This window comes from Pongo pygmaeus, chromosome 15 (assembly GCF_028885625.2).
Source record: "Pongo pygmaeus isolate AG05252 chromosome 15, NHGRI_mPonPyg2-v2.0_pri, whole genome shotgun sequence".
Taxonomy (NCBI): Eukaryota; Metazoa; Chordata; class Mammalia; order Primates; family Hominidae; genus Pongo; species Pongo pygmaeus.
The window spans coordinates 76011355-76076627 of NC_072388.2; the positions used below are offsets into that span (position 1 = coordinate 76011355).

General features: G+C 47.2%; 2 protein-coding genes across 5 annotated transcripts; one reads left to right on the forward strand and one right to left on the reverse strand.

Moving 5' to 3' along the window:
- The first annotated feature begins 14883 nt into the window (after window positions 1-14883).
- CIPC (CLOCK interacting pacemaker) lies at window positions 14884-35909 on the forward strand. Of its 2 annotated transcripts, none has more exons than XM_054448095.2 (4): window positions 14884-17035; window positions 24331-24518; window positions 28448-28617; window positions 32048-35909. In XM_054448095.2, the coding sequence occupies exons 2-4, from the start codon at window positions 24383-24385 to the stop codon at window positions 32939-32941; spliced, it is 1200 nt and encodes a 399-aa protein (XP_054304070.2). In that variant the 5' UTR covers window positions 14884-17035; window positions 24331-24382; the 3' UTR covers window positions 32942-35909. The 2 variants fall into 2 exon arrangements, with proteins under 2 accessions (XP_054304070.2, XP_054304073.2); XM_054448098.2 differs by lacking the exon at window positions 14884-17035 and adding an exon at window positions 17038-17399.
- Window positions 35910-50128: 14219 nt separating this feature from the next.
- Window positions 50129-60496, reverse strand: ZDHHC22 (zinc finger DHHC-type palmitoyltransferase 22). 3 transcript variants are annotated; one of them, XM_054448100.2, is made up of 4 exons: window positions 60284-60496; window positions 58649-58791; window positions 57900-58439; window positions 50129-52797 (listed from the first exon to the last, which is right to left on the reverse strand). In XM_054448100.2, exons 3-4 carry the CDS (start codon window positions 58423-58425, stop codon window positions 52532-52534), a joined length of 792 nt encoding a protein of 263 aa, XP_054304075.1. In that variant the 5' UTR covers window positions 58426-58439; window positions 58649-58791; window positions 60284-60496; the 3' UTR covers window positions 50129-52531. The 3 variants fall into 3 exon arrangements, with proteins under 3 accessions (XP_054304075.1, XP_054304074.1, XP_054304077.1); XM_054448099.2 differs by having other exon boundaries at window positions 58649-58835; XM_054448102.2 differs by lacking the exon at window positions 58649-58791.
- Window positions 60497-65273: the final 4777 nt, after the last annotated feature.

Below are 65273 nucleotides of genomic sequence, written 5' to 3' on the forward strand. Positions count from 1 at the left end.
ACACCATGCCAGTGTTCTATTACAGCCTTTACTTGCCTTTGTTGCATGTTATTACTGAATGTTTATTGAAGCTTTCTCTCCATTCTAGAAATTGCAGGTCGTGTGGAAGTGACGTTTCGTGTTCTTTTAATAGAGATCCTGTGTTTCTGGTCCCAGATACTCTCTGTGGCTAAAGCTAATGTTGAAACAGGGATGTTTAGACAAATAACAGTAGTAACAAAACACTTTGGTTTTAAACTAAGAATATACTTAGACCACCAAAGCAAGTTTCTACAGGTTTTTTTTGTTTTGTTGTTGTTGTTGTTGTTGTTGTTGTTTTGAGAGGAAGTCTCTCTCTGTCGACCAGGCTGGAGTGCAGTGGTGCGATCTCAGCTCACCGCAACCTCCACCTCTCGGGTTCAAGCGATTCTCCTGCCTCAGCTTCCTGAGTAGCTGGGATTACAGGCGTGCACCACCATGCCTGGCTAATTTTTGTATTTTTAGTAGAGATGGGGTTTCACCATGTTGGTCAGGCTGGTCTCGAACTCCTGACCTCGTGATCTGCCTGCCTTGGCCTCCCAAAGTGCTGGGATTACAGGCGTGAGCCACTGCGCCTGGCGGGAAAGGGACTTTCTCAGGGGATTCCAGCTTGTAAGTGGCAGGGCCTGGATTCAACTAAGACCTTTAATGCCACATCCTGAGCTCTGTCCACCATACTGTGAAGTCTACTTTTAGGGCAATCCCATTTCTATCTTTGTCTTTTGCGTCATCTGGATTGAAAGAGTTTAATTTCTGTGTGTTTATTTTGGAGTAGGGTGCAGTGGATGTTTCTTAGAGCCTACAGAGAAAATTCTGGTATAGCAAGAAGTCCATTTGACAAAGCACTGTTAAATTTTGGACTACAACCATTGCAGATTTCTCCCAGGATTGCATTCTCACAGATTGCCAATGAGATGGGAGCTTTCATGCATTGTGTTTCTTATGCAAATAAGTTGACTTCCTTTTTAAGTTACATGAGAAACCCCCACTATTCCTGGGTTTTATGAATTATGGGATGGAGTGTACAAAACATCACCAACCTTCTCATTTCTGTCCACCCAAGTATTGGTAAGTATTTGCATCAATTGACATACTTTTGCTATTTTTAATTGAAGAGGGTTTTGAGTTTTATTTGTTTGGTTTTGTGGGAGTTGTTTTGTTTGGGTTCAGAGCTCTCTGGGGAGAAAGATAAGTGTACCGGAAGGTATCGATGAGCTGTTATCTTCTATGATGGCTTGAGAGACTCATTTCCAGCCCCCGTGAGGGAAGCGTGAGGGGTGATAAATGGAAAGAGGAGTAACTGTGTGAGGCTTTGTGCAACTAAAGATATATGCAGCTTTGCTTCACAACGCACTTAACAAAGTGCAGCCAGTCTGTGAGAGGTCCCTGCTGCCCTATCCCACCCTCCACTTTGGTGACCTGCTGGCTTAGAGTGGCCCCGGGAGAGAATGCTGTTCCCAGCAGGGCAACAGAAGTGACCACTGCAAGAACAATGTTCTTATGGAGGCCACAGACACTGATGAGGTACCCCCTTTTAAGGAGCTTGTGAATAGCAGACCATGAATGGGGAGGCTGAAGTGGAAGAACATAGTGGATTTGCCTATGAACCTATGGGAGATACTGCGGGGGTCTCCCAGAAATAACTGAGGGTGAGTTAGCAGGGTGAGGGGATGACTAGCAAGTTCTATAGACCTTCAGTAGGAGACCAGAGCTAATGAAATTTAGGTCTGGATGTCAATATGACCTCCTTGGTTAATATGACCCATAGGCTGGTAAAAATCTTGTACGGGATGTTGCGAGACACTGTACTTTATTCCTGTCTTTCATATGTCATTTAACTTCAAAAATTCTGTCTTCAGTGAAGACACCATGAGAAACGCTTACAATGCAGACTCTTTCCAAGTGCAGTTATCTGGGGCAGGCTGCCCGACTAGCTGATTGCCCTGCCCACATCCACCCTTCTAGGGAAGGCCCTAGTGGGAGGAATCTCTTAGAAACTGTTCCTAGTGCAGCAGCTAGAAAAGTCTAGCTTCAGGGTTTTGGGGTAAGAGGAAAATAGTTTCTTTTCTATGCTAGGGTAGTGAGCCAGATATGACTTGCTAAAAAACCTCTGAGTGACTAGGGTATTAGACACAGATTTCTGCTATTTTAACTGAAGTCGAAACGAGAGGAAATACAGTGTAAACTGCAGCATAAAGGATTTAGATTCAAGCAATAAAGGATTTCCCAACATCAAAGGGCAATAGATCTCTGCTCTGGGTCCATCATTAATTTTTATTTTATTTATTATTATTATTATTTTTAGAGATGAGGTCTTGCTATATTGCCCAGCCTGGTCTCAGACTAGAGGCATTCACCACTGCATCCAGCTTTTCCTTCCTTCCTTCCTTTCTTCCTTTTTTTCTTTCTTTCTTTTTTTCTTTTTTTTTGACAAAGTCTTGCTCTGTTGCCCATGCTGGAGTGCAATGGCATGATCTCAGCTCACTGCAACCTTCGCCTCCCAGATTCAAGTGATTCTCCTGCCTCAGCCTCCCAAGTAGCTGGGATTATAGGGTGCTGCAACCACACTCAGCTAATTTTTGTATTTTTAAGTAGAGATGGGCTCTACTTCACCATGTTGGCCAGGCTGGTCTTGAACTCCTGACCTCAGGTGATTTGCCTGCCTCGGCCTCCCAAAGTGTTGAGATTACAGGCGTGTGCCACTGTGCCTGGCCAACACCCAGCTTTTTCTAGGCCCTTTTTTTTCTTTTTTTTTTTTTGAGACAGTCTCACTCTGTCACCCAGGCTGGACTGCAGTGGCGCAATCTCGGCTCACTGCAACCTCCCCCTCCCGGGTTCAAGCGATTCTCCTGCCTCAGCCTCCCGAGTAGCTGGGACTGCAGGTGTGCACCACCATAGCCAGCTAATTTTTTTTTTTTTTTTTTGAGATGGAGTCTCACACTGTTGCCTGGGCTGGAGTGCAGTGGCGCGATCTCGGCTCACTGCAACCTCCACCTTCCAGGTTCAAGCAATTCTCCTGCCTCAGCCTCCCAAGTAACTGGGATTACAGGTGCCTGCTACCACGCCCACTTAATTATTTTTTAGTTTTATTTTTTTTTTAGTAGAGACAGGGTTTCACTATGTTGGCCAGGCTGGTCTTGAACACCTGACCTCATGATCCACCTGCCTTGGCCTCCCAAAGTGCTGGGATTACAGGCGTGAGCCACCACGCCCAGCCTACTTTTTTTTTTTTTTTTTTTGTATTTTTATTAGTGACGGGGTTTCATCATGTTGGCCAGGCTGGTCTCGAACTCCTGACCTCAGGTGATCCGCCCGCCTTGGCCTCCCAAAGTGCTGGGATTACAGGCATGAGCCACTGTGCCCAGCCCTAGGCCCATTTTTAAAGGTAAATAGAGAGTCCTCTCTGGTTAGCCAACTTTCCAGATCTAAATGGCTAAGTGTCTCCTCCTGATCTCCCATCCTTTACCTAAACTAACTGATCTCCTATTTGTGTTCCCAAATCTTTCTCATAGCACTTATAAAACCATTCTGGGAACTCCTTAAGAGAAGAGACTGGGCCTTATGCTTTACTGTGCTCCTAACCCTCAGGAGGGACACAGTACACAGTAAATGTTGGTTGGCTTGATCGTAAGTGAAAAACTGACTTGAGACAGGAGACTATGGCAGTACTCATTAAAGCAATCTGTGCAGCACTTTTTTGAGCTTCATGTGTGGAATGGGGCTGTGAAGAGCTAGGGAGAAGTGGTTATGAGGATGAAATGAAGAAGCTTAAGGAAAACGTCTGTACAATGTTTGGTCCCACACGGTCCCCTTCTACCCTTTGTCCCCTTCCTTCTAGCTGACATTGTACTGGGAAGCAAAGGTCAGGGGCTCTGTGTGAAGGCAAGAGGTCCAAACGATTTCTCAAGGGATCTAAGGGAACTGGACGGCCGAGAAAATGATCAAGGGGCAGGCCCTGCACAGGGACTGGGAAAGCAAGCAGAGAAACTAAAGAGCACTAGCCAAAATGGTGGAAGAGAATTCTGGGGCTGTGGCACAACTATCCACAAAAGCTTCCTCTTTCCTTAGTGGAGTCTCAGTATAGTTCACTCAGGAGAAGAATCTAATGAATAAGCACCAGCTGCATCAAGGGACACTTACTTCACACCATGCCCTGGCACTTTCCTGAGGATGAAGATGCCACAATTCACCAGATGAGTCAATTCATGGGAAAGGGGCTAGTCAAGTCCCAAGCTCTGTCTAGCAACTGTCTTTCCAGTGGAAAAGAAGTTAGCTGAAGTAATCAAAGGATTCCCTAATGCAAGATTTGGGACATGCCAAAGTCCCTCTTTAAGGGGAGAGAGGCAGCTGCATGGTGACAAAGTAGACAAAGAAAGACAAGGGGCTTCTTTTAAACTGGAATGTGTAAAATAGAAGCAGGGAGCTGTGAACGCCACAGCAGCAATTATGCAGAAAGACTGCAGTGCAGACACTGAGCAGCACCATCCTATCTGATAACATCAGCAGCGGCAGAGGCATATTCCAACAAGAGCTGTTTAAGAGCTGCTAATTACTTAGATTCCAATAGGAGCTATGTCTTAAAAGTGATTACAATTTTTGATTACAGCTTTTTGAACTGATTGCAGCTGTAAGCTATGAAGGCAGTAATCTAAATACAAGCAAAAAAATCCTTTGATCAAACACAAAGGAACTCTTCCAAATAAAGATACCTTTATTTTACATACATATGTAGGTATGTGTTTCGCATGCGTAAACAGGTGATTTATACACATCTATTAAACATTTAAGCATCTACACTAAATTTTAGGTTCCCTGAGACCAGGGGCCACAGTTGTGCACCCTTATAATTGCTTACAGTATCTAGTAGGGTGTATGGCACATAGAAGATGCTTACTGAATTGAATACAAGTGAAACAATTGCTGTATTAATGATTTGATCAGATAATTGTCGTTTGTTACAATAATGGCCTACTATAGAATAAATACTGGGAAAAGCAATACAAAATTCCATTTTACTAACCTCAAATCCAGGAAACGTACCTTCTTTTCTAGAAACCCAAAAGAAGTATGGAAATACATTCTTGAAAAGAAAGCTAACCACTCTACATTCCACAACAGAGACCATGTTGACTGTGCTGTGTGAGTTGCTAGGCAACCACTTGGTAATTCCCCATGTAGTAGAGATGAACCTGTCATCTGCTTTCTTAGCTATGTGTGACAAGAAGAGACAACAGGTAAAGGACAACCAAGAATACCTGCACCTGGATGACACAGTCACTCCTGCTGAAGTATGGTGACACCAGAGAAAATCCCCATGCCCTGTCAGAAATTGCTAGAAGGAGAATTTCATTAAACTATTAGCACAAGACATTGCAGTGAATCTTCTTGGATTTACCTTGTGGGTAAATCCTGTGGGTTATCCCATTATACTTGGCCACAAAGCAGGAGGCCAAACGTACCATAGTTCTGCATGGGAATGGCCATCAATTCAATAACAGCTCCAGATCAGCGTGTCCCGTGATGCCAGCTGGGACAAGACTTTACTAGAAAAAAGCAGCCTTTTAAATCTTAAAAAGGATACTCAATATCTTAAAGAAACCCCAAGTTCTGAGTGAATAAATCACCCTTTTTCATACCTGAGGAAAATGTTCATTTGTTTGCACAGGATTTCCAAGACACTTTAGACAAGCTGCCTTGTAAAGACTCCACTCAACTGTAGGTATTGACATCACTGTCTTTAGGCTAAAAACACAATAATGTGTTGGAGAATGAATAAAAAAATGTGTGAAAGCTACTCTGATGTTAAGCAAGAAAAAGAGAGGAGGGCAAGTGCAGTGACTCACATCTGTAATCTCAGCACTTTGGGAGCCCAGGGAGGATTGATCGCTTGAGCTCAGGAGTTTGAGACCAGCCTGGGTAACATGGCAAAACCCCACCTCTATTAAAAAAAAAAAAGTTAGCCAGGCATGGTGGCATGAGCCTGTGGTCCCAGGTAATTGGGAGGCTGAGGTGAGAGGATCACCTAAGCCTGGGAGGCAGAGGTTGCAGTGAGCCAAGACTGTACCACTGCACTCAGCCTGGGCCACAGAGTAAGACCCTGTCTCAAAAAAATAAATAAATAAATTTAAATTCCACTGCAAATTTGGAAGTGTAAGGGGACTCATCTTTTTCATTTGAATTTTCGAAAGGACCTCCCCACACACACATATTAAAAAAAAAAAAAAAAAAGAATATATGCCTGTAGGGGCCAAGGGAAAACATCCCCATCACCCTCAGGAGGTTTGCTGAAAATCTCTGACAAGGGGCAGATTAATTGGAGAGAAGGCACACGAATTTATTTAACGTGTACACAGGAGACTTCAGAAAGATGACCCACAGATACAGGGAAAATTGTTCATTTTTGTGCTTAGGTCCAACAAAGTATGGACAGCCATGCAGAAATATGATTGGACAAAAAAGAGTGTGATCAAATGCTACCAGACTGAGTAGGGAAACAAGCCCAGCTAGGCTTGTTTGTCTAGATTCTTCTCGGCCTCTCTGAGCCTGCACTCCTTCCTTCTGGGTATGGGGCAGGACCCGCTCTGGAATGGGGGCTCTTACGAGCTACAGTCAAACAAGGTAGTCAGGTAATTTCTTTATGGACAGTTTTCACACAGCAAGGTGGAAGGAAAATTATTTTTAGGTTTTATGGTTTGGAGAAAAGGGGTTCTGTTTCTCTGACCCGCCTTGGGGAAGAGGGATTCTAGTTTCTACGGCTGGCCTGGGGACAGAATGGGACAGAGAGACAGGAGGGCAGGAGAAGGTCAGAGAAAAACTTTTGCTTTTGGGGCTGCTTTCTGAGGCCTTCAGTTTGGGGTGTTGTTTTCTGAGTCTCAACATGCCCCATCCCCACCCCAATATCATATTAAAGTCTTTGCAAATTGACTGCTTGCTTTTCAGTCTCCTGTTTGAGATTTAATTTTGAGACCTTAGACTCTGCGATGAGGCAATTGGCTGTGAAGAAAGCAGATTCTGAATTGAGATAAAATCAACCAGGTAATTCTGACGAACAACTGGGCATGGCTTCAACCCAACATATGGAGCCTGTTTAACCTGTTTTGGTGCTGACTTAAACAAGCCCAGCTGGCCAATCTTGTGAAATGAAACTTGACAAAGGCCCATCCAGACTCCCTGGGGCTGGAGAGAGGAGTACTGGCGTATGACATTCTTGGGTATATCTCAGTCTGCAAAGTACAGCCACTACATCTCTACTGACTGCTAGGTTTTATAAGATTCTTCATGGAATTCCAAATAGAGTCAGCCATGAGCCAAATCAAACATAAAGGAGGAGGATTCAAGGGCATTCTTGAGTAAATTTCGGAATGGAAAAGATCCTCCAATGACTCAGAGGGGTGGGAGGAACAATGCAGGCTCTGGAATTTCTTTGCCAGAATGATAAGTGTAGAGCAAAACCTGTGGGAGTCACAGTTACTTTCATTCCTCCTTTCCCCAGTGGCCACACACAGGTGTGTGCAAAAGGCCTGGAGGTGGCAGAGAGTAGAGCATGTCAGGGAACTGACAAAAGAAGAGGGACAAGCTTCTGTGCACCTGTGGCCATGGAAGCTACTCACTCGCCTCCTTCATGGTGTCTTTTCCTTCTCTGGAGTCCTTTCAGTGATGTATGAGCCCACTGTTAAATGTACGGGAAGTTCGGGTCCCACTGATAGCAAGTTAGTTGAACATCTACTATGCAGAATTTACTTTGTGGGTGAAAACCATTAGATATAATCCCAGCCCTTAAGGAGTTTAGACTCTAGTGAGGGAGACAGAGAAGTACCCAAGAAATTACAAAGCAAGCCAGTCTAGATCAAGCTACAAGACACAAAGTGCTCAATTTTTGTAAATAATTTCTATATGGAGGCTATTCCTAATCTTGGTCTTTGTAGTCAGCTTCCTATTAATGAAGCAACAAGTTCCGCTAAAGAGCTCCAATTCCATTTGGCTATCTGCTGTGGTGGTCTGTGTTCCCTGTCTTTTGTCAATCCCATGCTGGTGAACTCAACTGGGATCCAAAGGCTGTTGACAGAAGGGAGGTAAACCTATGAGGCAAGATATGAAGCCAAGGAAAACCTCCAAGCCAAAAATCAAATACTTCCACACAAAGGGGCAGGTGAATAACTTTCTGGGTGGCCTAGAGAGAGAGAAGTTGTGAGTTTCAATCAAAGACTTCAAAGCCGGGCATGGTAGTTTGTGTCTGTAATCCCAGCTACTTGGGAGGTTAAGGCGAGAGGATCATTTGTGGCCAGGAATTCAAGACCAGCCTAGGCAACATAGGAAGGCCCCATCTTTAAAAAATAAAGATAATTAGCTGGGTGTGGCAGCATGCACCTGTAGTCCCAGCTACTTGCAAGGCTGAGGCAGGAGGATTGCTTGAGCCCAGGTCAAGGCTGCACTGCTGCCCAGGTCATGCCACTGCACTCCAGCCTGGGTGACAAAGAGTCTCTCATCTCAATAAATAGACGACTTCGTATTTAGTTGGGGAAGGAGTATAGGGGCAAAGAGAAACCTTCCCCTTTGACCTCTGAAAGTTCGCCAAAAAAATCAGCTCACAAAAGAAGATTAGAGAAAGGGCATACAAATGTATTAATGTGCAAACAGGGAAAACAACAGAGTGCTTACCCCACTTCCCAATGGGGTCCAGATAGCCTTATTTCAGGTGGAGGGGGGAGATAGGGAATACAGGTAATTCTGTTGATTGGCAATAAATGGTTGCTAGGGAGAATGAATGGAATGAGGAACAGAGATTAATTTCTAAATGGTTGTCTGAGTGAGTCTGCAAGAGAGACATCATCTTGTGAAAAGAGTCTGTTCAGGTGTGGTTACATTCTTGGTCTTTTCTGCATGGATAATAAGAGGAGGAAGCCAGGCACAGTGGCTCATGCCTGTAATCCCAGCACTTTGGGAGGCTGAGGCAGGCAGATCTCTTGAGGCCAGGAGATCGAGATCAGCCTGGCCAATATGATGAAACCCCGTCTCTACTAAAAATACAAAAATTAGCTCGGTGTGGTGGTGCATGCCTGTAATCCCAGCTACTCAGGGGGCTGAGGCATGAGAATTGCTTGAACCCAGGAAGATGGAGGTTGCAGTGAGCCAAGATCACACCACTGCACTCCAGCCTAAGTGGCAGAGTGAAACTCTGTCTCAAAAAAAAAAAAAAAAAAAAAATTTGAGGTGGCTCACGCTTGTAATCCTAGCACTTTGGGAGGCTGAGGCAGGTGATCATTTGAGGTCAGGAGTTCAAGACCAGCCTAACCAACATGGTAAAACCCCGTCTTTACTAAAAATACAAAAAACAAAAATTAGCTGGATGTGGCAACATACACCTGTAATATCAGCTACTTGGGAGGCTGAGGCAGAAGAATTACTTGAACCCAGAAGGCAGAGGTTGCAGTGAGCTGAGATCGTGCCACTGCTCTCCAGCCTAGGTGACAGAACAAGACAACGTCTCAAAAAATAAACGAAAAGAAAATAGATAATAAGGGGCGGGGGCCGGGAAACAATCGTTCTCCTTGTAGGGTCCATCCAATTTTTATGTAGATAAGGGAAAAGTCTTTTCCAACATCTGTTGATCGCTAAGGGCCTTTAACTCAAAATACTCATTATATCTAGGAGCCGTATTTTAGGGTGAAGTTCCTTATGCTCTTTTAGGGGAAATACTTTAAAAGTCTTTCCACTAAAAAGATTTAGGATGAGGGTCTAACAGGTACAAGGCAGCTTCTGAATAGTTTGGGCAGGTATGTGGGTTGAAATCAGCATATAACACACACACACACACACACACACACACACACTCTCACACACACACCTCAATTCTCTATGATGTACAGAGAAAAAGATGACCAGCTGGAGGCATTTTCTGTAGTATGCTTTTACAGTGCCCAGCCCCCATTCGTGGCATCCTCCTTTCCACACAAGTGCCTGTACCTAACTGTCAACTAAAGAATCATGAAGTTCACATATCTGGAAGGGAGAGCTTTATTTCTCATAAAAGTTTGCAGCTTGCAGGCCCACAGGCTGGGAAGTGTAACCTTCAGAAGAAGCTGAGAGCAATCACTTCAAGGCAGGGCTAAAGCAAACAGAAATTTATGCTTAGCTGCATGACCAAATATATAATATTCAGTAAGCTATAGGAGTCATGAATATTTATGAAAGGAGAAACAACCATATATGTGATTGAGCTTCACATTTCTTCCTGAGTCCCATATTCAAAAAAAGTGGTGGTGTTAGCATGGTCCAAGAGTAGAGTTTTTGGCCCTCTTGTAATTGCCCAACAGGTTCTTCTTACCTACTGCACAGATAAAACCAGTTCACTGAGACAGCAGTATTTCAGTAGAGAAAGAGTTTAATTATTGCAGGGTTAGCTAAGCAGAAGATGGGAGTTTATTACTCAAATCAGTTTTCCTGAGAACTGAGAGGCAACAATATTATGGATAATTTGGTGGGCAGGGGGCTAGGGAATGGGTGCTGCTGACTGGTTGGGGCAGAAATCATAGGGGTGTGGAAAATTAGTCCTTGTGTGCCCAGTTCTGGGTAGGGGGCCCACAGGACTGGTTGATTCCTGAGCCACAGATCCGATTGAAGTCAATGAGTTGCCAGAATGCAAAAGTCTGAAAAACATCTCAAAAGACCAATCTTAGGTTCTAAAATAATGATTACCTATAGGAGCATTTGGGGAAGTTACAAATTCTGTGACTTCTGAAACAATGGCTGGTTATCATTTTTATTTTTATTTTCTTTTTGAAACGGAGTTTCGCTCTTGTTGCCCAGGCTGGGGTGCAATGGCGCAATCTCAGCTCACTGCAACCTCTACCTCCTGTGTTCAAGTGATTTTCCTGCCTCAGCCTCCTGAGTAGCTGGGATCACAGGCATGTGCCACCATGCCCGGCTAATTTTTGTATTTTTATTAGAGACAGGGTTTCTCCATTTGGTCAGGCTGGTCTCAAACTCCCGACCTCAGGTGATCTGCCCACCTTGGCCTCCCAAAGTGCTGGGATTACAGGCATGAGTCACCGCACCCGGCCATGGCTGGTTATCATTTAATTATACCTACATTTTAGCAGAATTCAGGTCCATCCCATAATCCCAATCTTGTGGCCTTTCATTACTTTTACCAAAGTGGTTTCAGTCCCTTTTCATTACTTTTACAAAAGTGGTTTCGGTAACCCCCTTCTAGCAAAGAGGGGGTTAGTTTCATGGAGGGCCTATTATCATTCTTGCTTCAAAGTTAAATTATAAACTAAATGCCTCCCATGGTTAGCTTGGCCTACACCCAGGAATGAGTGAGGACAGCCAGCCTATGAGGCAAAAGCAAGATGGAGTCAGCCATGCTAGACTTCTCTGTCATAATCTTTGCAAAGGCGGTTTTACTCTGACATCAAAAGGTGAAGCAGAGGACACAAAAATCCTCACTGCATATCCTCCATGAGTCAGCCAAAACTAGTCCAGCAATGGTGGTCAGTTTTTAGGAAGGGATGCTTTGTGAAACTGGCAAGCTGTCACTTTGAAACTGTAAAGAGGGTGGGGGAGTGCAGTCACTACCTCAGGTGACTGGCTAATGGGGATAAAGGAATGGGTTGTCCATTTCTTGTTTTCTAAAGCTGGTTTCTGCTTACTCTTTAGGAAATAATTCTGGTTAAAGATTAATAAGGAAGGGGCATACTAAGGCATGTCTGACCTCTCTCCCCATCACAGCCAGACATTCAGTTTTCAGGGTTTCTCTGGGGACTGCTTGGCCAAGAGGGGGTCATTCCAGTTGGCTGAAGGGCTTAAGATTGTATTCCTCATAGTGCTTCTAGCTCCCCACTGGCCTCCTCCTTAGCATAGCAGGAAAGGCTGAGATATTACCCATTTCCACTTTAACATGGAGGCTGTCAAGCAAAGTGGCAAGGACTCTGGAATTCAAATCCTGGCTCTACCACTTACCACTGGTGACCTTGGCAAGTGACGTGGGCCTCCGTATCTGAGCCTCCTACTCTGTAAAAAGAAAATAATGACACTACACCCATCTCATAGACAGTGGGAGGATTAAATGAATAAATGTAGGCAAATCACTTAGGACAGCATCTGGCAAATAATAAGCACTACGTGTTGTTATGGAATAATTTGTCTTGGGTTCCAGAGTATCTTGGTGTCAAGCAATTCCTTAAAGGAATTTCAAGTATCAGCAAGAAGACAGAGGGCTATGTGGGAGGGGTTTACACTGCCTCTAAAATCAAAACCTTCACCTGTATATGAACAGCCTGACCATAACCTGAATATTATCCTTTTAGTGTACCTGCTCTGCCAAATACTCCCCTAAAATATGAGCCAAGAACCAATCTGGCTGGTGAGGGCCTTGTCACCTGACTGCTAAGGGAAAAAACGTCATACATCCCACTATCACTGGCCTCTGCCTCTGCCATCTGGCACCTGTAGATCCCCCTGCCCACACAGGCTGGAGCCCCTCTCTTCTCTCACTGACCCATGAGACACACTTACCACTCCATCAAGTCCTCTTTAAAAACTTATGAAGTGATCAGCACCAATAATGCTAGATGCTAGATTCAAACTAGAGGATAACTATTTTATAGACAGCCAAACTGAGGTTCAGGAAAATGAAATCAATGGTTCTCAAACACCAGCCCAAGAACTGCTGCCAGTCCTTGTGGTGATGTTTTCACCAGTCTTCAGCCAAACTGGAAAAATAAGACTAAAGCTTTAAGTTTTTCATACACCCGAAATTATTCTATTTTTAAATTGTGAGGTTATGTCCTATCTTCCCTCCTGTGTATACAGAAAAGATATCAAAAGGCCCCTTCTTTTGTAAAATGATATTGATAGGAGCTGGGATTTGAAACTAGATCATTGACTTTCACCGTCTCCTATTACACTATTTTAATTACTTTAAAAATTTTTTTTTTTTTGAGACGGAGTCTCGCTCTGTCACCCAGGCTGGAGTGCAGTGGCACAATCTCAGCTCACTGCAGCCTCCGCCTCCTGGGTTCAAGCAATTCTCCTGCCTCAGCCCCCTGAGTGGCTGGGATAAAAGGCGCATGCCACCATGCTCAGCTAATTTTTGTATTTTCAGTAGAGACGGGATTTCACCATGTTGGCCAGGCTGGTCTTGAACTCCTGACCTAGTGATCTGCCCACCTCGGCCTCCCAAAGTGCTGGGATTACAGGTGTGAGCCACTGTGCCTAGCCCACTTTTAAATATTTTAAAATGACTTTAATTTTAAATTCAACAATTATTAAACAATTGTTTATAAATATTTTAAATTGTACTTAAAATATCTTCAAATAAAACTCGGCCCATGGTTGACTCTTCATGGTATCCTATGCAGGATTAAAAACTCAAATCCTCACACAGATAGGCAGGTTACAATTTCAACAAGTAGATGGAAAAAAAAAAAGAAACATTCGCAAGTCCCTAAATGTAGGATTTAAGGGCGCATGTCTCCCCCTGCTGGTTGTGGTGGTAGCAAACCAAACCTAGACCACAATGGTACTGGGGAGAACTTGAATTGGAAAGGACCCTACAGCAAGAAGAATAGGTGCTTCAGAACCCACTACCCATCATAGGGTCCTTACCCCATCCATCACAGGGTCCTTACCCCAACCAAGAGTAAAGAGAGTAAAGTGAGTGAAGGTTAAAGAATTCGTGGCACCAGTAAACTATCAACAGATGCTGATTTACAAACCTTGGTAAATTAATAGGAAAGGAAGAAAAACGTTTACGGTGGTTTAGCTACATAAAAATATTCACTATCAATCTTCATGAATTGCTTATTCTGTATATCTAATTATATAGAATCATAGCATAAAATAATCATAAAAATTATGCCTATCATTTGTCTGATTCATTTGGTTCCATTACAATACTTGTCTGAAGCTCAAGTTATTGGTACAGCATGGCTGTCTGCTCAAGATGTAGGTAAAGTCAAGGAAGTTTGGTTTATTTGCCCCTTCGGAGGACTAAGAGGGCCTCATGCTTTCCCATATTTCACTGATTCTTTTTTGCTTGGTATGCATTATACCCTCACCCGCTTCCATTATTGCAAACCCAACTTTTAGCTGTCTTTAAAGCTTTACCAGCTGCTGGTCTCTTTCTACTCCAACAACCGAAAAAGAAAGTTTTTTTTTTTTTCTCCCTTAATGTTATTGTTTTGTTCAGAATCTTTTGGTACTTATCTCATTCTCTTTCATATTGCTTATTACATCATGTCTTACTTCTAATATCAGATTGTAAGTTGTTTGAAGGCAGACTGTTTTATTCTTTTTTTTTTGAATTTTATTTTTGTTTTGTTTTTTTATTTAAGTTCAGGGATACGTGTGCAGGTTCGTTACATAGGTAAACTTGTGTCATGGCAGTCTGTTTGTACAGATGATTTCGTTACCCAGGTATATTAAGCCTAGTATCCATACTGTTTTTAAATTTTTTATTTCCATGGGTTTTTGGGGAACGGGTGGCATTTTGGTTATATAAATAAGTTCTTAAGTGGTGATCTGTGAGATTTTGGTGAACCCATCACCTGAGCAGTATACACTGCACCCAATTTGTAGTCTTTTATCCCTCACCCCCTTCTCACCCTTTCCCCTTGAGTCCCCAAAGTCCGCTGTATCATCCTTATGCCTTTACATCCTCATAGCTTAACTCCCACTTATAAGTGAGAGCATACGATGTTTGGGTTTCTATTCCTTAGTTACTTCACTTAGAATATAAGTCTCCAATCTCATCCAGGTTGCTGCAAATGCCATTAATTCATTCCTCTCATAGTTTATTTGCCCCTTCAGAAAACTAAGATAGGACCACCCCTCATGCTTTTGCTTATTTCACTGATTCTTTTTTTGCTTTGTGTGCGTCATACTCTCACCCACTTCCATTATTGCAAATCCAACTTTTAGCTATCCTTAAAAGATTTACCTACTGGTCTCTTCCTACTCCAACAACCAAAAAAAAAAAAAAAAAAAAAAATTTTTTCTCCCTTTATTAATTAGGTTTTGTTCACAACCTTCTGGTACTTATCCCATTCTCTTTCATATTATTTATTACAGCGCGTCTTATTTCCCATATCAGATTTTAAGTTATCTGAAGGCAGATTGTTTTATTCCACTTCAAAATAAGGCAATATATTAATAGCTTCATGGATAAAAGCCACGGTTTTGTTTTTGTTTGTTTTTTGGTGAGACGGAGATTTACTCTTGTTGCCCAGGCTGGAGTGCAATGGCACGATCTCGGCTCTCCGCATCCTCCACCTCCCGGGTTCAAGCGATTATCCTGCCTCAGCCTCCCAAGGATTACAGGCACGTGCCACCACGCCTGGCTAATTTTGTATTTTTAGTAGAGACGGGGTTTCACCGTGTTGCCCAGGCTGATCTTGAACTCCTGATCTCAGGTGATCCGCCCGCCTCGGCCTCCCAAAGTGCTGGGATTACAGGCGTCAGCCACTGTGCCCGGCCAAAGCCATGGGTTTTTAGTTGAGTCCTAATGGGCAAAAACGCCACACAACTGGAAAAAAATACCACCTGCGTCATAAACTTGTAAGGCATCATAAGAGGATGCATATAAAGCGGCCAGGCTCCTAATTACTTGGTAATTGTTAACTATTGCTTTCACTCTGTCCCCAAAACAAAAGCCTTACATGCTGTAGGCATATTACTTGTTGGTAAAGCTGACTGCTAACAAGTACACCCATACCCAGTAATACATTAGAATTATCTGTGTCTAGAGGACTAACGTGATTAACCACGACCTAGCAGCACTTACAAAGGCCTGGATGACCAGTACAAAACAATTCCCCACTATCTAAGTCAGCACTGTCCAACATAACTTTCTGCGATGCTGGGAATGGGCTATAATCTGCACTGTCCAATAAAAAGGTCACTGAGCTCTTGAAATGTGGCTAGTACAACTGAGAAACTTATCCAGTGGTTTGTGACCACCTTATTGGACAGCTCAGCTCTTGAATCTGCCTCGACCCGTCAACACTCTTTAAACTCGCCCATGTCCTCTTTTTCACTAGCGAAATAATTCTTTTTCTAAGTAACCTTCACTGATTCAAGGCAACAGAACGTCAACTGATCCCAAGCCCTTTTTTTCTTTAGCTGTTACACACGTGTGTTCACCGTGAACCTTCACCAAGAAACAGCATCCATATAAGACCCATAGCACATGACAAAATCAGTCAAACATCAAAGGTCATGAAATCATCTACTTAAAATAACTCATCGCGCCTCGACCTCGTGAGGCACGGTCTCGAGGGTGGACGGGAACAAAAAACAAACAGGGCGACAGGCGTAGGGAAAATGCGAGGAGCACGCGGGGAGGTCTGGCGCCTCTGTCACGGCGACTCCAGGCCGAGGCCGCCCGCGCGCCCGCTCTCCCACGCCGGGCACTGTCGCTCCCGGCTCGCGCACAGGCCGGACACGACTCGCCCCGGCCCCCATCCCCAACGGCGGCAGGGCGGCACGGCGGCAGGGCGGCACGGCGGCACGGCGGCACGGCAGCACGCACCACGACAGTGCGAGAGTCGCTCCTCTCGCTGTATCGACTCCAAGCCGACCCCACCCCCGGCTCCTCGGAACCCCGCCTCGAAACAGTGCCCAAGCAGCTCACTGCTCAAGGCCCCCGTACAAAATGGCGGCGGAGCCTGAGGAACCAACCATAGAGACGCCCGCCGGCTGCGGAGAGAGCGTAGGCCTCTGAGCGCCGGCCCCGCCCCGCGCCGGCCTGGTCTTCCGGCGGGGGCGGGGAAAGGGCGCGTCTCCAAGGGCCCTTCTAGGAGAACAGCGTGCGGCTCCATGGTGCCGGGTCATCCGAGCCGGGTCACGTGGCTGGCGAAAGCCGTCGCGGAGGCGTGGGGAGGAGAAATGGGCGGGAGGCTGTGGGGATAGCGAGACACCCAGCGACGACGAGGTTGTCATGGTGCCGCGGGGCCGTGCTCGCGCATGCGCCACCTGACCCACGGGGCCGGTCGTGGAGCTGCGACCCCTGCCCTAGGTGAGAAAGGGAGAGCTCGGTCCGGGAGGAGGGGAGCAGGGATGGCGGCGGGAGAGGGATTGGGCGAGGAGCGTGGGGAAAGGAGGTGGAAGTAGGGGAAAGAGGAAGAGGAGCGAGTAGGCAAGAGGGGCAAACTGGGACTTTCGGGGGACGGAGGGCCAAATGGTGGGAGCAGGGCTTTGGTTTGCTGTGAGGGGCGTGGGAGAGGGAATCGCGGGTGAGGAGGGGGCTGCGTGTGGGGAGGAGGCTTGTGTGAGGGGCAGGTGGGCCCTGGTCTAGCCCTGGGCGCAACCGCCAGCCGGCTGGGCGGGGAGAGAGCTTGGAGTCCAGCCCGGCTGGGAGCTGAGGGCCAGGCAATGGGCAGGTGAGTGGGCGCCAGAACTAGTAACTGGGCGAGGGTCCTGGGCTTCCGGTTTGAGATCGGGGGTGGTACCCTGTTCTGGCTCCAGGGCACAGGTGTGCTGCCTTTTCCAGAGACCTGCCGTCACCCACGTTGCTGGTTGTTTCCCCTGAGTGGCCAGCTTGCCAGGCTTGGTGTCGGGGGTGGTGTTTCGGGGGAGAAGGTGGGCAGTGCCAAGTAAGGAGTTAAGTGGTTAGTGCGTGGGTTCGGGGGAGCTCTGATCCCGGCCCAGGTCACAGGCTGGAGCTAGGCTCCCTGTTATTGCTCAAGTCCTGGCAGTATGCATTGCCTGGGCGTTTGCCCTGGAAGGCTGGTGGTATGCCAGTCACAGCACAGTACTAGGGTCTGCCCAGTTTTGCCCTGCTGAGCTGGCAGGCTGGTGGATGCCTGGAGGGTGCACATGCTGCCTGGCACAGATGCAATGTGGGCTGGTGCGAATGGGTAGGTGGGCACTGTTACTGTGAACTAATTGCAGCAGGGGATCGGAGAAAGTTCTCTAAGCTCATCTCCCCTTTGAAAGGTGAAAATAGAGCCAAACTGGTCTAAAACATAGGAAATTGTATGGAATTGGGGTTCAGGATCTTTGACACGAATTTTCAGCCAAGTTGGAGAAATGGAATGAATGTGGAAGGGAAGATGAATATTAGACATTTAGGTAGACAGGGTTTTTCCACTGTTAAAATACCCAGACATTCTCCCAGAATGGTATCCCTGAATATGCAGGCCAAAAGAAAATGACTTCGGAGAAAACCTAGTAATGTATTTATAATTCTAACGGGGATTACTCAAGGTTTTCTTTCTGTGACCTTATCACTTTATTGTATTTAAGCCTCTGGTTGGGCTTTTACCTCACACTTCTGTCCAGGCACACATGTTATACACGTGACACATTTTAAAGGGAACTTGAGCTTCCAGGAATGTTGCCAAGTGTCTATAAAAGGAGAGATCTGAAAGCAGCATTTCAGATCCTTTTCTTGTAACCCTTGGATCTCCTTTTTAATCATAAGGACAAATCTTCACAAAGATTGTTTGTGGATTAGACCAATCTTTAATTTGGATGGTGGATTTGTCCCTGAGGTTTCAACTTAGAATAAGGGGTAGATCAAATATCTGTTTCCTGCAGGGGACCAGACGTGGAGGTTAGATCTTAAGGTGACCATGGTGTTTGGAAATGCAGAATCTTGACCTTCAAGCTGTTCAGGTATTTCTGTGACTGCTAAGCTACTAGAGCTGTCAGAGACTCAGCAGGTCAGAGATTTGTTGGAATTTATTCCTCTATTGAATGCCTCATGTTAATTGTTGGGGGCTGAGGTTGCAAAGATGATAAAAACAACTCGAGGTTGAGGAGACAAATAATTAGACTAATGTCAGAAGTGCAAAAAGAGTAGTAAGAGCTAAATGCTTTGGAGCACTTGCTAGGATTTTGAATTTTGTCCCCTTATATAAACTTATATATTTATTGATTCACTTTCTTTATTTCTTTTTTTTTTTTTTTTTTTTTGAGACGGAGTCTCACTCTTGTCACCCAGGCTGGAGTGCAGAGGCACAATCTCAGCTTACTACAATCTCTGCCTCCCAGGTTCAAGCTATTCTCGTGCCTCAGCCTCCTGAGAAGCTGGGATTACAGGCACACACCCGCAAGCCCAGCTAATTTTTGTATTTTTAGTAGAGACAGGGTTTCACCGTATTGGCCAGGCTGGTCTCCAACTCCTGACCTCAGGTGATCTGCCTGCCTGTGCCTCAAAGTGCTGCTGGGATTATAGACGTGAACCACCTTGCCTGGCTCTGATTCTCTCTTTTCTCTTCTTTTTTTTTTTTTTTTTTTTTTTGATGGAGTCTCACTCTTCACCCAGGCTGGAGTGCAGTGACAACATCTCGGCTCACTGCAACTCCACCTCCTAGGTTCAAGGGATTCTCCTGCCTCACCCTCCCAAGTAGCTAGGATTACGGATGTGTGCCACCACACCCGGCTAATTTTTGTATTTTTAGTAGAGACAGGGTTTCACCATGTTGGCCAGGCTGGTCTCGAACTCCTGACCTCAGGTGATCCATCTGCCTCCGCCTCCCGAAGTGCTGGGATTATAGGTGTGAGCCACCACACCCGGCCTGATTCACTTTCCGTTATGAGTTTTAGTGTGTACTATCCTCTCTGGGAAACTTTTGGACAATGTGTTACATATACATGCATAAGAGGCCCAATTAGGGTAAATTCTGACAGTTTTGGAGCCTAAATTAGCCCTTTTAATGCAGAGTAAGGTATATGCATTTGTAAAGCAGCATGAGTGATTTCCAGTCTGTGCCAGGAAGCAGAAAGAACACAGTGGGTAAGAGCTTAGTAACCCATTTTCAACTCCTAGTCAGTGTGAGCATCTAACTTTATTGTAAACTAATATCTAAGAGGAAAAAAATCAAGCAACTTCCTGAGGTTTTCAGACTTTGCCTTGCAAATTTTGGGGTTGAGAGCACCAGTAGTAAATGCCATCACTCTCTGCTTCTCTCCTGTTGAGGGCTTTATGTGGTGCTATGTGTGAGTGGGTCCCTCAGCCACTCCCAGGAGGGCAGTGCTGCTGCTCCTCTGAAAGAGTAAAGTTTGGGGAGGGATGTAGCCCTTTGTTCCACATCCCATGTGAGCCTCCCTGGCTCAGTGCTAAGGCTTTTTGCTGCTGAAGAGAACTTTACTGAAGATAGAGGCTTTCATATTTTTAATCATTTTCATATGAAAAATAGTCAATTTGCCATCCTAAAGTCGATTTTGCATTCTTTATTTTCAACTGCCACCAACTCCCCAGGATCTAAATTTAGCATCTGTTCTCTTTTTAACTTACCTCTGTGATACCTTTCCTCATCTATCATAAGGGTCATAGTTGACCCTCCCATAACAAAAGACAGGTTAACAATAGAAAAACATAACCGTTTTATTTAATCAAAGTGTTTTTTATGACACAGGAGTCTTCAGAATTGAAGCCTCCCAAACTCAGAGAAAACTGTCTATTTTTATGGTTAGGTTTGATGAAGAATGGACGGCTGTGTAGAAATATGATTGGACAAAAAGGGTATGATCTGGCTGGGTATGGTGGCTCATGCCTGTAATCCCAGCACTTTGGGAGGCTGAGGTGGGAGGATTGCTTGAGCCCAGGAGGTCGAGACCAGCTTGGGCAACATAGCAAGACCCAGTCTCTACAAAAAATTTAAAAATTATCTGGGTGTGGTGGTATGCGCCTGGAGTCCCAGCTACTCAGGAGGCTAGGGCAGGAGGATCACTTTAGCCCAGGAGGTCGAGTCTGCAGTTAGGCGTGATCGTGCCGCTGCACTCTAGCCTGAGCAACAGCGTGTGATCCGTCTATAAATAAAAAACAAAACAAAAAAAGAGTATGATCTAATAGTAATGGATGGAGGTGGGAAACCCAGCAAGGTCTGTCTGTCCAGAATTATTCTTGACCTCTGCGTAGCATTCCTTCCTCTCTGTTATAGGGCAGGACCCATTCTGGAATGAGGGTTTTATGATCTGCTGTCGGACAAGACAGGTCAGATAATTTCTTTATGGCCAGGAAGTCGAGGCTGCAGTGAGCCGTGTTTGTGGCCTTGCACTCCAGCCTGGGCGACAGAGCAAGACACAGTCTCAGAAAAAAACAAAAAGCAACAACAAAGTACTCATTATGCTAAAGTGCCATACTTGGGAGTATTGTTTTCTGAGCCTCAAAAACCGATTGTCAGTGTTTCAGTATTTTGACTCCATGATCAATTATCTCTTATCCTACAAATTCTCAATAAGCCAGAATAAATTCCTGTGTATTTTCTGTAGCTCCATTGACTACACTTTAATAATAATAGCAAGACCTTTTTCATTGTTTTGCCACAAGGATTGTAGAAGACTAAATTGGGATGCATTATCTAAAGTACCTGTAAAATAATCCATGTTTAGTAAGATAATGTGAAACTTCAAGAACCTAAGTAAGGTTCTTAATTAGTTGCAACTAACATGAGCACCGTCCTAATCTAAATCAACAGCCTGGTCGGACATGAATTAGTTTGAATGCCCATCCACAAGCCTCATCTACTTCCATTTTGGAGAAGGCTTCTATTCACTTTTGGACAGTATTATTTTAGGAAAATTATACTATGCACATTTGTTGAATTTCATACAAAAGGATCCTGATTTAATTAGAGATATAGTTTTACACTTTAGTCTACTTTTTAAGCTGGGCCGTCCATGCTGTCAAATTTCATAGCTGTCAGATAGACATTGCTCTTGCATAGTTCTCTGCAAGATGTGACAGTGCCACTGTTTATCTTTTATGCACATAGGATTAAACGTGTGACCTGTGGAAGAGTGCTTGATTTGATGTCAGTTGAATGAGGAAACCAGTCCCCTTAAATGAGTTAGATACGGGGCAAAATGATTTTTACTTGGAATTGTGTTTAAAATTCATTCTCATTCAGTCCAGTTTGTGTTCCCTTTAGTCTGCTCCCACAGTATGCAAAAGTATGAGCAAGAGGGTTGCTTATAAGCATCCTTGTCTTCTATTTAATTTTATTTTGAACTGCTTCTAGGGTAGTTAATGTTCTTCACTAGATCTTATTAGCAGGAATGTCGAGACTTGGCACTCCAGCGTATTCCAGATACAGTGGTATTTGACAGGGGGCTTGTGTTTTTCTTCACGCAGAGAACAACAGGATAGAGTCAGGAGTGCATCGTGAATTAAAACATCACAAGGCTTTGCTTGCATCTTCCCAGTTTCATTATTGTCATGTTCCCTGTTGGCCTGTTTTCCTTATCCCAGCGGTATTCCTTGTGTTCTTATCATGCTGGCCTTACAGTTGCCATTCCTTGGTGACTCAAATGGCCATGTTAAAATATCTGGAATGTTCTTATCCTCAGCCAGCAATTGGAAGGGCCGATTGGTCATATTCTTGGCACTGTTGATCTAGGTCTGGATCTGCTGTGGACTAGCTGTTTATCACTGGAGCAAATATCGGCCTCTCTCCTGGGCTTCAGTCTTACATGTGACTGCCTACCCAGGATCTCCACTTAGATGACTCACAGTAACTTCAGTCTCTACATGACCAAATCTACATGACCATGCCACCCTGCCCCACCCACCCAACTCCCTTCTGTGCACTTCTTGGGCTCCCTAGCTGAGAAAGTGGTACCACCATCTTCCTCCTACCCAGTCCCATCAGGTGGGCCTCCATGTTTTTCTTCTCCCCATCTCCACTGCCACCACCTTAATTCACCTGGACTCTCATGGTAGCAACTAAATGATCTCAATGCCACTCTTGCCTTTCTCCACTTTGGCCTCAGTTCAGCATCCAGAATGCTTTTAAAATGCAAAGCTGGTGTACACTTATAATCTCAGCACTTTGGGATGCCAAGCCAAGGCTCAGAGCCAAGCCCGTGGTGGAAGGATTGCTTGAGCCTAAGAGTTCAAGACCAGCTGAGGCAACAAAGTGAGATCCTGTCTCTACAAAAAATAAAAAAATTAGCCAGGTGTGGTGCTACATGCCTGTTGTCCCAGCTACTCCATAGGCTGAGGGGAGGATCGCTTCCATCTGGGCAGTCGAGGCTGCAGCGAGCCATGATCACGCCACTGCACTGCAGCCTGGGCGATAGAGTGAGACACTGTCTCAAAAAATAAGATAAATAAAATGCACATCTGATCATGTTACACTTCTGGTTAAAATTCTTCCATGGCTTCCCATTGCTTTTAAGTTAATATCTAAAATCCTTCCAACATGGATTCCAAGGTGTTGCCTGTCTATTCCCTGACTACTAGTCTGGCATCAGTGCATGGCATTGTACCCTTCTACACCGTGCTCTGGCCTCCCTGGCCTTTCAGTTCTTTGCTTATGCCAAGCCCCTTGCTCCCTTAGGGCTTTCACACTGCCTGGAACATGCCTTTCGCCTAACTCCTACTAATTCCCGATCCTCCAGATCCCAGCTACGGTGCACTTCCTCAGTCCCCCAGACTGTTAGCCCGTCCCATTTATAGCTCTTATCAAAATGGTCGCTAGTTGAGTGATTACTTGATTAATGACTGTCTCTCTAGATCATAAGCTACAAGAAGGAAGCGACAGATGCCTATTCTGTTCATTCTATATCCCCAGTCCTTGCACAATGCCTGATTTACAATGGCATTTGATAAATATTTTTAAATGATTGAATGTAACTTATCTGAGCCTCAGTTTCCTCCCCTGTAAAGTGAGACAGCAACTGAAGATGACATTGTGAGGCTCAAGTGAAATAACACTAATAGCAACACATATTATAAGCTCTTTATTATATATGATTTTATTTGCCCGTAAAAGTGTTTTTTAAGCCTAAAAGTAGCATGCATGTATAGGGAGTTGTTTTTGCTCTCTGTTCAATACCTCAGCCAAAGGATTTAGAGGTTAATTTGAGAAACGCTACACTGTGGGAGGTGGCAATAGGTCATGAGCCTGCAAATGTACACGAGGAAAGCAAGCCTTGTGGTGTCTCTTTTCTCCTCTCCCCTTTCCCCTCTCCCCCTCCTTCTGTCCTCTCTCTTCTCCCGTCTTCCTTTTCCCTTCTCTTCACTCCCCTCTCCCCTCTCCCCTCTGGTGAGTTCATTTTGTTACCTATTGGAAAAAGCCTAATCAAATGTGCCTTTGTTAGCAGTTTACAAAGCGTATGCTGAATGTGGTTTGTGTGCCTTGAATTTGTAATGGAATTAGAGGGCAGCCAGAGGACTTTGAATCTCCTTATGGGTGGAAACCATTCTGTTTAGTAAACTTGAAGCTTTTGTCAGTTGAAACCTCTGAGAAAATAAAGCTAAAGTGGGTGAGGCCAGTGTTCTTTGCCCATACTTTATTCACTGTTTGGATCACCTGTTTCAGCTCTCCAGGCAGTGACTTCTTATATAATTGTTTTTCACAGGGCAGTCCAGATGAAAAGAGTACCAATGAATCTGCCTCCAGCTGAATAAACCATGGAAAGGAAAAACTCATCCAGAGAGAGCCCCAGAAGACTCTCTGCCAAAGTAGGCAAAGGCACAGAGATGAAGAAAGTGGCTCGTCAGCTCGGGATGGCTGCTGCTGAGTCAGACAAGGACTCTGGCTTTTCAGGTTAAAAATATCTTATCCTTCCTCTGTTTTGTGAGTGAATGCTTTGCCTGAAAAATTTCCTCCCCAAAACTCATTTATGTGATAAGGATGGGATGCTTTCACACACAGGATAAATACTTACCTGCTTTAAAATGGTAATTCTGATGCCATATGTCAGGGTACCCATCTAAGTCACCATAGGGTTAGTTCTGAAAGAATTATTTGACATCTTTTTTCAACTTAGACTCTGAATCTTACACTTCCAACTATTGCAATTGGTCACTGGAAAAAATATTTAAATACTCAATTCTGTTGTTTTACTTCCTTTTTCACAGGAATTATTACATTGTAGGGGAAAAATTGCTACTGCATGTAGTTGCCATGTAACAAATTGGAAGACTGCCAGTTAAATAAAAGTAATACTGTATATAATTTGTAAGGTAACTTTTTCGTTGAGAAAGTAGTTTTGCTGTGTTTAGAAATGTACGCCTCCAACAACCCCTCCCCCCAGTCTGTATGCATTTTGTATTTGGACTGTGAGCCACCTGGCCCAGCTCTAAACTTGAGTATCTATTAGAGATAAGAAAATAGAACAGTTTTCCTTACAAGTTTTTCTTAAACCTTACCCAAAAGGACCAGCTGCATATACATTGAATCATTTAATTTTGTGCTGGGGCTCTTTTTTTATTTCCCGCTCTGAGGGTAGTGGCTTGAATATGGCGCTAGTGTGATTTTTGGCGTGGGGATGCAGAGGGGTGATGCTGAGGGATTCTGGTGAAGTCAACATCCTGAGAGTAGAACCCTCTCAAGGAGAAGATTTATATTATCCAGACTCACAAAGACAAACCAATCAATTTTGATTTATTAACTTATAGTGAGAAATGCAGCTGTTAGGAAAACTAGAACTCTCTTGTCTTTAGATTGGCATATTTTCTCCCTGTAGGCATGCTGCTTGAAAAGGCAAATTATAAATAGACTTGCTCAAAGAGGAACAGAGCGCCAACCAAGGGATTAGATTAAAAGGAATTAGTTGCCCTGCCCAGGGCCAGGACAGTCCAGGGAAGGGCGGGCCAACCTTCCCTTTGGATTTTTCTTCTCTCTCTCAGCATTGTTTCCTAAGCCTGCCTCATCATAAGGCTCACCTGAGGCATTTGTTAAAAATATTGATCACCAGATCTCCCTCCTGGAGACTCTTTCAAGGGTCTGGACAGGGCCTGGAATGTGGGTTCTTTTAAAATACAAGTGTTTCTGTTGTATGATCAGACAGGTTTGGGAAACATTGGAGGCCTAATGCCTCTTTTTTTCTTTTAATATCATGTTTGCTTTTTGTTTATTTTTCATTTCATGAATACGTGCTCATTGTAAAAGCTTGGACAGGTAGGAAAGCATGAAGAAGAAAATAAACATTATCCATAATCTTACCATCTATTATTTCCAGTACTGTTGACATTTTGACACTTCTAACAACTTCAACTTTGTCAGTTGTTTTAAGAATATTGTACTACTCAGACATAAGGTGGTATTAAAATAATCAAACTCATTATGCCCCAGAAAGTAGCCCCAGTGAATGCCACTGGAATGCTTCGAGCCACTCTTGGGCCAGGTACCAGTGATTTCCTCACTGCCTGAGTTAATTCCAGTTACCTTGGAGTAGGATGAAATTTGCAAAATCAAGACAATTTTTCCCATCTTAATTACCACATTTGTAGTTCAAAAAATTTCAAATCTATACAAAAGCAAATGAATACCCCATATATCTATCTTTTTGCCATATATGCTTTCTCTCTCTCTCTACACACACATACACACACACACACACTCTGAATTATTTGAAAGTAAATTGCAAACATTTGACATTTTACCCCATATAGCTTCAGTACAGATTTCCTAAAAACAAGGACATTCTTCTGTGTAGTTATAATATCATTATCATACCTAAGAAATTTAACACTGATACTTATCATTAGCTACACTCCATATTCAGATTTTCCCCATTGTCCCAATAATGTCCTTTATAGCTGTTTGTCTTTTTGTCTGTTTTGGATCCAGAATCCAACTGAAGATTGAGCATTGCATATAGTTGTCCTGTCCTTTAGTCTGGTTTAGTCTATAACCACTCCCGTATCTTTTCTTTCCTTTTTTTCTTTCTTCTTTCTTTATGACATTGACATCTTTGAATGAGTCAGGCCTGTTGCTTTGTAGAATGTCTCACACTCTGGATTTTCTGGTAGTATCCCCATTATTAGGGTCAGGATTGGCATCTTGACCAGAATACTATGTTGTTGATGTTGTATCCTTCCCATTGCAACACATTTGGAGACTCATAAGTTGGTCTTACTCTTGGTGATGCTCTGGTTGGTTGATCACTTGGCTAAGATAGTGTGTACAGATTTCTTTACCGTTAAAGTACCCTTTTCTTTTTGTAATTAATAAGTAATTTATGGGATAATACTTCATAATTGTGTGACTATCCTATTCCCCAACAAACTCTTTACCACAGTTAGCATCCATTGATGATCTTTGCCTGAATCAGTACATTGGTGGTTTAAAAGTGGTGATCTTGGCCGGGCGTGGTGCCTCACACCTGTAATTTCAGCACTTTGGGAGGCCGAGGCAGGTGGATTACCTGAGGTCAGGAGTTCGAGACCAGCCTGACCAACATGGAGAAACCCTGTCTTTACTAAAAATACAAAATTAGCCGGGCGTGATGGTGCATACCTGTAATCCCAGCTGCTCGGGAGGCTGAGGCAGGAGAATCGCTTGAACCCGGGAGGCAGAGGTTGTGGTGAGCCGAGATCATGCCATTGCACTCCAGCCTGGGCAACAAGAGCGAAACTCTGTCTCAAAAAAAAGGGGTGATCTTATAATTTTACCATTCTTTGTACGTCATTAGCTGACATTTTTCTGTAAAAAGTGCTTTCTCTCCTCCCTCTTGAGTATCACTAATGTAGTCATGGAATTCTTTTGTAATTCAGTTTGTCAATCCATTAAAGTCATCATTTCTGATACTCAAATTGTCTCAAATTTGACCAGCGGGAGTCCTCTCAAGATAGCTCTTGTGTCTCTTTGACATGTCTCTGTTAGTGTTTGAGCACTTCTTTGCTTTCTGGGACAACAAGCTGTCCAGGCTTATCTCGTATCTTCCCTGTCAAAGTCTTGGAATCAGCTGTTTCTCCAAGGAGCCCTCATTTCCTTTATGTGCAGAATGGCATTTAGAAACCAAGATCTGGGCACTCAGTATGTACATTGCTTCTGGTCTCATTTGTTTTCAGCCTAATGGTTCTTAACTAGAGGTGTACATTTGGATGACTTGTGTTTTGTGAAATACACCTACCATGGAACCATGTAAATCCTTTCAGTAGATCAAGGGAAGGATCCCAACATTTATAGTTTTTTAAAAGTGTCGCTGGAGATTCTAAATCATATTTCCATTGATGTATATCCTTCTAGTCATACAGTCTTCCTTAAGCTGGAGAAAATGCAATTGTTTTGAGGTTTACAGATTGGTTTTGTTTTTTTAATTGTAATTACATCTTGTGGTACCCAGAGCCTCTGAAGGTCTTAATCCTACCTTGGGCCATACTCGTCTCCTTTCTCAACAACAGATTCTTGAAAGTAATAAACTAACTTTGAAGCCTTGAACTCATTTCTCCTGTAGACTAATGATGATGACTTTCATGTGAGCCCTAATTGAGGCAGGTTTTTATCTGTAAGAGAGTTAGAAAGGAAGTCAAACTTGTCCTAGGGCAATAATTCTTAATCTTTGGTGGAGGAGGGATTAATAGATCCCATTGAAAAGCCAATGAAAGCTAAAAGCCTCCTTCTCAATAAAATTCACAAAAACACATCACAAGTGTTGCATTCAATTTCAAGAGGTCAGCTCCTTAGGAGCCTAGTTAAGAGCCCCTAGTCTAGAGCCTAAGTGAGTTGACCATTCTTCTGCCCACCAGATGGGAGCTCGGAATGTCTGAGCTCCGCAGAGCAGATGGAGTCCGAGGACATGCTGAGCGCCTTAGGCTGGAGCAGAGAAGACAGGCCGAGGCAGAACTCCAAAACTGCAAAGAATGCCTTCCCTACCCTGTCTCCCATGGTCGTCATGAAGAATGTGCTGGTCAAACAGGTGAGGAGGACTAATATCACCTAAAGTCTTTGCAGATAAAAATCTCTGAGCTTCCGTGTATAAAGGAAGAGATTTATATTCTCTGCCAAGGAGAGATTTTAGAAACAGACCACTAGAACCACACCAATGTGTACTTTCTGTCCTGGGGAGCGGATGTTATCTTTCAAGTGTGACACTGTTTTAAAAAGGAATATAAGAATCATGACGTGCTTTCTCATTTTTGAGACAGGTTGTTTTATTTCTGTATTCATAGTTTGTCCAAAGAGACCCTGAAATGTATATAAAGGAACCAAGCAGAAATGGCATCACTTCAGTGGTGCATTCTAACATATGGCAGAGTTTAGGGTAGAAACAAAAGATGCTCTTTTTAATATGAATTGCCCTGGGAACTTAGGAATGTAGAATGCATTTATTTCAGAAGTAGAGGCAATTTCCCTGTTTCTTATGTCATATACTGAGCATTTTCTTAGTAGTCAGCCAGAGCCTGTCATTAGTGACGAAGCTGCTCCTGGTTCAAGTATGGGAATACCAGCAGAATCCACACAGCGTTGTGGAGTGGAAACACATCCTGTTTGGGGCTTTATTACCTAACTATGTATATTATATGATTATCGTTTAGATATGAAAGAAAAGATTTAGATGAAAATCTAAGTTAAGCTCTAGTGTTTGAAACTGAGAACTTGAGCATATGAACTTGGTTAAGTTAGAATAGAGAAGTCTGAGAATAGAAAAGATTGATTTCAGCCAAAGAAATTTAATCTTACCATACTTTCCTCTGAAAATATATCAGTTCTCATATGGTTCCATTGATGAGGCTACTTGAAGATAGTGAAATTTTAAATCTGGCTTGAGTAGTTGACTTTTCCCCCCTTAGGGTAAAAGGTTAGAACATGGCTTTAACCTGACAGGAAATCTTAATGTCTTAGCTATTACCTAGTTGTATATGAGGAACACAAACTGATTTTCAACAAGGCAGCCTGGTGAGTTCTGAAAAGGAATTTGAAGATTTTTGCTTGGTAAATCACATCTCAGCTGGAAGCATGGCTCTCCTTATTGAAAGGAAAAGAAAGAATAGGGACAGGAAATGGAGCCCACGTGAGATTGCTCCAGCCCCACCAGTGCTGCCAGTGCTTCTCCTGGGCTTCCTTTCTCCCAGTTCTTTTTCTCCCTGCCTTACTCTCTGGCTTCCTTGTCCCTTTCTTGTGTGTCTGTGTTTATATCCCTTCTTTGTTGTAGGCTAGGCTGGCAGCTCCAGAAGGCTGAGAACAGCCCACACACACAGTTACGGAGTGAGTAGGCTTTTCCAGCAGAGCCACATTCTTCAGGACAAAGACCCGCCAGAAAAGCTGCTGGGCCTGATCAGGAGCTAAGAGACTTGGGGACAGGCTGACCTAAGGGAGTAGTCTAGGAGTTTTGTTTCATTTTTTAAAAACATACTAGAATCCAGCGTATTCTAAAATTAAAATAATGATACACATTTAAAACCCTCTGCATGTTGTGTAATGTCTTGATTATGGCTGCTTGGTTTTAGATATTTTTCTTTTGAGAGTCTGATTCCACCTCTGTCATTAGACAGTGTGATCTTGTACATAATTAACCACAATGGATATCAGTTTCTTCATCTTTAATATGAAGGGTTTATGTGAAATGATTCTGAGATCCTGTCCAAGTCTAAAATTTTGTTCTGTATTCCCTCAGGTGATTTCGACATGAGTAATACAATTTGTAAAATCTAATAATTAGAACAAGTCAGCTTAGTATCTGTTAGGACAGTGGGCATAACAGTAGCAACAGTCCAGTAAATCATGGGAAAGCAATGCATTAGATATTTTCCAGATCCATTTGCCTTGTAGGTCATCCCTAGAGAGGGCATGAAGTTTTGCTTCTGACTGAGCTGGAACAGGCCGATCTCTACTTCAAAAGACCTCTTGATTTTGGATCTCCTATGACAAGGAAATACGGTTTCTGGCCCTAGCATTGCTTGCCTTAGTATATCCCAGAGTATATTTGAACATCAAGAGGACTCCAGATCGTTCCAGCCTTTGCACGGGAAATGAACTGGCCTAAAGTTCCTAACCTTGCATCCGAGAAGCTGAAATGTGTGCAAAATGGTGTGCGCATGTGCATGTATGGGAAGACAGTTTGTAATGTTCTTCAGATAAATCAAATGACCCCACCTGACCCCACTGCGGATGTGAACCTCTGTCAGGCTTGCCCTCTGCCTGGCTTTATCTATACTCAGATTTGGGGACGAGGTTGGAACTGGATTGGCTTTCAAACATTGGAGACAAGTAGCCATGTCCTTCTTTATTAGATTTCGCCTGAATCAATACTTTAATTAAAAAATAATATATAATTGAGGAGTAATAAAACAAAGGCAGTATAGGAGAATGGCTCAGATGGGTTTTAGAGTCAGACAGAGGATGGAATCCTAACTGCATCACTTAGTAACTTGATGACTTAAAACAAGTTTTTTCAACTTTCTAAGCCTCAGTTTCCTGTTTATGAAGGGAAATGGTAACTGCCTCATGAGGTTGTTAAATAGATTAAGTAACTCATGTAAAACATTACACACAGTGGTAGCCTATAGTCAGCACCAATACATGGTAGCTGTTATTATTTTGAATGGTTTTATGACTGTTGGATGTCACTGCCTTAAAAACAGGAACCCATAGACTCCTGACAATATGGGTTTTTTTTTTCCTTTCTGTTTTTTGTTGTTGTTGTTGTTTTTGAAACCAAGTCTTGCTCTGTCGCTCAGGCTGGAGTGCAGTGGCGCAATCTCGGCTTACTGCAACCTCCACCTCCCAGGTTCAAGCGATTCTCCTGCCTCAGCCTCCCAAGTAGCTGGGACTACAGGCGCACACCACCAAGCCCAGCTAATTTTTTGTATTTTTTAGTAGAGACAGGGTTTCACACGTTGGCCAGGCTGGTCTCAAACTCCTGACCTCAGGTGATCCGCCTCCCTCAGCCTCCCAAAATACTGGGATTACAGGCATGAGCCACCACATCTGGCCCAATATGTTACTTTTTAATCAAAAGTTATTCTCAGGTAAAAGAGTTTCCAGGTGTAACTAAATGAAGATACACTTTGGTGTAAAGTCACATTTTAACTTATGCCAGGAAATCCATATTTTTATTGTTTCAGTTGTGACCTTAGCTATGTCATTACTTTACCTACCCATTTATTTTTCTGAGTGATAGCACTTGAATAAAAATAGGTATTTCCTCCAATTTTCCCTTAGAAAAAGTTAAAAAAGTATTTGTGATATCAGACACAAATAGATGTTCAAACCACTATGTGAGAGAAGCACTGTCCTTGAAATTGTTCTAAGCATTTGAGTATCCACTTGCCCCTTTGACAGAAGCTTCACTCCTCTATCCTTTCAGCAGTAATGAGTAGTGTGCTGCTCTCCTCCTTTGTCTTCAGGGCAGCAGCTCATCCCAGCTCCAGTCGTGGACTGTCCAGCCCTCCTTTGAAGTGATCTCAGCACAGCCACAGCTCTTATTCCTTCATCCACCTGTACCATCTCCTGTCAGTCCATGTCACACTGGCGAGAAAAAGTCTGACTCCAGGAACTACTTGCCCATTCTGAATTCTTACACCAAAATAGCCCCACATCCAGGCAAAAGGGGCCTTTCCGTTGGCCCAGAAGAAAAAGGAACAAGTGGAGTGCAGAAGAAAATCTGTACTGAGAGACTTGGGCCTAGCTTGTCTTCCAGTGAGCCAACCAAGGCTGGTGCTGTTCCGTCCAGTCCCTCGACGCCAGCACCACCCAGCGCCAAACTTGCCGAGGACTCAGCTCTGCAGGGTGTGCCCTCTCTGGTGGCAGGTGGAAGTCCACAGACTCTTCAGCCGGTATCCAGCAGTCACGTGGCTAAAGCTCCCAGTCTGACCTTCGCTTCCCCCGCCAGTCCTGTCTGCGCATCAGACAGCACTCTCCATGGGTTAGAGAGCAACTCTCCCCTTTCACCACTGTCCGCTAATTATAGCTCACCTTTATGGGCTGCAGAGCACCTCTGCCGCAGCCCAGATATCTTTTCAGAGCAGCGGCAGAGCAAACATAGGCGCTTTCAGAATACCCTAGTAGTCCTACATAAATCTGGTTTGCTGGAGATCACTTTGAAAACCAAGGAGTTGATTCGTCAGAATCAGGCAACTCAGGTAGAACTAGACCAGCTAAAGGAGCAAACCCAGCTGTTTATAGAAGCCACCAAGAGCAGGGCCCCTCAGGCTTGGGCCAAGCTGCAGGCATCTTTAACACCTGGGTCCAGTAATACAGGCAGTGACCTAGAAGCATTCTCTGATCACCCAGACATATAGCACAGAGGCATATTTTCCTGTTACTTGAGTGGTTCTTTTAGCTCATTTGCTGTTACCTACTCCTGTTTCCCAAAGCTTATGTAAGAGCTTTTCCTTCTAAACTTAAACTGTGTCGTGGTTCACTTAGGAAGCCACGTGCCAATACCTGGCTGCTGTCTTAACTTGTGGTCTGGGCACAGGATACATATGTCCCCGTCCCACTGAGGACCTCAGTTTGGGGGTGCCCTTGAGCCCCTTTTCCTTAGCTTGCAGGTGCTTCAATGGATCATGGGGCAAAGCAGGAGATGATTGTGTGGGGCTCTTCCTGCTGTCATCTCCCATCATCCCACTCTCTCACCAGGATCAAGGGTACAGTAACATGAATGAGCATACAGAGCAACGCCTGTTGAGCCAGGGAGTAGGTGACACAAGGAAACCTTCATGGATCTTCCCTTGCCTGTCTTAGTCACAGAGAGAAATAAGAGGAGGTTGTTTGCATTCCACAAGGCATCGTGCTAGTTGGGCGAGACCTAAAATTCCCTGGGCACAGGTTGCACCTGGGTGTGAGCACTTAATCACTCAACGCTTTGTTTTCTTAAACTTGAAAGTCAAGGGAAAGAGTAGTACCATCTGACTCCTACACTTTCATTACAAGTCAGATTTTTCTTAAACTAGCAGGCAAAAACAGTACTTCCAAATTTTAAGGTATGGAATGGATGCAGTACATCTGGAATTGTAGTCGATGAATTGCTTTTTTGACTTAGAAGCTGAAGAAAATAGACATGGCTGGCATATGTCGGCTCATGGTCAGGAGCTGGACGATTCTGGTAACTTAGGCTTTTTTTCTCTCTTCTTTTGAAACAGTGTAACCTGTTTTATGTCTAAAAATCTTAAGGATAGTTTCAGTGGTTCCTGGGATGTAGTATAAGTTAACTCTGCTGCCATCTTGTTTTTTTTTCCTTTATTTTGATAAGTGATTATTATGCTTGATAAACTCTGAATTAAATGCAGTTGTCTTGAGGGTATGATAAGTCCACAAAAAATTGGAAAGCATCTTACCCATTTTCTTTTCACATCCCAAATTTTCATTTGTTCCATGTCATAGTGATGGGAAGCAGTTACAGAGCAGCGTCTTCTGTGTTTCCTTCATGTGTTAGATACTGGCAACAAAGCCAGAGGTGTAATGTTGGTTATATGAAGTTCGTCTCGAAATGGAGACCATGACCAGAGTTTCCAGATGATACACGTTCTTTTCAGCTTCATTAAATAGGCAACTATGTTTTTAAGTAGTAAAGTTTCAAAATATTCTCTCAATTTAAAATTTCATCCTCTTGAAAATCTTTGTTCTTTACAAAATTATCTTAATAAGAAGTTCTATATGATCAGCTTCATCTTTTTTTTTTTGAGATGGAGTTTCGCTCTTGTTGCCCAGGCTGGAGTACAGTGGTGGGATCTCGGCTCACTGCAACCTCTGCCTCCCGGGTTCAAGTGATTCTCCTGCCACAGCCTCCCAAGTAGCTGGGATTACAGGTGCCTGCCACCATGCCCAGCTAATTTTTGTATTTTTAGTAGAAACGGGGTTTCACCATGTTGGCCAGGCTGGTCTCGAACTCCTGACCTCAGTTGATCCACCTGCCTCAGCCTCCCAAAGTGCTGGGCTTACAGGCCTGAGCCACCACGCTCAGCCCAGCTTCACCCTTTCTGCAAAGAAAAGTTTTACCAAGACCAGAAGTTAAATATGACATTTCCTAGGTAGTTGTAACTCTAACATAGTTTAAAAAGTATGTGGCTTCAGATTGTCTATACTTTGTTCACAAACGTGTGATTTAGATATGACTGATTTAGAAGTGAACAACTTGGTAACATCCCTAGACTCCACTCATCAATGCAGAATTATTACCTGCTCTCTGCTTTCTGAAAGAATTTCAAAAATCAGAGCAAATGTGTCTTTAGGCAGATTCAGCTCCTTTTAATATTTTTCTCTTGGCCCACTCTCTTTGCCTCCCCTGAATCTGTGTGGTACTATAGCAGCTCTACTCTGTGCACCATGCTAGGAAGCTTCCTTTTTGGCAGAATATGTTTGGCAGCAAAGCTATAGAGACAGGTGCATTCAGAACAGCCTGGGCACCAGTCATGAGTCTTACTGTGTCAAAAATCTGAAAACACTTGCTGAGAACCAAATTTATTCCATTGGAAAAACCCTCTGTAGAGCTATAAACCTCTTGGACTCTTCTTCCTAGATTAAGGCTTGCATTTCCCTCCCTGTTTCAGTAAAAGATGATGAAAGCTGCTATCAATCCTCACTGCTGAGTGGCAGGGAGAAGCAGCACCACTCTCAGCTCTTTTCTAATCTTGTAACTTAGTGCTAGAAGTCTCTCCAGGCTATTACCATGGGTATTTGTTCTCTGTTGGAGCTGTAAGCAGATGAACCCAAGTAGAGAAGATAGATCTTGGAAGGAGAGATCCATTGAGACCAGAAGCCAGATCAGCAAATGGAGGAACCTCGGAGGTGACCAGAAAGATCTCCATCGGTTGCCCAAGGCTGTAAGTAGTGATGGTTTTAGCGATGCATAACGTACTTGGCTATGAAGTACTGTGGCAGAGCTGCTGTTTTCTGAAGGTGAGAAGCCATTTTTAGCTCAGAGCAACCCTTAAGAGAACTTTTGGCAGATTTTGTTGGCATTATTGAAATATATATAGAAAAGTTGCTGATTGCAATGGTTATGGGAATGGAATTTAATGACATTTGTAATTTATTACACTCATTGGTTTTTATTGATTATAGTATTGTCTGACTTTTTATTTTCTACTATGGTTCCTTTAGCAGAAAAGTAACTTTTGTGCATATATTGAAGTGGTTTTTCAGCTATGAATTCTTTAGGGTAGAAATTTATTTAGCAAATGTGAATTCTTTTGAGAAAGTATGAAGTTTTGCAGAAATTGACTGTGAAATGTCAGAGAAAAATAAAAGTCACTGACTTGAAACCTATTTGGCCTTTTTGCTTTATAACTGCTTAAAAATACTGAGTGAACCTGGAGTAAATATTTGAACTGATTTAAATGTTAAACATAGGTACTCATGTTATTTGGGAATATTGGGATTAGACAGTGAACATGTGGAAATTCATTGCTCAGGTTTTCACTGGTGTGAACTTGAAATACGAGCAGCCTTATGGCAAATGAGTAGTCCCCTGTTTTCTGGAGCCTTGGAGGTTTATACTGGGCAGGTTGGGAGGAGTGAGAGGTGAAGATAGTCCAGTGATTTCTTCCATCTGATTGACACTTTTACAAATAGAACTTTTAAGTGACAAAGCTACTACAATTGTATACCGGGATAAACTAAAGTCACAGTAAGTGAAGTTCTTTCTGCAGCACAGTGGTCCTTAGCAAGCACACCTCCATGCCTTCCCCCGTGCCTCCTCAAGCCTTGCTCCCTGTCATGGTTCACCTAGAGGATCTCAACAGGGAGACATGTGGAGTCCTCCCTGTTTCCCAGGCCAGTCAGGAGCCCCTTTCTGGGATCTTTAAAACACTGGGGAAATGAAAAGCTGACCTCACTAAAAGGCCTGGAGGGTTGTCATAGTCGAATTCTTCTAGTATTATTTCTGTCCTATACAATTGTCTAAGTGGCTTTTTAAAATGTAGCTGTAAGGCCACTAGTAAGAAACAAAAAATGGGTAAAGATGGCTAGAGAAGGTCCCTTCTGAAATAAAGAGAACCATCCTTCCTTAAGAAGTGGAATCCGGAGAAGGGAGGGAGCACAAAAATTTGAGCCTGAGAGGCTCAAGAGAACCCAGTTATTTGCGTTTGCAGCTCCTCACCCCTTGGCGTGATTCCTGTATGTGGAAACACTTGCCCCTTAGGACGGCCTGTTTACAAACATGTTTCATCCACATTTTTTTATGGCATCCCTGCAGATTGTAGCCTGGTGTGATGGGGTCTAAAGACCTACATTCACATGTCATATCTACTACTCATTGACTCAGTGACTGTGGATAAGTCACTTAACCTCTCTCTAGATGTCACTCCTCTCAGCTGAATGATGAAGAATTTGAATTAGTTACCTTGAAGTTTAATCTCAGTGCTAACCTTTGTAAGATCTATAGTTGTGTTACAGGTGAGCCATAGAATTAATAGATTTTTTTTTTTTTAACGGCATCTTGCTCTTGTCGTCCATGCTGGAGTGCAATGGCATGATTTCGGCTCACTGCAACCTCTGCCTCCTGGGTTCAAGCGATTCTCGTGCATCAGCCTCCCAAGTAGCTGGGATTATAGGCGTGTGCCACCACACCCAGCTAGTTTTTGTATTTTTAGTAGAGGCGGGGTTTCACCATGTTGGCCAGGCTGGTCTCGAACTCCTGAGAGTTTTGGCAGGGTGATCCACCCACCTCGGCCTCCCAAAGTGCTGGGATTACAGGCGTGAACCACCACACCCGGGTGCTTAAATTTTTTAAAACATGGGGTGCTTAGAAAAGAGGTTCTGAGGGCCTCCAGTAAGATGGTTTTATAGTACGGTGTTCTGTCAGATTTTTAACTTCTTTATATGGACCTCTGGGAGAAGCTCTTTGCCAGTCTGCATTGGTTTTGCCTTTCATATGATTATCTTGTTGCAGCTAATGTGGATATACTACCTCCCATGTAAAAACCTGGTCTCAAAGAATTCTTACTGGCCCAAAAGGAGAATGATTTGGGGTTAAATCAGATCATCTCCTTTTCTGGTCAGCCATCTGCAAACAGCCCTTTCCTTTCATTTGAGATGAAGAAGGTAACTTTTGTATTTGGGAAAGTGTCAGTTAGCTTATTTCCTTTCAGACCTCTCTCTGCACAACCAGGGATGATGTTTCTTCTTTTTTTTTTTTTGAATTGGAGTCTTGCTCTGTCGCCCAGGCTGAAGTGCAGCGGCGCTATCTCGGCTCACTGCAAGCTCCACCTCCCGGGTTCACACCATTCTCCTGCCTCAGCCTCCTCCTCAGCCAGGATTACAGCCTCCTGCCTCAGCCAGGATTACAGGTGCCTACCACCATGCCCAGCTATTTTTTTTTTTTTTTTTGTATTTTTAGTAGAGACGGGGTTTCACTGTGTTAGCCAGGATGGTCTTGATCTCCTGACCCCGTGATCCGCCCGCCTCGGCCTCCCAAAGTGCTGGGATTACAGGCGTGAGCCACCGTGCCCGGCCTCTTCGTGTGTTTTAAGGAACCATTTGGGGCTGGGTGCAGTGGCTCATGCCTGTAATCCCAGCACTTCAGGAGGCCGAGGTGGATGGACTGCTTGAGCCTAGGACTTTGAGACCAGCCTGGGCAACATGGCGAAACCGTGTCTCTATAAAAAATACAAAAATTAGCTGGGTGTGGTGGCACACACCTGTAGTCCCAGCTACTCTGAAGGCTGAGGTGGGAGGATCGCTTGAGCCCAGGAGGCGGAGGTTGCAGTGAATCAAAATCATGCCACTGCATTCCAGCCTGGGTGACAGAAACCCTGTCTCACAAAAAAGCCAAATGAAAAACAGAACCACTTGGGTTGATTTAACATTATTTTCACTGTCACTAGTCAGAGATGACATAGATGCAGTGATACTTTGTGAGGTCTTTATTCTGGTCCAAGCCTTTTGGGTCCACCTTTCATCTACACCAGAAGAGAGATTAGAGATGAGAAGTCTGCCTGGGTGACACAGCACAATCAGAATCCCTGAGAGAGAGGCAGAAGAAAACAACGACTGTGCTCTAGCTCCTGCAGCCTTTGTCTCTGCTACCTCAGTTTCTTTTATCAAAAGAGGAGGGGCATAATCCCTGCTATGCACTTGACATCCTGAGATGAAGGTGCAACGCAAAAAAATGATGTCTCAAAAGTGTTTTAAAACTGCTCTATGGAGTGAGGCAGCCTCGCCGCTCACAGACCCAGTGATGGAATTCAAGTGATGGCATTCAGCCCCTTCAGGGTTGTCACTGCTTGGGATAATTAAGACTGTCTTCTACCAAAATCTCATTTACAGTGAATGAGAGGAGAGAAAATATCAACCCAGGATGGTTACTCTTTGACTGGCTTCCTGGAAGGAGCTGTTCTGTGGATCCATGTGTGACCATTTTGGTTTTTTCCTCTCAGAATCCTTCCTTTATTCTTTTCTTTCTTTTTACTTTTTTTTTTTGAGATGGAGTTTCACTCTTGTTGCCCAGGCTGGAGTGCAATGGTGCAATCTTGGCTCATGGCAACCTCCGCCTCCCGGGTTCAAGCGATTTTCCTGCCTCAGCCTCCTGGGTAGCTGCGATTACAGCCATGCTGCACCACGCCTGGCATGCTCCACCACGCCTGGCTAATTTTGTGTTTTTAGTAGAGATGGGGTTTCTCCATGTTGGTCAGGCTGGTCTCGAACTCCCAACCTCAGGTGATCCGCCCGCCTTAACCTCCCGAAGTGCTGGGATTACAGACATGAGCCACCGTGCCTGGCCCCCATTTATTCTTAAAACACATGGCTTTCCTATCTCTTTCTAAAGGATAGTTATGCAAGACAGGATTGCTTGAAAGAACAGTCTGTATGGTTCCTGCCTCAAATTACAGCAGCTGGAGGAGATGAGTTGAGCAAAAAAGCAAGAAGGGCCCATAGAGTATGAAGTTAACCCAGGGAGTGGGTGGAAGCTGTTAGAAAATGAAGGAGAACGAAAACCGAAAGTGGGATCCTGCGGCCAGCCCGCGTGAGGGCCCTGGCAGGTGGAGTGATTATTATCCTTCCAGCAAGGCAGTCAGAGTGGCTGGAGAGCATGAGAGTAAAACTAGCTGCCTTTACATTTCCTACAGACTCACTAGATCCCAAGAATTGCAGTGGCCTTGGAAGCATGTTCGTTCATCCTGGTAAATATCTTTATAACAGAAGAGAGCAAAGGCTTCCATTCTCTGGGGACAGCCCACAAAGCCCCTGCCCACTGGGTGGACAGATGGGAGTGCTTGGCATGGGGCCTGCCCTTCATTTGAGGGTGAGAGTGAAAAGCCAGAAGCCCTGAAAAATCAAGACCTGCCACCACTTGTAGATGGTAAAACATAATAATCATGTCTCTACAGAGAGCTGGGTTGAAATCATCATCTCCACTCAACCCTTGCACAAGTGAATACATTGCCCAGTCGGGGGAAGAGAAGAAGCCTGAAGAAGTTACACACAAATGGAGCACCACACCCTCAACGAGTCCTGCATTGTCCTCAAAAACGGCAGGAAAACTTGGCCCCAGAGGCCTGGTGGTCCTGTTGGTTAACATTTCATTCTGATTCCCCTCTGGGCTCCAGCAAGGTTTCCGGGCCTCTCCTCTCCTCACTGGGCTGCTCAGGAAATGCAAATGAGTTTCACTTCAGCAAAACACAGAGAAAGGGCAGTGAACGTCACAATAAACAGCCCCGATACCCGCAGCCTGACAACACAGTGACAGGCGTGGTTTAGACTGTGTGTTTTCAATAATGGTCCCCCGGGCTCTCGCAGGCCGAGAGGGTGAACTTTAAGGTGAAAAAGCCTTTTATTTTTTTGAAAGGATATCCAAGTTGATGCTTGTCTTGGCAAGGTATTTAGAAGTATCATGCTTTCCAGCCTGTGCTGATTTTATTCTTGAAGCATTTTATAAACATCAGTTGTGCTGTGACGCTCCTAGCTAGTAAATTACTAACATTGCTGATTGTACTAGTCAGGTTGGGCTGCAGTGACAATGTCACTTCTGCTCAGCCCATGGCCAAGACTGGCTCCTGGCCCCACCAGTTGAATGGGGATCAGGACATGTGGGACAGCATGCACTGAATGATTTAAAAAAAAAGTCAACATGGCAGAAATATTTAATTCAAGGGAAAAATATTTAATTCAAGGCAGAAATATTTAATTCAAGGGAAAAAACGGTTCTTGGACCCACAGGATCAGAGGTGAGCAGGCACCAGACAACACAAGGCCACAGGTCAGCCCTGGGGTAGGTCCCACTTTGGGGACCTTTAAAAATCCTCAAAAACATGGTCCTTGTCACTCGGATTTTCACACCTTTTTCCTCACAAAATTGTATTCCAAAACCTGATCATTTCTCCTTCTTCTGAAAGTTTTAATGATTCCTGCAGCTTACCTGACTAAAGCATTGTCATTGTTGTTTCAAGGAAACACATTTTCAACACGTTTATGTCCCAGCTGCTGACCGAGCTGTGGATATAAAATGGTGGCTAAAACAGACCTGGTCCCTCCTTCTAGTCTTGTGGGAGGTAGCAATGACAATCAGTTAGTCAATTGCCCCTTTGACAGTTTTGGTCTCTGTAGGTCTTAAACGTCCAAAGCTGGGTGTGTAAGCCTAGACAAGGTGATATGTCCTACTCATTTCAAAGATAATGCTTTAATAACCTTTGGGGTTAGCACCCTTTGATTAGGGCAGGAGTCCTTAATATGAAACTATAAGTCCACCCCAACACACCCAAGCACACTAGGAGGGAGTTATCAGCAGTGGATTATCCTGTTCAGCGACCCACCTTCAGACTTCTGAGCTCACCCACAACAACAGCACCTGCATCTGCTTTCCCCAGCTGCCGCCAGCATAAGCATTCACATGGCCTCTTGCTTGACTTACCCTAGTCCTGGCTCTGGCTGCACCAAATACTTGTTGAGGCCCAGGGTCTATAGAAAGATACATGTGGTCCCTGGCCTTGAAGCCCAGGCATCTGAGCCAGGAGTCATGACCCACAGGAAAAGGAGTGACGCAAGGTTGTGCCTGGTGCCCAAGGAAAATCACAGACCAGAGCTGCAGGAGCTCCCTGAGACCTTGCGAGGAACTCATGATGATTGAGATCTAAGTAGTGATTGAGATCTCAGCCTTGGCATAGGGTAGAGCTTCGATAAGCCGTCTGTTCCTGGTCAGTCATCTGCAAACAGCCCTTTCATTTGAGATGAAGAACATAACTTTTAGAGATTATTTCAGTTGTTACATAGAGACAACATAGGAGAGCAGTAATGTGAGCAGAGGGGTTTTAAGGGAGTTCACCTGATACAGGTACAGAGAGGAAAGGGGAATAGCATTTTAGCCAAAGGCAAGAGCAGGAGTAGAGACATCTTGGTGAGATGGAAATATCATGGCTTTAGATCTTGATCTGGTCTCTGTGTGATCCTAGCAAGTTATATAACCTCTCTGCACCTTGTTTCCTCATTTGTTAAGTTACTGTCAACTCTGAAAGATTGTTGTGCCTTAATGTACAGTATATAGTACAGTGGCCTCACGTAGTGGGTGCTCAGTAAACAATAATAAGATTGCTACTGCAAGTGAATTGTGCCATTCCAAGAACAAGGACTGGGCTCTGAGCTGGCTTCAGTCCAAGGCCAGCCTTCCACTTTGTACATACAGACAGTGGCCAGCAAAACAACCCAGCTCCCTGCCTACCTCTGGCACCCTGCTGCACCCAGAACAGAGCCCCTCCTTTGCACACACCCTGCAGAATACCTGCCAAGCATGCTCTCCAGCTCTCCCCAGCCTGTCCCATGCCTCACCCTCCTTTAGAGTTATACAGCTGGTGGGTGGGGAGCTATGGAGGAATCAGCCCTACCCTAGCCAGATCCAGCCTCCTAGCTGGCCCAGCCTCCTAGCTGGTGACTCAGCCTCCAGGCTCCTGCACAATCTGTCCTCCACACCTGCATCGAGTGAACTTCCTCAAACCTCCTCTGCTCGCTTACTGCCTTCCTTGGACACCTCCCCTATAGCGGTTCTAGCCTTGACTGTGTAGCAGAATCCTCTAGGGAGCTTTGAACATGCCCAGGTCACATCCCAGACCTGTCAGACTCTGGGGAAAAGACCTGCCTTCCCCCACCCCCATGGATATTCTCTAAAGCTCCTCAGGGGATTGCAGATAGGCAGACAAAGCTGGGAATAATTGCAGTGGCTCCCTTGTGGGGGATTGGACTTGGGGCTGGGGTGAGGAGGCGTGGGGACCAGTTCCACACAGCGAAGTAACTGTCATCTGCAGTATCGCCAACACTTGGGAGCCTGTGAGAAATGCAAAGTCACAGGCCCTGCTGATTCGGAATCTACATTTTACCAAAGTCCCCAGTGACTCCTCGCACTGTCGAGCTTCATTAACACTGGCACCAGCTTTAACTAATTGCTCACGGTGCTCCAAGTGCACAGCCAGGTGTTTTACACACACACCATCTCATTTAATCCTCACACCCCTCAGCTATGAGCACCCCCTTTGACAAGGGAAAATCTGCCGTTCCTTCAACAAATCCTTCCTGAGCACCCACGTGCGAGGCTCTGTGCTAGAGACTGAGAATGAAAAACAGGCGCTCCCCTGCTGGAGAAGCGCTCAGAAGCCAGTGGGATGTGGATTTCAATGTCTTCCCAGCTGTGTGTTCCTGGGCGACTTTCTCAGCCTCTCTGAGCTCGTTTCCTCTTCCTCTTCCGCCGAACAGGGCTAAAAATCACACCGCACAGGGCTTGGTGCCCTTCCCTAAGCTAAGTACTCACTCACCAGGCCTGGCTCTAGCGCGAGCTCAGGAATGGTCGCTATTGTGACAAATAGAAAACCCGCCAGGAGACAGAGAGGAGGTGGGTCCCCGGGCCGCGGTGGCACCTGAGGGCTAAGAACCTCCCAGGAGGGGCTGGGCTCGGAGCGCGCTCTCGGAGACGCAGTGATGCGCGGGGCCCGGGCCGTGGACAAGACTGCAGTGTCCTGCACTACCTGCCGCCCACTCATCAGGCCGGTTCTCCTCACCTTACGCTTAGATGAGTTTCGAGTAAGACCACTGCTGGCATCACGAATCTGGGCCCATGATCTCGCCCTTTCCGGCTAGGCAAGGCAGGCCCAGGTTGGCTGCGGCCCGCGGTCCCCGCGCAGCCAACACTGGCAGCCAAGCGCGGGGAGAGTGGAGCGCGGAGGCCCGACGGCGCCCCCTCCCGGCAGGCCAGAGCCACAGCCGCGGGCTCCGGCGGGTGCCGGGGAGGCCACGCGCGACGGCGTCGCAACCTGAGCCCGGACAGACGCCCCACGCTGCGCGGCCTTCATCCCACGGCAGGGGCAATGGAAAGGCGGTCCCGACGCGCGTAGGGGTCTGAGGAATCGGCTTCGGGATTTTGTGGTCCGCAGCCTGCACCACTGCTTCCTGTAATTTAATTTTCTTTCCCGAAAGCGTTGCTAATTAAATCCTTTCTCCGGCTAGCCGTCGCCCCCCGCCCCTGCTAGTCTGTTTATTAATTACCCGGCACGTGCGAGGGAATTTTTGGCCTCGGAGGCCGGTGCGTCAGGTTGAGGGGCCGCGCTGCCCCTTAGCTGCGCCTCCTGGCTTCCTTCCCCAGGTCTCCTCCCTCTCTTTCCACTTGGAACAAGACGGCAATCCTCGAGGTCTTTGAGCAAACGCAAGAACCGTCCTTCTCCTGCTGCTGGTGACCTCTGCTGCTTGGGGCATCCAATTCGTGTCAGTTCCCCTCCCCTGTCTTTCCAGCTGTTCAGTCGTATTCCCCCTTCCCACCACCATCTCCCCACACCGCACGCTGGGTGGAAGGTTTTCGGAATGGGGCCCCGGGGTCTTGTGGAAGGTCACACAGCCCATCCAGGGCACAGTCGGGACTAAAACTAAGCCCTCTTGAAGCTTGGCTTTCAGGGGTCACAAATTCAAAGCCTTCAGGGGCCAGATAGCCAAGGGTAGAGTGTGGGGTGGCTCTGGGTTGGGCAATGGTGGGGGGAGTCTGTGGCAAAGTAAAAGGCACTTGCCCTTTGGGGTTCGTTAAAACCATGTGCCCCATTGAGGGCCAAGTGTGTGCAATCCTCACCAAGTCTAAGAGCGAGTCCTGTGTTCACAGAGGGCAGTGACCCGCCCAGGGTCACGCAGGGACTCAGAACCACTGGGTACTCCGGGTTCACAGTGTGATCTTTCCAGGATGCCACTTACTGACTGAGGACTTGAGAGCAGTGCTGCTCAGTCCTGCACCCCCAGCCACCTCAGTCCTTGCCCCTCTGGCCTGCCCTGCCCAGGGTCACCACACCCCGCAGGGACTCAGAACCACTGGGTACTCCGGGTTCACAGTGTGATCTTTCCAGGATGCCACTTACTGACTGAGGACTTGAGAGCAGTGCTGCTCAGTCCTGCACCCCCAGCCACCTCAGTCCTTGCCCCTCTGGCCTGCCCTGCCCAGGGTCACCACACCCCGCAGGGCCTCCTTCCCCACAGAGTACCTCACACCTTGGGCACCACTCTCCCCTCGCCTCTACCTAAAATCACCCCTTCAGACAGCTTCTGGCCACCTCGCAGCTGTCAATCAGAAAAAGAAGGCAGCCTCATTTCAAGGTATTTGGTGGCAAATACCTCCCAGAATTTGAAACAAAGGGCCTGGGGAGCCAAAATACTATTTTGAAGGACATATTCATGGTAGGGGAATTTCAGGCATCACAAGCCAGCCAGAAAGGGGTATTTGGGGACAGGAAGGCTGGGGAGAAGCCCACACACAGGACTGCCTCTTTGGAAGGCCTCAGCGCCAGCTCCGCTCCTCTCTGAGTTCCAGGTCAGCCCTCTGGTCCCCTCCTACACAGCTTTTTGGCCTTCCATGGGGGGACCCTCACATGCAACCCCACTTCAGTAGCTGTCTGTTGCCCTCTCTGGAGAGTTTTTCTCTGTCATAGACAGGCTTTGCAGGTGTTTTTCTCCTCAGACCCTACTTTCATTTTAGAGTCTTTGGTGGCTCCGTGTCCTGGTCTGCAAGGATGGGGGTAGAAGTGTGCTGGGCTGTGCTTGGCCCTCTGCCAGGGTCTGGTTCCCTCCTGCAGGTACCCCAACACCGCCTGGGAGGACCGCCATCTAGAAAGAGCTTGGGCTTTTTCCCTGACTAGGTGTCATCCTTGAGCCTCAGCCCTGACTGTCCTCAGACCTCCACTGATGCTCTGCCCTGGAAGAAGTAGTTTCATCCAGGGCAATCTGCCCATAATCCTTAGCTGGGAAAGACCTAGGGACCCCCATTTCCCCAGCAAAGTCACCATAAGCAGTTGACTGTTAGCTCTGCAAGGCACAAGCTGAGCCTACTTCCTTTCTCTGTATCCACCCGTGCCTATTACATAGTAGGTGCTCAATAAACATGTTGAATGAACAGATCAATGAATGAATGAGTAGAAACTTGGCTCCTTGTTAATTTTCAGCAGGGAATGTATTGTGTGTCTATAATATTCCACAATGGAAAGACAGTCTAGTGCCGGGTTAAATAGACCTTGGAGCAGGCAGCCTGGGTTTGAATCCTGGCTCTGCCACTTACTAGCTTCAGGCTTTGGGCAAATTACACAACCTCTCTGTGCCTTTATTTATTTATTTATTTTCCTGGAACGTCAGGGTTATAATAAAACATACCTTGTAGGATTGCTATGAGGAATACGTGAGTTAATACAGAAAAAATGTGTATAGGACAAGCACCTGGCATGTAGGGAAGGCTCAGCAAATCTTGGTCATTGTCACCAGTAGTGGAATGACTGTATCAACAATGTTAGTGTCCTACACCATGCTAGGGACAGGGGGAAACTAAAGGATTCCACCATCTCTATTTCTGCTTTCCAAGGGCATGCAGTAGTTAGGAGAAAAAACCTACAGAAGAGAGTGAGTAAGAGTGACAGAGAGCTGCCAACAGTAGTGGGAGTTTGGGATAGAAGGTTTCCAGGGGGCTGGACCAGTTGAAGAAAGGTCCTATGGAGAAGTGCGATGTGGAGGAGGGGCTGGGAGGGGCCTAGGCTAAAGGAGGAGGCATGCTAGGGCCACCAGGTTACAGGATGTGGGGAGGTGCCCACCAGGGTGCAGACGTCCACGCAGAGAGCTGCCTTGCCAGTCCAGATGGGCATAACAAAAGTCACTGCTTACATCTCAGGGTTCCAGCCTTTCCAGTTCTATTGTAGCTCCTGGAAGCCATCTTGCTAGGAATGGTGTCCTTCCAATGCCATTTGCTGAGGCTGTGCAGGAAGGCAAGAGTGATGGGGAGCTCCCAGAGACCCCTTTTTGGGCCCAGAGAAGACTAGGAATCTCAGATGTTCCCAGGTGAGCTCTAGCATCTTTGGGTTGATTCTCTGGAAAATGAACTTAACCCTCTACCTTTGATCGCCAACCTGGAGACTTGTGGATCCTTTAGAAAAACTAGACATCAGTTCATGCTTGACTCATCCAAACAGGACACCATGAGCTGGTGTGAGTTAGGGTTTTCTAAGGAGTGATCAGAGGAAGGAGGCAGGGTCCATGGGGAGCGTGGCCTGAGGACAAACCTGCAGTTGTGGCTGCAGGTGTGTGCTCACATCCCACCATTCCTAAATGCAGACTTGCAATTCCCAGAAATCACCTGGTATCTCTGCCTCTGCATAGTCCCTCCTACCTCCACTCCCACCCACAGCCCTGCTTTTCTGCCTGGCCCCCTCCTATTCATCCTGCATGACCCAGATGTTGCCTCTTCTGGGAAGCCTTCAGGTCTGCCCTGGTCAAGTAAGTGCTCTCCTCCAGGCTTCTGTAGCACCCTGTCCTCCCATCGGCACTTTCGTGCCACTGAATCGCAACTATCTGCAATTTGTTCTCTTCCTAGTGAGCTCCCTGAGATCAGGTACTGGGTCTCTTTCATCTTTGCATTCCTGGTTCTTGGCATCATGCCTGGCATAGAGTCAGCATCGATGAATGTTTTTGAAGAATGAATGGAGGAGCTGGGCCAGTACTGTGAATAGAGAGGGGAATGAGAGCAGAAGCAGAGGCCAACACCAGGAGCAACCGAGCTACTCCCAGACACCTCCCGCCCCAACAAGCAGGCTCACTGTGGCTGGTGAGCAGGCCCAAGGTTCTGCCTCACCTTTAACGTGTCTCAGATAAGTTAGGAGAAATGTCTCCTCTCTCCCTGCCCATCCTTCCTTTTCTTCCTGGCAGGAGGGGCTGCTTCCCAAGCATCCCCGAGGGCATGCTGAGAGGCAGGGCAGGAGGGAGATGAGGGGGAATCTCATGAGCAATGAGGCCAGTTGGAGGACACTGGGTACAGACAGGAGCCGCAGTATTTGGAGGACCAAATGCATGGACAGTAACAAGGACAGTCATCTTCCTAAGGAGAAAGACTGGCTAACAGATAGTCCCTGGGACCTAACGACTGACTTGTTACAGTGGAGGGGCACCTGGGTTGAAGTCTCCTCAAGTTTGTCGTCTTTCCAAAACTCCTTGGGTTCCTGGAGCTTAGAGTGAGGCAGTTCCTGCCTTGCCTAATCTGACACTAGGGCATGGGTCAAAGCAGAGTGTACCCACTTTCTGGATGGAAAGGTTGAGGCACTGGGAAGCCAAGCATCTCTCTCCAGCACATGGGCCTGAGGACCTATGATCTCTATTGGCACTGACAGATGATTCTACCCGTGCTGTGGGAGTCAGAGAGCTGTGCTGTAAAGAATGACTGGCAGATGTCCCTGAACCCCTTCCTCCATGGACACAGAGTGGTTAGTTAAGAATGACATCAACTGCCATCTGATGGGCCAACGACAGAGGCTAGTGCATGAGATGGCCCTGAACCCTACTGTCACAATCATTTCCACCCCAATCCTCCTAACAATCACCCCGTTTTCACCTTCAGGGCCATCTTGGGCCCCCTCCCTAGCATCCCTCTAGGGATAGACTCATGCTCCACGTCTATGAAGTGCTTCTGATATCTTTCCCCTCTTTACCATCCCACAACCACTATCCCCACCCGGACCCTAGTTACATCTCACTGAGATACAGCACATGCCTCTTATCAGATCCCTCAACCTCCAGTTTCTCCCACTTCCAGTCTATCCTCCAAGGCTGCGCTTTCTGAAATCTACCTCTGATCATGCTGCTCCCTTCCCTTGCTCAGAACCTTCAGTGGTTCCCTATTGCCTGTCAAATGCCCTCCAGGTCCCTTAGCTTGGCATTCAGAGCCCTCTCTGCTTGGGTTCCTACTCTCAGCCTTAACCTCCTCTGCCTCTTCATGATATCCCTTACACCCCAAGGCCCAGGCCTGTTCTCTGTCCCTGGAAAGCCCTCCCTGTCCCTCTTTGCCTGCTGAAATCTCATCCATCTTTCCAGGCCCCGTATCATGGAAAGGCCCCAGACCTAGCAGCAGAATGTGCTCTCTCCCTTCTCTGAGCACTCCCAGAAACCTCTGCCAGAATGGGAACTCCTCGAAGAGAGAGTGGTCTCATCTGTTTTCTAGCCCCACAATGTGCAAAGTGCAGTCCTGGGTCCAGCACGGGAATAAGAGATGTGGAGTAAGCATGTGAGCACTAAATCTGCATCATTCAGGCAATATTCATTGAGCGCCTACTGTGTGCCTAGCCCCTGCTACGCATCAAGGATATGACAGTGACCAAGGCAAGTGTGGTGCCTGCCCTGTGGAGTGTAGGCAGCCCATGCTCTAGAATGTGCTGAGGATTTGCCACAGCTCCATTCACCTAGTTCTTGCAGCAAAGCTGGTCTCCTGTTGGCGTGTGTTCAGGGAACGTACACCATCATGACACTCGGCTGGGCTGAGGGTTCTGCAACAGCTCTTTGCAGTTGTATCCTTCCTCAGTCCACGCCTTGTGTCTTTAGGATGAATCAGAGGCCTTGCTCATTCATCTGCTCAGGGCCCACTCCCTGAAGGGCTCAACACCCTCCCAACTGTCCCCAGGGCTGGGAAGCCTGAGACCTCCAGATGTTGCAGGGCCTGAGAGGGCAGGGGGCCTGACTGATCCCTAGGAGCAGTTGGCTCTGTCTGTGGAGGATCAGCAGAGGGACTCTCTTCACTCTTTTCCTCACCTGTCTTCTGATATGGGGAGGGGAGGGAGAGGAGGAGAAAGAGTGGAAGGAGAAGGAGGAAAAGGGAAGTTCCTAGGTAAGATATTCCATCTCTGGTCCCTGTGGGTCCATGGACCCCAGCACTGAAACCTCTGGTTACCAACCAGAGGTTATACATATTTAGCACCACACAGCCCAGCCCTGACAAATTACAATGGACTGTGACTGAGGGCTGCAGCAGGGCTGGGGGACCCCATGCATGTGCCAGGCATTATCACTTTAGTTGCTGGATTGTGGAGTGAATCAAGGGTCCCCAGGGAGGGGCAGGGGCAGAAGGGATAGGATACTCAGAGAATCTGAGCCATGGTTGTTTACCAACTTTCTTAGTTGTAAGAATTTCTTAGTATTTTCAATACTTATTTTAAATATTTGAATAGCTAGTATGGCTGCATCAGTACAGTCCAGCCCTGCTACCAACAGTGCCCATACAATCATATCAAATCCAATTTAAAACCATATATTTTATTGATGTTCTTCAAGGACAATACAGGGCCATGTGTACAAATGCTACTCAAGTCTCACATCTGGCAACCTCCCCACCGTCATCCCCCATTGACCAGGCTGCAAGAAGCCAACATCCTGTAGGTCTCCCTGTTGCCCTTCCCCAGGATGTCAGGCCTCACCGTGCTGAGCCTTCAGGAGGCTGGAAATGGCAGGGCTGGCTTCTAAGCTTGAGCTCTGGGATCAGGAAAGAGTCAAGGCCAAAATTGCCCAGACCTTCCCCTCCTCCCTCTCCCTCCCATTGCTTAAGTATGGCCAGAATTGGGGGTGAAGATGCCCCCGGTGACTCCTCCATTGAGGCAGCCTAGGCTTCCCCTCTTCAGCCGTCTCTATCACATTTTTTCTTTCCAAATGACCTGCCCCACCAACCACCAAGATGGCAGAGTGACCATTTTGCAGGGAGTGTGAATCAGTGCACAGACGGCAGTGACAAGGTGCCCCTGATGGCATGAATCTTGTCATCCTGTTCATCACTGCATTGCCAGTGCCTGGAAGAGGCTGGGAACGTAGTTGGCACTCAATAAATATACGTAGGATGGATGAATGAAGGAATGAATATGGGAGGGAGAAATATGAGCAGGTGGAGCCAATACTACATTAGCTTTCCGGGGGGCGTGAAGGCAGAACCACAGTAAAGTCCTCCCAATCTCTGCTCAAGAACCCAGGCTGTTGTGCAGCTATCAGCAGGTTGCTGCAGTCGGCGGTTGGACATTGGAGGGCATGGATTCAGCACTGCTGCCTGCATGGATGTCATATTGGCTTTGGGACCCAGTCAGGAGGGGGCACTTGTGTTGTCGCTACTCCTTTATATGCCCCAGGGGTCTGGTCCTCTGGGTTTCAGAAAACACACAGCAGTGCCTCCACCGGAGTCAGTCAGATGCGCAGGAATGGTCTGGGAATTGCACCCTTATATTCTAGTCATCTCCACTCCTCAGCCTTAACTCACCACTGCCCCCCACGCCCTGCCACCGACAATGACACTGCTCCATCTCCCTGTCCTCAAATGCCAGTCCCCTCAACCACCCAGGTAGCCCTGTCTCTGCAGAGACTCTCTCTTCAGTGGCTGGGTTGGGTCCTGATTTTCAGACCCCTCCCACGCCCACACTCCCCTCCAGGAAAGCAAATATCTCACAGGCATCTCTGCAGATCTTGCCTCTGGGTCCAGCAATCACAACCAGGACACCAGAACCTTGGGACTGGAAGGAATGTGTAAGCTCACCTAGAATGACCCTGTACAGAAATCCCTTCCACAGCATGCCTGGCAGACAACTGCCTAGACTCTGCTGGAATACCTCCAGTGATGGGGCACTCACTACCTTCACAGGCAGCCATTCAAACATTGAACAGTTTCAGCTGCTGGAATGCCCTTTGTATAGGGCATAAATGAACCTAATTGTCCCTCTCACTTCTCCCTTTCCCCTAGGCATTATTCCTATATGTTTCTAACAACACTCCTCACCATCTCTCTCTGTCTCTGTCACACACACACACACACACACACACACACACACTCTTCCATGTGGTTATACAGTCGAATACCCCCTTCATTTATCAGTAATTATCTTTCCCTGTCCCTTCTTCCTTGCCTTCCCATCATCTGGCAAAGACCTAGGGGCTGGAGATCAAGTAGAAAGGCTGGAAGAATTCCAGGGAGAGGAAGCACCCAGCCAGGTCCTGGACTGGGCTGGGCCGGCCAGATGGGGCAGGGTGGACAGGGAATAACATTTGGAAAAAGCAGGCCATTGATTGCTGTCTCCCAGAGAAAAGGTCTTGAACCTGGTGGCGGGGTGAGGGAGCGGCAAGCTACTGAGTTCTTTTTCCTACAGAGGGGATGCAGACACACACCCACTCTTTCCCAACTCCCTTAGCAGTTGGCAGAGCTGACTTGGCTGCCTCTTACACGTGGTGATTTTAAACATTTGCCAGCCTCTAGGTCCCAGGGAGTCTCATACCAGCAGCAAGAATCCACTCCCCTCTCCCAACATGGGGGCTGACAGGAAGGGCTCTAGCAGACAGCAGTGATGAATGAGACATGGTGGAGAATGGATGAGCCAGGAAGAGGGGGAAAGCAGGGATCCCAAGGGGATGGAAGGAAAGCAGAGGCAGCCTAACGGCTAGCAGCCACCTGGCTGCTAGAGGAGCCTAGAAATGCCTGGGGGGACATTTTTCCTCCTTGTCATGATCCGCCAGCCCACGCTGTTCTCATGGGTGGAAGGTGAGGGGAAGATGCTAGGACCTTACCAGCACAAGGTTGTAGTGAGTCATGGGTGGAGACAAGGCTGCCATGGTTTTATGCTCAGGAGGAGTCAAGACAGAGACAGAGAGATAAATGATGGGAGTGTCTACTACTTATCCTGCTGCTTGGAGCTCTCACTTCCGACATTGAACATGGGGACCAGCAGGCCCAGCAGCCACCTCTTTCCGAAGACTTCTTGTAAGTTCTTGCGCCAGGGCCGGGCCCTCACTGCCACCCCCTTCCGCACCTGGTGGCGGGTCTGCCCGCGGAGGATCAACAGCAGCTGGTGGCAGCAGAAGCCGGCGCAGGCCAGGCCGATGGCGAACCAGAGGTAGAGCATGAGGATGACGAACATTTCAGAACCCAGGACAGCTCCTGCAGGGCAGGGGGAGGGGAAACACCAGAGCCGCTTTACACCCAGGCCACCTGCAGAACTGCGATCTAGGCAGGCTTTCCACCGGGAGGGAGGGAGATCAATGAGATTGACGCTACATTTTGTAGCAACCTCAGCGCTGCAGCTGCAGTGAGGGAGAGGAAGGAAGAACCAGCTGCCCTAACTTTTTCTTGGTGGGGATGGCACCTGAGGCAAGAGGGGAAGACTGGAGATCTGGCGGAGAAGAGAGCTAAGTTTGATGAGCTTAGCAAGGAGAGCCCTCAGCTCCTGGGGCAGCACCTGGCCGCTGATAACATTTCTGTAGAGTAGGAGATGCCTGTCTCTCTCTGCTTTCTCCTTTTGGGCTGGAAGCAGGGTGAAGGGGTTTTGCTCAGGAGGAGAGAGGGGTGAGCTGGGGACCCTAAAGAGGGAGCAGGTGCCTGGGCAGCTGTCTAGACCACAGCACCTTCTTCCTATTATTCTGGGAACGCTGGTTGAGAGGACTCAGGAAAATGACAGCATGATGGAGAGCCGGGAAGAATAAGTCATGAGCTTAGTCTCAAGAGTAGCCCAGAGCACCAACGTAGAGAATAATTCAGTCATTAATGTTAACAAGAGGACAGTGTGGCCACCACAGCATTCCACCAGAGCTGGTTCTGTCAATCAAAGCTTGCTGGAAGAGGCCCCCAAGGTCATCAGCCCTGTGTCGTGGGGCAGGATCTCCCCAGAATCCCTCTAAACCAAGCACTTCCTATTACTGGTTTGAAATAATCACTGAGTAACAGTTCCCACACTCTTCCTCAGAGTTTGGGTGGCTGGTCCATGCTAGGTTTGAATGTCCCAGCTGTGTGGACTGGCACAAGTGTCCCAGCCTCTCAGTTGCAGCTCGCTCATCTGTACAATGGGTATAATAATACTAACGATTTCATACAGCTGCATGATTCAAGAAAATGATGTACAGAGTGGTCAGCATCCCGGTTCACACTCAGAGCGGTGCTCCCAGCAGAGGGTCATTTTACAGAGCAGGAGACTACATCTAAAATGAGTTCAACTCCTGAAACTATCAAGCTTTCTCCTTCTCCTTTTCAGGGCTTAGAGTCCTGGCTGGGCTGCAACTTTGGCAGCTGTGGCAAAGACACTTACCTTGACCTACCCAGCAGCCAGGGCACTGGACCCTGGAGTTAATTCGAAAGTATTCCTTAGCCTTTGGCTCCCTGTAGAGCAACCCTATCACCTCCTCTTGTGGAGTGGGGCACCTCCTCTAAGGACTCCACCTTAAAACCTATTCTGCCCCTGAAAATCTTAACCATATTTTGCCCTTTCCCTAGCCTTCTCTTGCCCCAGCCCACCTCTTCCCAAGTCTCTCCAGCCTCCAATTTCCAAAGCCCTGTCAACTGGGCTTTCAACACTTGTCCAGTATGAGCAGTGGTGGACTCAGCAGCCAGGGAGGATGTGGATCTGATTTAGATTCTCTCATTAGCAGCCTCCTCTTTTCCTCATCCCTAGGAGCTTGGATAGCTGTTTTTGTTTTTTGTTTTTTGTTTTTTTTTTTTAACAAAGCTGGAGACAGATAGGCCCAGCTGCCATTTAGAGCAGCCCCTCCACTGGCACAGGGGCAGCAGTGGGACAGGGCTCACATTGGGCTGTGCCATCCCCTGACCCACTTCTTCCATGTCGGCACAGATTAGCTTGGGCAGCCATGTGCGGGTTGGAGGATCCCAGGTCCATGGTGCCCTTTGGCGTGAGGAATGCTGACAGGCAAAGATGGCCCTCGAGCTGGGATGTGAGAACATCAGAGCTGTCAAGCTTGCGCCTGCCTTGCAACACTGCCCCAGGAACAAGCCTGGGTGGATGGAAGCCATTTCCCACAGGGCTTTTTCCTGGCACTAAATCAAGGCACGAGAAAAAGACCTTGCGGCCTTTTCTTGGCCCCATGCAGCAGCTACAAAAGGCTATTCTGGGGACCTGCTTTCTCTAAAAGTGTTTGAAGTTACCTAGCCTGGCTGCTTCAGCTCCCCTTAACTATTTAATAATAGTTCTGCTTCTTTTTAAAAATCACAGAATTTTCCTAATTGGCCTAAAAGGACACATCAGTCAATCTCTCTGCCCCTTCCTCCCAACAAGCATCTATAACACCTTTGACAAATAATCACCCAGCATACTTTTTAATACATCCAAGGACAAGTAGCTCCCTCCCTCCCAAAGTGGCTCATTTGAGAAGCAGCTTCAGAGAGGCAGCCCCCAAGAGGCAGTATGGTGTGGTGGAAAGAGTATGAGCTTTGGAGGCTAGAAGCCCTAACTCCAAATCTTGGTTTGGAATCATACCAGCTGTGTGGTGTTGGTGCAACTTAACCTTGCTGAGTCTTTGGTTTCTGAGCCTTAAAAATGGATATGATAATATGGACTTGTCATGAGGAATGGGTGAAATGTGACACGCATAGTAGGTGGTACATAATAGGTGCTCAATGAACATTAGTCCCCTTTCCCTCTTACTGGACTTTCTGGTAGCACCCATCATGCTGGTGTACTTACCCAAATGCCACGATACAGGTCAGATGGTGGCATCTCCATTTCCCAGATAAGAATAAGGTTCAGAGAGGTGACACAGCAACCTGTACTGGTCCCACAAAGCCCAAAGAAAGGGCAACTTCTGAAACCTAACTAGCTAGCCGCCTCCCTCTCTGGATCAGCTGAGGGCCTGTGGTTGGCCGCCACCTTCACACCAGAAAACCCCTCCCACTTTTAGCTCTCAAGGCCCAAACTCACAGCCATCCATGCTCTGGTGACAGATCTGACTCAGATCTGTACCAGAGTTGGGGCCAGCTCAATTTCTTTCTTTCTTTTTTTTCTTGAGACAGGGTCTTGCTCTGTAGCCCAGGCTGGATAGAATGCAGTGGCATGATCATAGCTCACTGCAGCCTCAAACTCTTGGGCTCAAGCAATTCTCTCACCTCAGCCTCCTGAGTAGCTGGGACAACAGGCACATGCCACTATGCCTGGCTAGTGTATTTATTTATTTTTTATTTTTGTAGCAACGGAGTCTCACCCTCTTGCCCAGGCTGATCTCGAACTCAATTTCTATTAAACAACCCATGCTTCTTACTCTTTTCTGTCCACCTGTCCTCCTGAGCAGATGAGAGAGGGTGCTACCAACTATTCGGATTGAGGGTTGGGGAACAAGAGGAATGGGAAAGGGAAAGCCGAACAGGTGGGGTGTATGTCATGGGAGGGAAAGAAGGAAGGTTGTCAAGAGGAAAGATGAAAGGTCACAAAAGATGAGATAGGAGAGTTGGAGGTAAGAAGTCTTGGTCGCCTATTTCCAGTGGATATGGTGAGGAAGTGAAAGACACTGGAACTGATGCTAGCACAGGAGTCTGGGCCCCAAGGTGGGCACTCACTGGCTCTGTTCTCCCATCAGATCAAACCTAGCACATATGGACAGGCCTCAAGCCCAGATTTATCTTAAATCAAACCATTTCAAGGTCTTCCTTCCGGAACCATCCATTTTTACGGTTGGCGAAACTACTTGGAAAAGAAAGTATAAGCAGGCTTGTTGGCTCTCTTCATCCCTCCACCTGCCTGTGCTCACACTCCACCCACTAGCCCACCCACCCACCCTCCCCCGTCCTGGTTATTTTGGTCCCGGCAGCCTCCTGTGCCAGTGCTGGGATCCAGAAGGCCTGAAAGCTGTGAGTTCTGGACCCAGCTCAGCCACCAGCCCTGAAGGCAGCCCCCGTAGCTGGGTCCCCCCTGTATCTCTGTGTTCCCACCGCCAAATGGCATGATAGTTCTATGCCTGGGAAGAACTGGGCTGTAGCCACCACAAAGACTGAAATGATGGCTTCCCCCAGACCAGAGACTGCCACTCAGTAGTAGGAAGATACTGGGCAAGCCACTTAATCCCATCTGAGTCTCGGTTTCATCATCTGAGAAATGGAGATAACAATGCTATACATGCACGCTCAAGCACGTAGACACTACTCATTGTGGAAGCTAAGCCATTCAGAGTCAAAGGCCAGGGTAGGGAGGAAGTGGAAGGAAACGCAGTAGGAGCCAGTCTCAAGGTGGAATAAAGTGGTAAGAACTGCCACCAGGAGCTGAGTCCTTCTAGGGCCAGGTATCAGGTAGTGGTCCTTGGTGCATACTAGTTAAAGTGCAGTCCTCAGCCAGGTGCAGTGGCTCACACCTGTAATCCCAGCACTTTGGGAGGCCGAGGTGGGTGGATCACTTGAGGTCAAGAGTTCAAGACCCGCCTGGCCAACATGGTAAAACACCATCTCTACTAAAAATACAAAAATCAGCGTGGCGTGGTGGCACACACCTGTAATCCCAGCTACGCGGGAGTTTGAGGCAGAGAATCACTTGAACCTGGGAGGTAGAGGTTACAGTAAGCAGAGATTGCTTTCACCACTGCACTCCAGCCTGGATGATGGAGTGAGACTCTGTCTAAAAAAAAAAAAAAAAAAAAAATGCATGCCTCTCCCACCCAAGTTCCCTCTGCTCTGAGCCATCAGCAGGCTGGAGAACAGGCTGGTGAGGTCAAACATAATAGGCAGGAGGACAGAGCTTAGCCTCCTGCTGGTCTGGACTGGCAACAAGTTCAATATTACTGCAGTTGGTTGGTGAGACCTCTGGAGAGCAGAGTCCTTGGGTGACATGTAAGCAGAACTGGGGTCCAGGCAGAGGAATGTCATAGCATGGTTGTACCTCATGGGGCTACATGAAGGAATGGCCAGCACCTAGCCCTCCCTGGCACTGAGCAGGTGTATTACCTGGATGCCACAACTCTGTGAGCATATGGATAACATGATGGATGAGGATGATGGGGGTAAGGGGGGATGTTACTAATAAAATACAGCATGTCCGCTTAATTTGCATTTCAGATAGCCAATAGCAAATTTTCTCAGTGTATCTCATACAATATCTGGGACATGATTATACTAAAAAATTATGAGTTGTTTATCTGAAATTTTAATTTAGCGGGACGGTGTGTATTTTTATTTGCTAAATCTGGCAACTTTTGGGGTTGGGGTTTGGGGCCCGGCAACCTTTGGGGTGGGAGGTCTTTGTGTAGAGCCCAATCTGCCCGCCAAGGCCCACTCACCGGAGAAGAACTGGCTGATGGAGGTGGGCAGGAGCGTCAGGAAGGCCAAGGGGTGGGCGAAGGAGATGGAAAGGACAGCGGAGATGTAGGCCACGCCGGCCACCATGGAGTAGAGGCAGGCCAGGGAGGTGTAGAGGCAGAACAGGACGAAGTTGCGCATGTTCCTGCTGCCGATGCAGTTGCCGGTGAAGAAACAGTGATGGTCGTGCCTCAGGGTGACTCTGGCGCACACGCGGCAGAAGTGGGTGCTAGGTGAGGGGCATGGAGTCTTCCTGGCCGAGGCCCCCTGGCAGGCCCCCAGGTCGTCTGGGGAGTTCTGGATGACAAGGACGTAATTGCCCAGGGCGTTGGCCGAGAGGAATAGGAAGAGCGCCCCGTGGAGCAGGGCAGGCGAGAAGAGCCGGGCGGCCGCGGGGTCCTCGCGCATGCTGGGCAGGAAGAGGAAGAGCTGCAGCACGAAGGTCACCAGGGAGATGCACAAGAAGTAGGCGGGAGCCACCACGTTGAGCAGCCGCAGGGCCAGCATCCTCGATTACATTCCTGCGGGGCCCAGGGTGAGAAGAGGACTGACTGACTGCGGCGTCCAGGGGGCGCCCTCGCGCGCTCCTCCGTGCCGCGCGTCTGGGGCACTGCACGCGACTCCACGCCCCCAACCCCCTGTCCCGCGGATTTCCCCTCCCCAGTTCCCTAACCCCGGATCAAGCAGGCCAGAGACCCGAGCCCGCAGCGGCCTCGGGTCTAGGCCCTACCTGGGGATGCGTTGCCTGGGGTTTTGAGCGAGCTCGGCGCCTTGGCGCGGCAGAGTCTGGCACAGGAGGGACGGACTCGTTTGCAGTCTATAGGAGTTGTGAGGGTGGGGGGCACCGGGGGATAGGACTCCTCCCCTCTGTGGCTGTGGAAACAAGCCCAGGTTTGGGATTTCTGGTTCAGACCTCCCTAGGAGGAGAAAGGGAAGGATTTGGGGTCGGGGGCGGGGAATCAGCGGCATTTGACCTGCTGGAAATCCTGCTTCACACTCCCCTTTCTCCGTCCCTGCGCCCCCACCCACACACACATCTTGGGCAGCACTCAGGGACCTCACCGGTTACCCAAGGCTCTTTGGAGGTATGTGTGCGTGCGGGACCACGATGTGTGTGTGTGTCCTTGTCTGTGACTCTGTACGTGTAATCTGTGTGCGCTTGTGTATCTGTATTTGTGTACGTATATATCCGCGAGTACAGACACGCAGTCTCTGCTACCTAGCTTTAAAAAATCAATTAGAACAATCGATACACTCACACTCGCTCTTGGGCACCGGGTGAGGTGGGGGCGCAGCCAGAATACCGGTGTCAGCGGGTCCTGGCCAGCACATCTCTCCAACGCTGGCTGCCCGGGCTATTTCTTTGCAAAGAGCGTTTTCATTTGAGGCGAAATTAAAATCCCCCCTTCGCGCCCGCCTCCCGCCCTCCTGCTGAGAGAAACCCAAACAACCCTCATGGAGCCGAAATCCTTTACATGCCGACAAGCCCGCCCTGGGCGCACGAGTGGATGCTTGGCCAGCCTTTCCTGGGATCGACCTCGCCGCTGTGCTCAGCCCTCACCGCGTCCCCATCCCACCCCACGCCTCACAGCCGGGGTTCCTGGCCAGCTTCGGAAGCCACCGAGAAATAGGATTCCGTGCGCCCGAGAGAACTTTTCCAGGGGCTAAGGAATCGGCCAGCCGGAGGCGCGAGAAAAGTTCTGGGAAGGCGGTTGCACCTAGGATGGGTGGATGCCACGGGGCCTCCGTTCAGGCTGTCCCGTCCGCACGGGTCGACTGGTCACCTTGGAATCCCCTTTGCAGGTCCCAGCGCCCCCCGGGAACCCGCAGCCTCCGCGGAGAGCGTGGGCCTCTCCCTGACGCTGGGGCGCAGGGCAGTGCACGCCTGAGGGTGGTCGCCTGGGGCTGGGCACCGCCCCCAGTCCTGCGCCGCCGGGGGCTGCGGCGGTGCTGCCCACCCCAGAGAGCCCTCGGCCTGGGGCTCCGGCGAAGCAAGTGCCTTCCCCGCGCCGGTCGCCAGGGGGGCGCGGGAGCAGCCAGATGCGCCGCAGCGCTGGGAAGGCGGCGAAGGACAGGGGCTAGGGGAGTGAGGGGCGCTCGGCAGGCAGCCTCAGCCCTGGCCCTGCGCGGGAGAAGGGACAGCAGAGACCGCCCGTGGGGCCCCGGGGCGTAGGGAGCTGTCCGTTCAGCCCTGGCGCCCGCCTCGCCCGCGGCAGAGGGCGGCACAGCCGGAGCCTTGGAGAGACCGGCAGCGCCGGCGGCCGCGGGCTTCTCGGCCACTGCCTCCCGGACGCATGGGAAGCCGCCCCCCGCGCCGCCGCCGCCGCACTGCCGCCGCCGCAGAGGGGTGAGGAAATCAACTCACCGAGCTCTGGTCGCCGACAAGAGGAGCCCCGGACGCCGGCTGTCGCCCTGCCCGAGGCTGTAAAGTTGTGGGCTCGGCCCGGCTGGCTCGCAGCCTGCGCTTCGCTTCGGGAACTGGGCAGGTAGCGGGGATGTGGGGAGGAGGGAGCGGGCAGCTGCTGGCTTCCCACTTGGGCGCCAGCGAGTAAGGGCCAGGAAGCGGCGGGGATGGCAGCTGGGCACCCCCCAGCCCCGCCACCCCTCCCTCCGCTCCTGGGGGCGGTGCTCTGGCCGCCAGTCTCAGCTTCGTGGACTTGCCCCCTCCTCCCCTCTCGATTCCCCTAGAGCGGGCTGGGGCGCCCTGCCTGGTTTCAGCTGCCCGTTCCAGCTAGGAGATTGGGATTCAGCCCCGATGTGGATTCTCCAGCCATCATCCTGCCCTTCCCTCTCGGCTATGTCCCACGACCTTCCCTGCTCTCCACTCGGACTGAAGGAACCCTGGGGGTTTGAGAGGTCAGCTTGCCAGGGCAACACCCATGAAGATCAGTGTCATCTCCTCGGAAGGGCTGTGTACAGACGGTTGGGAGTTGGGACTCTGGAGCCTGTCTACCTGGGTTTGAATATTCACCATTCACTACTGTCAGATCTCAGATTCCAGTTGCTTCGTCTGTAAATTCCAGTGTGATCTTAGATTCCAGTTGCCTCATCTGTAAAATAGAGATGTGAGAGTTAAATGACAATCTATGTAAAACCCTTAAACAGAGCCTGCCCAGGGCAAGCACTGCTTGACTAGATCATAATTAGAGACACTACTTATCGGGCCCCTACTAGGTAGCAGGCATTGTGCTAAGCCTTTAGCATAAGACGCTTCCTTAATCCTCTCAGCCTGGTCTGTGAAGCTGGCTGAGCCCCATTCTGGGGATGAGGAGGTTGAAGCTCAGAGAAGCTAAGTTGCATGTCTAAGGTCATACAGCCATTAAGTGACAGAGCCTGGACTTGAACCTGGTTCTACCATTAATGCTCCTGCGCTCAGCCTCTACACAACCCAGCATCACCCTGGGACCCACGGGCAGCTCTGATTTGAGAGAAGGAAAGACAATGGGAGTTTATCCAGACACAGAGCTTGAACTTGGAGCTTCTTCTTTGAGCCTCACCCCCACCTTCTTATTTCTATTTCCTTCCTCTTCCAGGGCTCCGCTGTTCTAAGGTGGGTACTGTGATGCGCCAAGAGGTTAGTGACACCAATGTGTATCAGATAGTGGGGGGTCGGGGGAGCAGAGCCTTAAAAACATCAAACACTGCAGGAATATTGGTGCCATCACCATCCTCAATTTCCTGGGTGTCGTAGCTCACCTATCTGCCCTGTTCCTCTCCTCTGGGTGATGGCATACTTAATAAATAAATAATTATTTATTGCTTTCTCAACTGGCTGATTAAAACAAGAGCAATCACTTGAAATGAGGGCCATATGCTGATCAGCTCAGCCTCTATTCTTGAATAACCACACACTGTTTCCTCTGTAATTTATCAGCATACATCAAAATAAAAAAGAGGCCAGGAAACCTTTTCACGTTCTAAAAGGATCTGACATGTAAGTGAAAGAACAGTATATGCCACATGGTGGCCGTGAGCAGCTGGTAGCCTTGTGAGTTCCAGTGGCCACAGGACAGACACGGGGAGGCACACATGGCCCTTTTCTCTTCAGAGCAGCTTTGTCTCATAATCGTGGCCGTCTGGGCCCCTTTTCACAAGCTCTGTCTGCCTCTCACATGGGCTTGGCAGGGAGGGAGCCTGGCTGGGGTGCTTGGGTTTGGGTATACTGACTGAAGATCTCCATTCCCCAAATACCTTGTGAGTCGGGTGGTATTTCTAATTTTATTTTGCATATGGGTGTGAGGTGGGAAGGTGTGTGTCTGAATTTGTGTGTATGAGGAAAGGGAAAGAGAGAAAGAAGCTAAGCGAACGTGGGAAGATGTTAGTGGGGGAAGGGAGTATTCAGTCAGGAAAAGGAGATCTAGTCGTGGAAACACAAACGGACAAGGATGATTATTTATTTGGAAATATCGTTTATCAACAGAAAAGGACATTACAGCTTCAGATCTAAAGCTAGTGGTTCCTCAGCTCCCCTTAAGGAATGGAGTGAAGGGAAGCACGGCAAATGTCATTTTGTTTTTCTAAAACATATGCTTATCCCTGACAAAATCAATAGGGAGGCAAAATCAATATGAAAACTTCACTTGGATTCTGGCCCCATGAGAGTCAAGCAGACTAAGAATGAGCATTTTATTGCCATTTACTAGCTGTGTGACCATGAGCAAGTCATTTAACCTCTCTGCTCTCTGCTCTCAGTATTCTCATCCGTATAATGGGAATAAGAATGCTGCTGTTACTTTGTGGTGATGATGATCAAATGGGATCACGTAATTTAAGCACCTTAGCATCTCCCACATCTTTAGGGCTCCTCTTTTCAACCACAGGGCTCTCTTCTCTTTCCAACTAAAATGAGAGCTCCTTGCCTATGTTGGAAATGTTTTGGAGTTTCTTCCATATTTCCTAATAGGATGATTTGCCCAGAGTCGACACCGAATAAAAGTCTCTCGATCGATGAATTGCTACTGGTCTGTCTCTGAAAGGAAGAGCTATATATTCTGAGGTCTTTGAAATGTCTGGTGAGGGCCAGACACAGTGGCTCACACCTGTAATCCCAACACTTTGGGAGGCTGAGGCAGGCAGATCACCTGAGGTCAGGAGTTCGAGACCATCCTGGCCAACATGGGGAAACCCCGTCCCTACTAAAAATATAAAAATTAGCCAGGCATGGTGGCCAGTGCCTGTAATTCCAGCTACTCAAGAGGCTGAGACAGGAGAATAGCTTGAACCCAGGAGGCAGAGGTTGCTGTGAGCCAAGACCATGCCATTGCCATGCAAAGCCTGCCATGCCAGCCTGGGTAACAGATCAAGACTCTGTCTCAAAGAGAAATATCTGGTGAGGACACATTTGCCATTGATCTTGAAACCTGCCACCACCCACCCTGACTCTGATCTCATCCTTCATAAACAGTGACAGAAATAATTTATAAACCACACTCTCCATTGTTCTTGTTGTAGATTCCTATAGTTAAGCCATAACTGTACCTGCAGGCAGTCCCATGGGGGCAGGGACACAGATAAGCATCTCATTGCTGTCCAGCCCTTTCCTGGAGTTATGCGCCCTCAATCTTGCTATTTGGTGGTGTTATTTGAATAAAATGAATTCCCTTTCAAGTGGAAATTATTCCACTTTGCCTCAGAGTGTTGTATTACAAGGAGAGAAATCCATGTAGCAAGCAGCTTCTGCCTTGAGTGAGTAACCCCGCCTCCATGTCTGTCAGGCCTGTAATGCCCCAAATGTTCTGGATGGAGACTATTCCAGGATGCAAGGAGCTGCACCTAAGAAGGCTGGTGGTGGTTTTCTTTCATTCTCATGCTCTTATTTCAGATAGATCAAGGTGAAGATAGGCTTGGGTCAGGATGCTCTTTAGTGCTGACAGCAGATCATAGCCAGGGATAACCACAGAGTGCTTCCCAAGCCTGGGAAGGCTTACAAAGATGCCATCCCTGCCTGCCCAGATTTGGAAAACATGCAAGTGTAATCTTCATTTTAGCCAACTAAATACATGAAAATTGGATTATCACAGAGTTTCTATTTGGAGGTGGTAATTTACTTTGCTATGTCTTCATTTTAACAACGATAACATTACCTTGATGTAATAAAGTGCTTTGCAGGCTACAAAGTCATCCACAAAATTAAAATTTCATCCCATGAATCTCTCTCAACAGCAGAAACTAGCTGGGGTGAGAATTATCAAACCCATTTTCCTTATGGGGAAACTGAGGTTCGGAGATTTGCTGCATGTTAATTTGCAAGGCTTGACTATGTTTGATTTGAAATATGATTTAATATGCAAAACACATCTCATCGATATTTAACTTTTCTGGAACATGTCAGTTGCATAAAGGAAGCAGGTATGTAACATACTCCCCCAGAGTAACAGACCTGAAGGATCTCCCTTTACCTAAAACTGCTGTGCTCTGCACTCTGCATCCCATCTATTCTGCTTTGTCTTCAACAACATTTATCACCCCTTGACAAGTATATATTTTGTCTGTTTACTGTCTGTCTCTCCCCACTGAATTCTCAACTGTGTGAGAGTAGGATTTGAACCACTTTATTCACTGCTATATCCCCAGTGCCTATAACAGTGTCTGGCACATAGTAGTAGGTTCTCAGTAAACATTGGTTGAATGAATAAATATAATATGCCTAAACTTGTAAGCCTGCAGCACATTAATCAAATGCCCTCAGGCACTCTGCTGTTTGTTGTGCTGGAGGGGGTGCATGTGATTAGGGGCAGGGATGCTCAGCCTCCAAGCTCACATGTCAAGGTAGAAACTACAGGTCTGGGTGACAAGTAAACCCAGTGGTCTCCCAGGTGATTGGTGCATCTGGGTGGAAATCTTGGCTTAGCTTGGGAGAGCCTCTTTTGCAGTATTCAGGCTGTGGAAGAATGAACCAATGGGCTCTTTCACCAATTAGCCATGGTTTCCAGGGACCGTTTAGGCAGTCCTGGTAGGGACGCCTGTGCCTGTGGACAAGCGAGTACCCAGCCCTGCAGAAGCGGTGGCAGCAAGATTAACTGGCCTTTTCATCTCAGAGCATGCAGGAGGCAGAGGGAGGAGAAAGAGGGGGTATAGGGAGGAAGAAGAGGAGGGAGGGAGAGGGCAGAGAGGAGAAGACAGAAAAGGAGAGAGGAAGGAGAAGAAAGGGGGTAGTGAGAGAGTGCTCACTTATCTGTCTGACACACCAAGTTTATGTCTTCATGATGGAGGAGGCTCGGGAGGAGCAGGACAAAATCAGCTGTCTCCATCGAGAGCCCTGCAATGCCAGGTGTCCAGGATGGGAGGGAATGAGGCAGAAGGTTGACATCTCAATTACAGGAGGAGGGGAGTGAGACCAAGGGAGTGAGGTCCCC

Bases quoted from the DNA above. Each gene is read 5' to 3' on its own strand.
- CIPC (XM_054448095.2), top strand. From the start codon at position 24,383: ATGGAAAGGAAAAACTCATCCAGAGAGAGCCCCAGAAGACTCTCTGCC. The intron at 24,519-28,447 runs GTTAAAAATATC...TCTGCCCACCAG, and splicing joins CAAGGACTCTGGCTTTTCAG to ATGGGAGCTCGGAATGTCTG. The intron at 28,618-32,047 runs GTGAGGAGGACT...CTTTGTCTTCAG, and splicing joins AGAATGTGCTGGTCAAACAG to GGCAGCAGCTCATCCCAGCT.
- ZDHHC22 (XM_054448102.2), bottom strand. From the start codon at position 58,425: ATGCTGGCCCTGCGGCTGCTCAACGTGGTGGCTCCCGCCTACTTCTTG. The intron at 52,798-57,899 runs GTGAGTGGGCCT...CCTGCCCTGCAG, and splicing joins CATCAGCCAGTTCTTCTCCG to GAGCTGTCCTGGGTTCTGAA.